Here is a 71,895-nt window from a genome sequence, read left to right on the forward strand (position 1 = left end):
TAAACTAACTCATCAGCAGTTAGTCTGTCATTTCATCAGAGGAAGATGAACTGGGAGAGGTTTTCTACCATCATCACCATCACAGCACATTAGAGAACTAAGGATGTCCATGCAGTCTCCCTTCTCCACAACCAGATGAATGGAAACAAATGGGCTGCTCTGTACATGAGGTCCTCCTTCTGTTGGCACAGATCACTCAGTTTTCACAGTGTGGAAACCTTTCAAATGACAATAAAACACAAACACTAGAGTTAAGATGCGGTGGATCACAGTTAATCACAAATATCGATCAGCTGTCACGATAGGTGCATGAATGTCTGCTTCAGTTGAGGACTGGTTTGAGTATTAAATCAACAATCTTCTAAATGACAAATATTTTTCTACACATTTTGTATATGTCACGTTATCTTAACTTGAACTATCACGACGTCTCGATGGACAATGTATTAACCAACATTAACGCTGCGCATTACACTAACGCAGATCACTTAAACTGGGTCACATGTGGAGAAACACAAACCAAACGTCGTTAGATTAACGTCGATTAAATTCACCTTTTTATTGGGCTTTGACTGAACACCTCCACGGGCTAACCCAGGTTGACACAGGTTATCAGCCCAGCGGGGCCAGGTACCGTTAGCATAGCAATCGCTAGTTATCAGCTAACGCTAGCACTAGCTGGCTAGCTTGGTTAGCAAGGTGCATCTTCACCTGAACTGTGATATTAACAAGGATGCTAATTTTGGCTAGCAAAGAAATAGGCTTAAAACAAAATGTACTTACCGGAAATAAGAACAACTGAACGTCGAAGAAGACATTTTTAGGGAAACAACATGTTGGAGCTAACTTTGATGACCTGAAAACACAACGACAAGTCAAATGTCCGACACATCGCTCTGACGTCAAATCCGGATTAACAGGCAGGTCCCTCTGTGTGTCAAAGACGCGGTAGCCACGCCCTAAAGCCACTCTGCTTTAACGTCTATTTTCTTTTAAATAGGACCATAATTTAAAAAATGAACATCATGTCGTATTGAAGAAAACCTGAGACTAGAGATTCAGACCATAAACACATAACGAAAACGTTTACTGAGGTAACAAATCAAGTGACAAGTAGGGTCATTTTCCCCTACCTAGCAGAACCGGTCAGTTTAAATGTACAGCAGGTAGTTAGTCACTGTAATGAAGAAAACAACAACATTAACTGTGTTCAGATAGAGCAGCAATAAACTCTACCGGAAACAGAAACTCCAGAGACTGGCGATGAGACACTACAGTGACGTCAGCACGTAAACGGTCACTCACTGCTGTTAATGAAAGGTGATGTACTCTGAGTAAACTGTTACTCTGCTTCATTTTTAAAAGGGGAAGAGGAGGGTAAAACATCTTATATGGGGATGATAATAATAATATATGATAAAAGTATTAAACAACATCTTTAGGCTGCCAGGGAGCCAGTATCAGTTCCCAGGTGAAAACAGCACCAAAAGCAATCAGTTCATTCCAGTCAGGCTCTTTGCAGCCTGTGCTCACAGCTGATAATTATTAATGTACACTCAGCTGACAATTTATTAGGAACATCTTGCTAAAACTGATAAAGTCTAATACAACAGCCCTGTAATAAATCATACTTCATGAAGATTATACTGTTTATCCAGAGGTGTTTCTGTTATTCAGCCTATCTTTGTTGATATAAATGGGTTGGACAAAATAATAGAAAATAATACAAAATTAAAGCCATGGCAAGTGTCTTTATGTAGCAGTGGTTTTGTATTGGCATCAGTTCTGAATATTTCTGTCTCTATGATTACTAATAATCGAATCAGCCCTGAAAAATCTGTTGATCCCTATTGCTGTTAGTTAATTTAGGCTGATTCTGTCCTTGATCAATTAATGTGTTATTCAGTTAATACCAAGCAATACACCATGAATGAATGAATCCAAGTTTATGTTAAGTTCTATTGTCATAGTGTATTAAGGCATAAAAAGTCAAAAAACATCATAGTATAGTAAGGCATAAAACATTCCAACATGACAGTGGAAGAGTTGGCTGTGATTGGTTTTCTGTGATGAACACAGTGTATTTGGTTTATCACAAGTTTAATATTTGTTTTTAAGTGTAGCGGAGCAAAAGTTTACAAAAAATACAATACCCAAGCACAGCTACTGAAAAATATACACAGAACTCAATTAAATGAACTTAGTCACTGATTTCCAGTTCCACCATCTTCTCCCCTTTCCTTCATCAGATGAACACGAACTTATTGTGACCAGTGACAGGCTGCAGCACGTCTCTCCTCCTCCTCCTGGGTAACATGAGAATACAGACATGAATCCACATCAGCTATATCTGTTAAATTACTGTATATATTTTATTAGATATACACAGTATAAATTCCTAAACTGTCATAAACAATCTTGTACAACTGACAAAAACACGACAACAGCAGATTGTGGAAAAACATGAGCTTTATTCTTGGACGACATTTTTTTGCCTTGAACACACCAGTTTACTGGAGATCACTGATACAACATGACAGGCTTCATCAGAGCACAGTCACACCTGTGCCGGTCAACACCCATAAATGCTTAGCTCCCTCCTTCACACACAAACAGTTACACTGAACACTGACGATGCATAGATGACACTGGCAGGAAGACTGATGGATCCTTGGAAGAGTGGAGTGTGTGTGTGTGTGTGTGTGTGTGTGTGTGTGTGTGTGTGTGTGTGTGTGTGTGTGTTTACACTTCACCTTCAAGGACTTGTTTGTATGAGAAGTGAGTTAGTGCATGAATATGAGAAGGTCTGGTAAGTAGTGTGTGTGTGTGTGTGTGTTTGCATAATGTGTGTTGGAAGGATTCCTCGTCTGCAGGCTGAACAGCAGCTTCCTCTCAAAACAGACGTTTCTCATAACTGTGGGAGAAAGAAGAGGTCACATGATTACCCATGATGCTCCCTGAGGTTTCACTTTAAGACAGACGCAGCAGTTTAACTGAAGGTTTGTGCGGTTGTGGTAAGACATGAAACTAAGAAACTTTAACACAAAGCAGCATGAAAGAACAAAAGAGCAACGTTGGATCTGCTCAGTTGAGCAGATCTGTACTGAAGTAACATGCTGGTTCCTAACTGAGTGACACCAGCTGAAGTATCTGAGCAGCAGCCGCGATGATAAGAGCTGATCCACTTCTCGAAATGACAACGAAAGGAGCTTCAGCGCTTCCTATCTTATCTCCTTTATCATAGGAAACACTGGAGCTTCCTTTAGGAAAGGAAAGGAGAAAATGCCGTCCCACAATTCCTTTTTTTAAACCACAGCAGAGCCACATAAATAAAGAAACAGAGCAGCTGTTTTATGTTTGTGACTTGATCCAGACCTGATGGAAATCCTCGTCTGATTGTCTGAATATAGATTTATTCACTTTAAATCCAGTGAGGAGTCATCATGAAGAACAAGCAGATTATCTTCATCATCATAACAATCTAAAGCCGTTCACTGCATTAAGAAAATAATTTTCTCTTCTTAACAACTGTATAATAAAGTCAAAAGTTCCAAAGTATACAACCTACTGATGTCTGAATATAATTCATTTCTTCATTATTATTTTCATGGCTCAACTCTTTCTACTTGTGTATTTCTTTCATGTTTTCTTATTTCAACATTTCGATCCTGTTTGTTTTTTTGTGGTTAATAACGGAGGATTTATCGTCCACGTGTTAAAAATAAACTTGGTTCAGTGTCAGTGCGGTCACATTCTTTTCCTCAGTCCTGATGAATTCTCCTTCACAGCTGTGACCTCAGGACATTTTCCATCGAGGTCGAAGAGAAGACTATTTTGACCTTCGACCTCAGCCTAGTGTGTGTGTGTGTGTGTGTGTGTGTGTGTGTGTGTGTGTGTGTGTGTGTGTGTGTGTGTGTAAGTACCTGTGCAGGCTGTGGACTCCGCCTTCCATCTGAGCCGATGTTGTTCTCTTCTCAAACTTCAGATCTCCAGAGTACATCATGGCTCTGCAGAGAGGAGGGAAACACGATTACACACAGAACGCCACAACACACAACTGTGTTAGAAACACACAACAAGAATATGACACAGAGCGACACAAGCCTGCACCATGTGAGCAGCTCTGAGGATATAGCAGCAGTGCTTTGGGTTCACCATCTTTGTTTAGTGTGTTAGCATGCTAACACCTGCTAATTACTGCTGAAGGGCATCTGAAGCTGAAAGCTCAGATTAATAACTGTCAGGGTTTCCCACACATACTTTACTGCCCAGGTATATCTGCCGACTCATTTTGACATTTTATTTGTTTGATTTTTAATCCGTCGATACGCCATCCGTGATCCGTTAACTATTCTCTCCTCGCTGCCCTGAACCTCTCGTGCTGCTAACGCTCAAAGACAAACAGGAAGAGGGAGACGTGTGGCGTTCGGTGGATATTAAAGGACAAATCAGTTCTCAGTTCCAGTCGGTGTCAGTGAAGCTGCTGCAGGTAATGAGACAGCAGCAGGTCCAGTGTGGAGAAACAACATGTCGCTGAGGAATATTTAATAAATGCACCACCACAAGTTTATTTCAGACGTGTAGGAAACACTGACTGATGAGTAATGTAAAACACATCCTGTCTGTTGATCGTCAGTCACATCGTGTGTAAACGAGGTTCTGAACAAATCTGTTCATGTTTCACAAACTTTAAATATCAAAGAGGAAAAGTTCATCTCCTCCGTGTCCTAAAGTTTATGTTCAGCAAACAACATGTTCAAAGTATTTTCACACTGACAGTTATTATCAGCTGTGACCGGAGTCCTGAGGACTGCTGGGTCAGAACATCAACATGTTGACTGCTGTGATCCATCGCTAGATGACCTGTAGTTAGTGTGTGCTTTCATTAACTTTAATACTGTTTTACATTAGAATTATAATTCCCAATTTTATTCTGTAGAAAGAAAAAAAACAAAATTCCCCCAACATGTCAGTGTGCTCTCATTTCCTCTTTAATCATTTCATTCAGATGATGTGACTCTAATATCAGGCTCAGTGAAATACACTGTTCCTGTGTGTGTGTGTGTGTGTGTGTGTGTGTGTGTGTGTGTGTGTGTGTGTGTGTGTGTTCACCTCAGCTGTGTGAGGCTCTTGGCTCCGATGTCCTGACAGGAGTGCTGGATCCCAGCGAGCAGGTAGGGAACAAACTTGTGGATGGAGCCTTTGTCCTGCACCGCTCCAGAAACACCCTGAGCAACTTTAATCTTATCACTCTCACTGTGGGGTGGGGGGGTCAGAGAAACATCACTGACAGTTAAAGCAGATGATCTACAGTCTGTGTGCTGCCACCTAGTGGCTGAAGATTTGATCCATAATAAGGTGAAAGAACTGAAGCAGTTTCTGATATTTACCTTCAAACCACAGTAAATATTTAAGACTTATTTAAAACTATTAGAGTCTAAAATGTCTTCTATGAGCAGACTGATCATTCTTCACACCCAGCAAAGTCAAACACTCTGAAAACCACTGAAAATCAAAAGAGGAAGTTTTGTCATCTGGGAAAAAACTGGCAGAGAACCATCTCCTGACGGCCTGGTGGAGAGACTGGGCTGTGCAGTGAGGGGGGGGGCCTTCACCGTCTTCTCTCTTTAGGGGTGGAGTGAGTCCTGGGGGAAGTTACCCAACTATAAACTGTCTGTTAGTCCGGTTCTCGTTTGTCTCTGTACCTGAAGTATCTGGTCTGGGAGCCCAGGTTTTTGTCCATGGCGTCCAGGGAGCCCATGCCGCGGTACTTCTTCAGCCTGATGCCGTCAGAGAAGAAATATTCACCAGGAGCTTCACTGGTGGCGGCCAGCAGAGAGCCCATCATCACTGCACACACAGAGGACATAAAGAGTACAGGGGCCACTCACACAAAACACGAAGTTTTCTACTGAAGTAAGGTTTAATTTCTCCTTAGCTGAGGGAGTTGCACAGAATCTCTTAAAGAGTCAAACAGATTTTACAGCAGTAAAATTCTACTGTTTCCATGGAGACTGTTGATTTGCTGCCATTAGCACTTGTGACACTTGTTATCATATGAGGAAGCTGCTGTCTCATTCTCCTGTTTTAACAGGAAGTTCAGCACAGTGACCCGACACACCTCTGATCTGTGCACATGAAACACCTCGACTACACCTGACCACAGAGATCATGCGACACAAACCGTAGAGCGACACAACTCTAGACCATCAGACTAAACAAAACCTGAACTCAGACTTTAAGGAAAATCTTAACTCAGTGTGTTTTGAGCAACTAGCTCCTGAATCTTAATGATGACAGCTGAAAGAAGTGTGTGTGTGTGTGTGTCACAGTTTCACACTGAGGGCAGAAAACACCATAATCCAAACGTGAACATGTACTGTTGACTTTATAATCCTCTGACATGGATTAAATAAAACTCATCGAGTTCCTCCTCATCCAGACTTTCAGATATTTAAATGATAAACGCCCTGAGACTCATCCGTCCTCACCTGTGGAGGCTCCCAGTGCCAGGGCTTTGGCGATGTGTCCGACAGTCTGGATGCCGCCGTCAGCGATGACCGGGACGCCGAAACGCCGGGCGTACTCCGACACCTTATAGACGGCTGTGGCCTGGGGTCTGCCGCACGCCAACACTGGTAGGAGGGGTGAGGAGAGGGAGGGAGAGAGAGAGAGAGAGAGAGAGAGAGAGACAGAGAGAGGGAGGGTTAAATGATGAGAGAAAATGTGCAGAGATGAACACACACCTGAGGCTCGTACACAGCTCAACACACACAGCTTTACAGACTCACGTTCTTCCTTTTTTTTTTTTTTTTTTTTACCAATTCTCATTTCATATGATAATTACATTTATGATTTCCGTGAAGAGGAACATGGCTCTGACACAGTTTCTACCTGTTTTACTACTAACATTACCACAGGTGAGCTCTGGAGCGGGAATCCTCAGGTGTCTGATAATCTGACGAGCTGAGTTCTGACAGACACGTGCGGTTCAGACTCTCAGGAGAAGGCGTTTAATAAAAATAAAAAGCACACAGTGAATGAGCAGACAGGCTGGAATACGTCCATGTGTGTTGACACAGATGAGGAAGTTAAACTTGTTACATCAGCAGACAAACGCCACTCAACACTGACAACTCTGTCACACACACTGTAATGAGTCCTGCCTCTGTTAGAGCCAACACCTCCGAGACTTCGTCCGACAGTCTCTATCACCCTCGAGTAAAAGACACTGAGGACTCATGAAGTGGCAGCGCAGAGAAACATCCCAGTTCCTTTTTTACCACTGGACTTTTGTTTCCTGTGAGCTGAACTGATAAACATCAGCCTGCCAAGAATTCAAGATCTCAGAGAGGAGACGTACGGTGGCTGACGAGGTCAAACACTCTGCAACGGCCCAAAACTCATACAGCACGGCGTCAGAGCTCCAGGCCTGTAGGGGGAGCTCTAACTGGAACACCTTGAGTATAAGCTTGAGCTTGGCCCAGAGGGGCCACACCTATGACCTGACCTTTGACCTTTGACCAATTGAGAAAGAATGCAGACATTTGGTCGTAGTTTTTACAGTATTATTATAGTATTATAAAAGAGCAACAGATAACGTAGCAAGCATTAGCGTTAGCTTAAATACAGTCCATGGGTGTTCCACTTAGAGCTCCCCCTACAGGCCTGGAGCTCTGATGTTGTCTTGTCTGGATATTTGGTTTTGTCATCCTGCAGCATGTTTCTGCTGTTTTGTTTTTGAATCTGCATCATTTCTCCTGAGTGAAGTGTTTTGGGCCGTTACAGCCACCGTACAGATGTGTTGCATCATGTCTGACATTGTATCTTGCTGATACAAACTAAAATGAAATGAAACCTTCCTGCCTGCTGCTGCCTTTTCATTATTTTTGGAGAAACCTGTTATTATTACACCACATATCACAGCTATGTTCAAACTATAGACGATATTTTCCTTGCTCAGTTCAGATCTATTTCAGAAACATGTGAGCGGAGTGAATAAAAACCTGATGCTGCTCAGACCAACACAGAGTCACATGCAGCATGCTGCACGTCTAACATGTGTCACAGGCGTGTGCTGGCGTGTCAGCGTCTCTATAGAGACCGAGTGTACTACGTGGACTAGGGATGTCCCTAACCTGATCTCAGAGATCGTATTGGGCCAATCAAGGCATTTTATAACTGATCCTATCAGCTTTTGATTTAAGAATAATTAAATAAAAACATTAAGGAATCGAGGATTCAGGATTTATATTCCTCCGACAGTCACGGCTGGAGACATATTGTTTTCGGTTTGTCCGTCCTTTTCATTCTCATGGACACGGTATCTGAGTAACACCTCGAGGAAACGTCTTCAGATTTGGCACAAACGTTCAGTTGGACTAAAGGATGAACTGATTAGATTTTGGTGGCTAAAGGTCAAAGGTCAAGGTCAGTATGACTCTGGATAAACGGGGATGTAACCTGGAAGTAGTCTGAGTCACGTTTTTATTAATGTATCTGAAGTATCGATCAGGACTCGTTACTAAATGACTTGGATCGGGACATCCCTAATGTTGACTATTAGAAAGTGAGGCACAGACAAATTCATCAAGGCCTCTTCTTTAATGATGACGACTAATCATGATAATTGAAATCTGACAGCTGGAAACAAAGTGTGCCTGGTTCCAACCAGCTGCTGAACACACCCAGCTCCACCGAGCCTCTCTGCTCATTCCAGTGCCACATGTTAGGAATGGGTGTTAGACATCACGAGAGCTGCAGCCTCCAGCTGATACAATGGTGGGGGTGGGGGGGCAGTAAGTCTCATTCCCTGTCACAGAAGCAGCACACAGAGGGTTTGGACCAGCCACCATCTGACCAATGGTATCCATCGGCAACCAAAAGACACAAGTGGATAGTGTCTCAGTCTGATGACATCATCCAGATCAGAGACCAGTCGGTCAGTAAAGTGGGTGCAGGACGAGCTGACAGATTAGTGAGGACAGGAACAGGCAAACCCCAAAACCCCAAAACACGACCTCTACTACTGCTACTGAAGCAAAGCTGTTAACCAATCAATGCAGCAGGCTGTGGAGTGACAGGTATGGGTGGGGGGGCACACTGTGATAGTGGAGCCAATGGGAGCCCGGCGCGGCCCAAAGGGCGGCGGGGGGCGGGGAACTTACTGCAGTATCCTGTAACAGTGGTTGGGGTTTTGGGGCTGTGGAGCTTTATTGCTGGTGGGACACTGAGGGGAGCTGGACACACACACACACACACACACACGCACACACACACACGCACACGCACACACACACACACACGCGCACGCACGCGCACACACGCGCACGCACGCGCACGCACACATGCACGCACGCATACACACGCACACACACATGCACGCACACACACGCACACACACACACACACACGAGAGGGAGAAGGGGGGGGGGGGGGGGGGGGGGGGGGGTCAGGTAGGACAACACCCAGATGAAGACGACAGACAGAAATGAAGAAAACAATAAGCACAAGAAAATGAAGAACAAGAACAGCTGATGATTTCAGAGGAATCCTGGGAAAGATGAAGAGACAACAGGAAGCACAGACCGTATCTATACGTCTACAGATCTATACTGTCACTGCTGACTTTATCCCACTGACGATTAAATCCAAAATCCAAAACATGCTCATATTCAAAACTTTTCTGGGGCGCTGAATCGTAACGAGCCTCCTAACCTACTAACCTACTAACCTAACCAGTTTAACCACCAACTTTATTTCTGGTCTCAGACACAACTCTGACTGGACTTCATTATCAGACTGAAACACTGAACCCAGATCAGACGTAGCTCATGTTCTTTCACACCCTGCAGGAGTCAGGCAGGTGGGGGCGGGGTCGGGGGCGGGGCCGGGGCAGAGACTTCTGAGACCAGAAATGTCGACAACAGCTTTATCCAAAGCTTCACACAGAACCACAACAGACTATCTGAGAGAAGAAAGAACTCATGTCTCCTTCTAAGGATCCTGCTCTAACACAAACTGCACAGGACTCAGCAACCCCCCCGTGTCATATATAAAGTCTGATCCACACATCAGGGCAGTAATCATCATCCTGTCTCCTCCTACCTTCCTCCTGGTACATTCAGTAACAGCAGAGGCTGACTGTGGTTGGAGCAGCTGCTGGTGTCGGTTGGTGTCAGTCACTCACCTTCCTGAGTGATGCAGATGGAGCCGCTGCCCATCCCCACTCTGAGTCCATCCACTCCGGCATCGATCAGGTTCTTGGCCTGAGCTGCAGTCACCACTGCAGCAGACAGGGGGAGACAGAGAGAGCGTCAGCGCTGGATCATCACCATGTTCTCTTTCTTTTCTTTAACATCATCAACAACATAACAGAAAAATGGTATGAGTCTGTAATATGTGTGTGTGTGTGTGTGTTTCAATATACATGTAAGAAGAATGTGATAATAATAATGTAGAATAATAATAAAAAGAAAAAGTTATGATAATAATGTAAAATAGTATAAAATAGATGTGATATTTGATTATATTACATATTGATAGTAATTATAGTGGTGCCACTTCACAATAAGACTACCCTTATAAAGGATTTATACATGTTTTATAATTAGGTTATTAATTCAGTTGTTAACGCTTTATAAACATTAAATAAACAATTATAAACAAGTTATAACAGTTTTCATACATTGATGCAGCTCACTATTTGGCAAGATCAAGTTAATGCTTACTCATTAATCTTACTAATGAGTTACTAGTATTTAGAACAGGTGAAGGAGCCTTATAGTAACTCAAGGCTCCTTTTACCTGTTATAAATGGTCGTAACTCATCAGTGGCTCGGTGGCTCACCTGGTGGAGCATGATATGAGCTCAGTCCTAACGACAGCAGCCGTGGGTTCGAGTCCGACCCGTGGCTCTTTGCTGCATATCACCCCCCCCCCCTGACTTGATGTCTCTCTCTCACTGTGACCATCAGAATAAACCCCAGCACATTCTTACTGTGCATGTTGGTGTGTAGTTATGTCCAGGTGTAGTTACCGTTGCCTCCGATGACCTGTAGGTGGGGGTACTTCTCTTTGATATATTTGATCATGTTGATCTGGAAGATTGAGTTTCCCTGAGACGAGTCCTGGAGGTGAAGAAGAAACAAGCGTCATCACGGCACGGCGTCATGACTGTGACAGAGAGGTCGTCTCACCAACACTCAGTGACAGCGTGCAGGCACATTCATTATTCTGATGTCATAGTCTGTCCTGTCCTGTCTTTTGTTGTTGGGGGGCTGCCGTTCAGAGCAGGTGTCATTGACTGTTACCATGGTAACATCGGTCTTAGACCTGTGGGTAAGGTGTCTGGTTTTTATCTAAAATGAGTCAGTGTTTGTTTTAGAGAAACAGTCTGACTGACATCAGGCTGTCTGACAGAGCGTCCTCACCAACACGACCACGTCCACGCCGCTCTGCACCAGCAGGTCCAGGCGGTACTTGTCGTCGTTGTGGGTGCCGATGGCGGCGCCACACAGCAGCTGTTTACGGGAATCTTTGGAGGCCAGAGGGAAGTCTCTGTTCTTCTTCAGGTCTGTGCGAGCGATGATGGACACCAGGGACCCCTCCTCGTTCACTATGGGCAGTTTACCTGCAGGGGGCGGAGTCAGACAGGTTAAACATGTGCACACATCTGCACCTGGATGTGGGTTAATCAGTGTTACTTCAGATTATTAATTCATGATTCAGATCGAACGCTCTGCTCACCTTTCTTACTCCTCTGGAGGATTTCATTGGCTTCTTTCAGCGTCACTCCAGCGGGGGCGACGACCAGATCCTCTCGCTTCGTCATCACCTGTGAGAACGTTGACACGGACAGACAGTCAACTCAGTGTCTAGATTTAATGAGGAGGTTTCAGAGAATGTGAAAAGTTCTGGCTCTTGGGGAAAATACTGTGTGTTGTGTTTAAGCTCCGCCCACCTCACTCAGTAGCAGGTCGTGCTCCTCCTCCTTCAGGAAGTCGATGTCTCTCGAGGAAATGATGCCAACCAGCTTCCCGCCCATTTTGCCGTTGTCTGTCACGGGGATGCCGCAAAAGCCGTGGCGAGCCTTGGCCTGGAAGACGTCCCGTACGCGCTCGTTGGGGCTCATCACCACGGGGTCTGTGATGAAGCCCTGCTCATAACGCTGGAGGAGGGAGGGGCGGAAACATAGGGATGAGGAAGAGGAAGAGTAAAGGGAGTCAGGAGAAGAAGGATTCTGGGTAAATACAGGTCTACTGGATCTATCTACATCCAAACTGACAAAACAAGCAGAAGAGAAGAAGACGACGTGAGGCGACTGAACAGGAAACAAAGAAGAAGAAAAAACAGCCTTAAACTAAGAAAAAGATCATCATCACCATCATCATCATCATCTTCAACACCATCATCACCATCATCATCATCATCATCATCATCATCATCATCATCTTCATCAACATCACCATCACCATCATCACCATCATCATCATCATCATCATCATCTTCAACACCATCATCACCATCATCATCACCATCATCATCATCACCATCATCACCATCATCATCATCATCATCTTCAACACCATCATCATCACCATCATCATCATCATCATCATCATCATCTTCAACACCATCATCATCATCATCTTCATCAACATCAACATCACCATCACCATCATCACCATCATCATCACCATCATCACCATCATCATCACCATCATCACCATCATCATCTTCATCAACATCATCATCATCATCATCATCATCATCATCATCATCACCATCATCATCATCATCATCATCACCATCATCATCATCATCATCACCATCATCATCTTCACCATCACCATCATCATCATCATCATCACCATCATCATCATCACCATCATCATCTTCACCATCATCATCACCACCACCATCATCATCACCATCATCACTACCTTGACTTTGCGGACTTCGTTGGCCTGGAACTCTGGAGTGCAGTTGTGGTGGATGAAGCCGATGCCGCCCGTTAGCTGGGGGGAGACGACACCTCAGAGTGAGTCATGGGACACAAACATGACGACATGCGTGTCATCGCGTGCGTCTGTGTGTCACACTTACTGCCATGGCGATGGCCATGTTGGCCTCTGAGACCGTGTCCATGGGGGAGGAGACGAAGGGCGTCTTCATGGTGATCTGTTTGGTGAGTGCTGACGTCAGGTCCTGGATCAGAGACACACGTTATAAGTTGTATGTTATTGTAAATAGTGTTTCTAATTTATCTTATTTATTCTAGATTCTGTTTCTATTCTTATTTTATTTCTACTTTTTTCCCCTTGTGCTGTTTTTCTTTTGTGCTGCTGTGTAATTTGAATTTCCTCTTCGGGGATCAATAAAGATTCATCTTATCTTATTAGTTCAGCAGTTTATTCTTCACCTGTCACACTTCAACTGTGACAGGTGACAGGTTTACACCTGTGCTAACTGTCACTGCAGTTAGCACAGGTGTATGTACGAGTTCAATATTACATACCAACTGTACACAGTATATATCATGGAAATGATCAACCAAACTTTAACTTCAGGACGACACTGACAATGAAACCTCACAAAGACACCACAGCAACTACACGATATTTCAGAATTATCCCATAAATATTACAGTTGCAGCTTTTAGCGAAAATGTAATTGTCTCACTTTAAAGTGAAAACACCAGGTTCAACTCTAAGTCAGAGAAGCCATAACTCACGGCTCAGACTCATGGAAATACAGACACTGTAATTCAGGAAATATTTGTGACGGGAGCCTGATCATCTCACCGCTGTGCTCTCGTCCTGGACATCATCCCAAACTCAGATTAGACGCATTAATCACTTTTTGTGTGTGTTGCTAAATAAATGTTTGTCCATCCCAACTCACCACTTGGTCTGATGTGAAGTCGATGTAACCGGGGAGAATCAGAAAGTCGCTAAAGGAGAAACAAGAAAGAGGAGAAGAGGTTACAGCAGCAAAAATGAAATCTGTACAAGACCTGTCCATTGCATCTCCAAATATCATTTATTTTATCCCTTTGTTCAGTTCCTCAGTTCTACTGATTATCAGATTAATAAATCAATCGACCTTCTACTTGAGTATTTTACTCTTCGTGTTTTCTAACTTTATTTTCTTTTATTTCTCTGTGTTTATTGTATTACTTGTATTTTCTTGTATCATCATTATTTGTAAACAGAATATAGTTTTAACATAGTTTTCGTATAGAATGTAAGTAATTAATGTTTAAGTCTACATGATGTATGAAGTTAAATAACCTTCTGTAAAATGTCAGTGTTACTTGATCTGAACAACAACCAGGTTGTCATTGTTACTGCACTATGTTTATCAAATAAACATGTGAATATGTGAAAAAAAAAAGACCTGTCCATCCTGGCAGCTGTGAACCTGCCTCAGCCAATCAGAGCCAGAGAGAACTAAAACTTCCTGTTTGATCCTGCTTCATATCACAGTTACAGTTTATGTAGAGAGGAAACATGCACTTACAACAGGTTTAGCAGTAAGCTCGTGTGTCTGGAAATAGTGATCATGCTGGAGTGAATATTTGCCAGCTGAAGATTTCCCAGTTCAGAAATAGAAAACCAAAATGGCATTCAAGGAAGAAAATGTGACTGATGCTCCAGAGCAGGACAGAGCATGAATTCCTTTCTTGGGAATCCTCACAGGGCGTCACGTTACAGAACAAGTGCATGTGTAAAATCTCTCTGCAGAGACATTTTTTAAGGCCTGACGATCCACGAGTCGCAGCCAGGCCCATGTGACAGAGACAGGAGGTAAGATGGCGTGCTCCAACATGTGACCTGAGTCACTGTCAGTCATGACTATAACTACTACACTTTAACATGCTGAAAAACGCATTCAGACTAATCAATTAAATCATGGGATCAGTGGGTGGTGGTTACAGTAACTATGCAAAGTTAAGACAGCTGATAAATGTTGCTTTATATCACATCACTGCCATAATACGACTCATGGTTCATTTCCTTGAGTTTTCCATCAATCACCAAAATAAAATACTTGAAAATAGTGACAAATATTCATTATAGTCTCCAGTGACATCAACAATTAACCCAAAAATATTCAATTTAAAACCACCTGGAACTAAAAGCAGCAAATATTCACATTTGAGATGTGGTAGCAAATATATAACAAACTGACTGATCTATTATTTAAATTTCATCAACTTAATTGACTAATCAATGGACAAACTGTTACAGCACCAATCACTGGTGGCTACATCTGAACACGCAGAGTTACCCACTTCCCTCTATTCCATGTCCCTGAATACTTTGAATGCTTTTTTTGAATAGCAATTTTATGATGATTCCAACATTGATTAAGAACACTGCTCTAAGATGGTGCTTTGTTTTACAGAGGACTACCACACACATGATCTAAATATAGGCGGGCTCCACGCAGTGCAGCACGACGACACGGGCCTGTGTAAACCAGGACCTATATTTGGGACCGGTGTGTGTACAGAAGGAATTTGTCCCGGTCTCGTTTCCAGGAAGCTGCAATAGAAAGTTACACCACTGTTTTCACTCTCTCTAATCCGTTTAATCATTTATGGCGGAAGATGTTTAATTTATAAGGTGAAAAAAACTGACTCTCAGTGGATAAAGTTCAAATCAGTCATAAAACTTCACTGACGGTTCAATGTGTTTGTTCTGCTGCCAACAACAGTTAGTGATGTAAACACAGAGACACTAGTTTTTCTTACTTTGCCCTCCTAATTCAAACAACAGTGGATTAACAATGAAACTCTGTTTTCTTATTTTAACAGCAGGTATATCAGCGCACACACAGCTTTGTTCAGTTTCTTGTAGGGATACAAGATATGCAAAAAAATGAAATAAATTGCAATTATTTTGGTTATTATTATTATCATTATTGTGATTTCAGTGTGAATAATCATTTTCACATTGTCACTGATAAAAATCTTAAAATGATGATGTGATTTTTGTTCCTTTACGTGTGGGGAATATGATCTGTAGGTCGGTGTCTGTTTTACCTTCATCAAAAAAACTGCAGCTCCTGTGATCTGGATATTTGCACTTGGTTTTATTGTGAATTCAATTATGTTTCGATGAATTGTGCAGCTCTAGTTTCTTGTTATAAATGTCATACTTTGGGCTGCTCATAACAAACATTTCTAAAATAATTTAAGACACCACTTTGAGCTCTTGTAACTTGTAATGTAAATGTGAGATGACTGGACATTTAAAGGGACAGACCACCACTAAAGATAAAGTTCAGTGTGATGTAAGGAGAGCTGCTCAGTCTGTGACAACAGGTGTATTGTCTTTCATCGCTCTGGAGACAGCTTTATAAAGTTTGAAGAAATAACAGATTATGCAGGGTGCATTATGGGAAATGTAGGACAATGTGTTTTTGGAGCCTGACAGCCATGCTAGGGACTGTCCCTTTAAAAAGGTAGTGGTTCAATGTTTCTTTGAACAAATATCGGATCGATTGATCAGTAATTAAACCGTCTGTTCTAATAGATGAAGTCTGTCATCATTCATTCATCTGGTTGTGTGACGTATTAGTGACGTGGTGCTCCTCAGCTCTCAACAACTCGGTTCGTTGCTTAAGTAAGACTGACGTCACTTAACGGTAAATTCATATACAAAACACTACTACCGTTAGCATGCTAAGCTAACACCGAGACATGTTCAGGTGTTCTCGCGGTATCGGGGCCGGTTAGCGCGGTTAGCCCGGGGCAGGGGAGCGGGGATGACAGTGACGGTTTACTTGTATGTGAGCCCGTCTCCTCCGTTGAACAGCTGCTGTCCCGTCAGCCCGTCGTCGGGGACGTAACCGGTCTGCCCGCTGATCAGGTAGTCCGCCATGACGTCCAGAACCCGCGGCAGTCCTCTGGTTAGTGTTAACTAACTATAAACCAACTTAACGAGCCGCGAACACACACACACAGAATCAGACACACACACACACACACACACAGAGGCCCCGGGACAGACACCGAGAACTTTCTTCCTCCGCCGTGAACGTTGCTTCTCTTCAAACGTCGTCCTGTTTCCCGCGCCTCTGAGCTGCAGAGATCCTCCTGACCGTGTGACCGAGTTACCGGCTACAAACTGAGCACGAAGAGTCTGTGCGCACGTTTAAGTGTTCTCGGTCAGCACGAGCTCGGTGCTCATGTTCTCTCTGCAGCTCCCTCCGACACGTGCGTTATTCCCGTGTCTGACAGCATTTCCGACACCGACGTCACATCCGGCCGACCCGCCCCCTCATTTTATGTTATTATTGTTATTATGTTACATTTTTATTAATAATAATTCAAATTTCATATATGTACTTATACTTATACAGACACTCAGTTGTCAGTTGATCAGGTTTCTACAGTATTAGAGAGGTGATGATTCGACTTTATGATCATTTTGGAGGACGCAGTTTGTGCTGCAGTTGAATATTATTGCATTGTACTGACAGGTTTTTCTTCTGTCCACCTCATCTGTATCAGTGAGGGGAGGCTACATGACAGAAACACCTCTCTGTATAATGCAGTACAGTTCACTCATGGTAGTTCAGTTGGCATATGGATGTTTATGACATGTGAATTTATACAGGTGTTGTTGCCCAGAGACCCCCGGTTTACTCCATGTCATGTGGGATTAGTTGTGTATTTATTGGAAATTTGCACCTCTGCAGTACAACATCATCTCTGACCAGCCGTCCACCCTCCATCTCATGGCCCTGGTCTTGTTAAGGGACCTTGTGTCAAAATAGAGTCTTTATATTTATATTTATATTTATATTGAGTTAATTCATTGTAAAGTTGAGTTTGATAATTGCTTCCTGTTTTTGCCTCAAGTAATTGACACTCAGGTATTATTAATATTATCATCAGAGAAGCTGCAACCAACTATTACTCTCATTATCAATTATTTTCTTTAGTAACCGATTGATTGACGGTGTATAAAACGTCAGAAAAAAGTAAATAATGTTCATCATTATTCCTTGAGCTCATGTTAATATATTTAAATATCTAGTTTTGACTGACCAATGGTGAAAAAACCCAAAGATGTTTATTGTCAAAGAAAACTAGAGAAGCTGGATTCAGTCAGGTTTTGGCATTTTTGCTTAAAAAAAATGACATAAATCATTTATCAGTTATCAGCATAATTGTCTATTAATCTTCTATCAATTGACTAATGGATTAATCAACTGATCGTTTCTTGGTGCTTGGGGAAATAATTAAACTGCCTTGTACAGTCGGAGTCAACAGGCGTCCAATAACAAATCTTATTCAACTCCAGATCTGTTCTCATTAACAGTCATTTTTATAGATTTGTTGTTTAGTGTTTTATACTTTGTTGATTGTATTGTAACTTGTTGTTACAAGCTTGTTTAAATAAGTCTCTGTAAATATATTTGGATTTAGGAACAAACTGCCATGTCATGGATCATGTGACGTCAGCATGACCTCCTTTGATTTGTTTGCAGCTAAAAATAAATTACATGTGCACCAAGATACATCTCACTGAGTGTCGGAGTGGGGGTTTGTTTTATTTCACAGAGGCCAGAAAAGTAAAATGTCTCATCGTATTTTACACTGGCTTCAAAAAATCCCCTGTTAAAGTGAGGATCACATGGCTTTCCTGCTCTGGAATAAACCCTTGAGGGAGCAGAGCCCCCCCCCCCCCAAGCTCCATGTTACTGTGTGAAGGTGAAAGTGGGTCACACACACATAAGGCCAAGCAGAGCCGCTATGAACTCTCCTGGCACTCCATTACACTTCACTATATTAGGCTGCAGCAGCAGAAGCAGCAGGCCGAGTGAGGGGGGGGAGCCAGCCTGATAATGTCAGAGGTGACTGAACTGACTGCTGACAAACATCAAGATGACTCAACATGTTTTTAAAAAATATATTAAAATTATATTCAGCAACTATTATTGAGATGGAGCGAAGGAAAAACCAACAGCGTTCACACACTTCTGTCTTCTATCGTTCACATTTACAGCAGATTCAACTATGGATCTGAACTCGTGTAATCCCATAAAGAAATGTAATACGTGACATACATGTCTCTATATCATGAGTGATGTAGCCTTATATTATTATCACATATATACATCCCCTGGATATATAGGTTTATAACATGAAATACCCACTGCAAAATTACAATGATTAAAAATGTTTATATGGTGTAACATGTTGAAACTATATTTGTTAATTATATATATTTCATTTATATTTGCAAGTGTATTTAAATAATATAAATAATATAAAGAAAATATATAAAATATTATTATATATTAAAATAATAATGTATATTAACAGGCTTTGGGATGGAAATATATTTATCTAACATATGTCTACGATGTAAGAATCCATACGTAAACATACATATATTTGTATGAGATATAAACTGTTTCTCAATATATGAAATTGTTCCAATTTCTGACAGGTTCCATTTGTAATTTTTACAGATATGTTTTCACTTCATATGTACATATATTACATTTGTGTATGGGATCAACGAGTGGCACATCGAGTATTTATGTCAGATTTTAAACATTAAACATTAAACATTAAATCAGTTAATAAAGTTCACTATGACCCATGAGTCTATGGCTGTCTATAAAACATGGTTGTATTTAAACATTTCAGCTGAATTTATCTCCAGCTGGTTCATTGTTTAGGAGCTGAAACCCTTAAGTGTCACATGAGCCTCCTGTTAAGGTAGTAATTAATATTTCCCTACAAGGATAATTAAATCATCACATTTCCTCCAGGAATATGAAGAACAAAACACTTAAGATAATCACCCTATTGCATATGAAACTATATCATTTCTCCTTTTCCTTCCTTTTCAGTCTAGCTATTAATTGATTTTATTTATTTATACGTCAAGTTGTTTTACTGGAATGTCCTTTTATTATTTTCTGGATTGTTTTCATTTTAATACCCTACTTTTATTTCTGGTTTTACTCTCTTTAACACATCTCCTCTGTTTTAGTATTTTATCGTTATCAAATCGTTTTCTTTGCTCTCCAGTCTTCAGTGTTTCCTCAGTTCCTGTTATTGTCTTATTATCACTTGGTCATTTATTATTTGTGTGTGTGTGTGTGTGTGTGTGTGTGTGTGTGTGTGTGTGTGTGTGTAATGAACACACAAGGCACAGGGTCCGGTTTTAAAAACTCTCTCAGTAACTCTATTTCTGTATTAATGTACAACCGTTGAAAATTACAGCAATTTTTTTTTTTGTATTTTTTCCCATTTTTTTTCATTTTTTTAAACGATCTATCTATCAACAGCAATGTTCCAGAAGAAAAGTGTGAAGAACAATGTGAGCGGCAAGAAAAGAGAAAACAAAGAGCAAAAACAAAGTGAGGGGATGGATGTAAAGAAAGAGGAGAGAGCACGAGATGGAGGGAGGGAAGGAAGATGGGAAATTAACAGGTGACATTTTTATCTCCTGCAGCGGAGTGTCTGAGTGTGAGCGTGTCGACGTGTGCGTGCTGATGTCAGTGTCAGTGGGTGGAGCTGTAGTGTGAGTGAATGGCGGAGGAGGAGGTGTTGAAGGTCAGACTCATCAGCTGAACACGATCCAGCACCAGTGAGAGAACGAAGCCAGAACCGAGGAATTCAGTAGTTTTACTTAGTTCATAACGACCAGCAGCTTTTTCTGTCAGTGGCGTTGGTTTGACACTAACACAACCCGGGGGGGGGGGGGGGGTTATTATGAAACACTGGTGACAAAATCTAAAAAAAAAAAAGTCACATTCATCTTATTCTATAATATCTTGCGAATACGAACATGCATCATACGTAGGAAAATACTGTATTTTATTATTTTTTCATTTTTGTTTATTTATTTATTTTTTTTATTTTAACTTTTTTTAAAAAGGTAATTTAAGGAGTATGTGGGACTATGAAGTCACCGTCTCTTTCACAGCAAACACACCATCTTCATGTCTGTTCACTGTCCTGTCACGTTGCACCTGTGCTGCTGGGTAATAAAGTTTGTTCAAAGCGGCGCCAGGGCAGCGGCAGTGACGCGTTTGATCCAGAATTATTCAAATCAACCCGTTCAGAGAGGAAACTCACATTAGCTTCATTTATTAGCTCTGATGTGTTCAGACAAAATGGAGTAAGTGCTACAGGTTTAGAGGGTTAGCTAGTCATCATGGTCTATTTAAAACCACCAAATCCAGATCCACAATCAGCACCGTGTCTTCAAAGAAAAAAACCATCTTCCTCATCCTCTTCATAACAGAACAGCTCTCACTCTTTCAACAGGAAACATGTCGCTTTAATGTCTTTTTTCTAATGTGAAACAAAAGAAAACTCAATGTTTTCACAAACTTAACAAAACCTCAAACTTTGACCTTTATGATCAGATCAGATCTGAAAAGCTGCAACAAGAATGACCGCGGTGAACGTGACGCTCTGAATCCAAAACATGTAAATGAGGATGAGGATGAGGAAGGGGAGATACAATCGTGCCATTCTCTGACCCTGCAGCATTGTGGGAGCGGGAGGAGGGAGAGACAGAAAGAAAGAAGCAAAATGAGCGAGTGTAGAGAAGCAAAGGGGGGGGGGGGGGGTCAGTACGACTGCACCGGGGGATGGTCATGAAGAGGAGCAAAGGGAGGAGGAGGCGAGGAAGCAAAGAAGGAAGTGAGGAGGGAGATGCTGGTGCTTTGCAGTCGCGATGGAGCTTCAGGTGTCGTGGAAATCCTTCAGCAGTGTGCGTCGCCTCTGCTCAGCGATGTGCATCTGATTCTCCAGATCCTGAAAAAACAAACATCATCAGTCATTATAATGTTTAGTAACTGACTTATTTATTTTGACTCAAACTCACGTTCACCTTCCTGCTTCTGGAAATATTCACTACAGCAGCAATTAATACACGAAGCGTCTCAATGCAGAAACTGTCCCAGACCAATAAACTTTTCACTGCTGCAGTAACTGAACTGTTCGGGAAAATATTAAACCTTCTCTCCAACGGAGACTAAATGTTTGTGACTTATTTCCATCCTCAGTAGGAACCAGTGAGTTTGACGATGAGCGTCACAGACAAGAAAAGAGAGAACATCAAGTTCTGTGACAGAAATAAACCTTAAAGACTCTTCTTTAAGGTTGAGCTGGATTCTTTTAGTCCAAATAAAATGACATTATTTGTGAGCCTCCGAAGTTTCTCTATTCTTTTCTTTTTAATAGAAATAAATTAAATAAAATGAATGTGACTTTTTCAGATTCTGGCCTGTTGGTCAGAAAGAAAAAATACATCATAAAACCGTTAATGAAAATAAGTCAACACTAATGAAGCTACGATTTATGTTTGTACTATTTTAGACAGAGATTAAACCAGCAGATGAACAGAGTCTTACATATAAAACACAATCGTGTCTGTTTGAGCAGGTTTCTTGTAAAATGAAAGATTACTTTAGATAGAGCTGTAATTTCAAGGCACAGTGAATGTACACAACACAAGCACATACACATGGTCTACCAGGGACAGGTGAGCTCTGACTGCTCTCATTACTCAATCTGTCATGTGACCAACACTTCCTGTGGTGTGACGTTCCTCTCCCTGATCAGTCGGTTCAACTCGCCCTCCGATCACGATTAACTCCTCCCATCCTGTCACCCTCTCTTACCCCTCTGTCACTGGCGCTGAGCTCCCCCTCGCCTCCCACCACTCCTCTCTCGTAGGTGTCGGCTCGCTCCACCTTCCACGACAGGTTCTCTATCTCCGCCTCCAGCTGGGCCTGCTGGTACTCAAACTGCAGAGGACACACGGACAAACACATCACTTCCTGTTCCACTGAGGAAAACAACAAAGATGATAAAAGACACAACGAACATTATCGGGTCAAAACTCAAAACTCAGTCACGTGTCTCACCAGTTTCTTGCGTGGGCCGGACTCCATGTAATAGGCGTAGGGGTATGTGTACTGCAGTGTGTAACGACACTGGAAACAAAAAGACAGAACCAGACTCATGATTCACCATCACGTTCATTCAAAGTGCTACAAGAGACTAAATCTATCAATCAATCAATCAATCAATCGTTATTTGTACAGGAAAGAGCTTCAGACCGAGGAGCCAAAAAGAAAAAGGACAAATCAAGTGAGAAAGTTGATAAAACAGATTTAAAAAGCTCTAATAACATAATACAAACTTAATTAATAATAAGTGAAAAATAAAGTGACTAATAACTAAAAATAGTTAATTAATGAAAGAGTTAATTAGTTAATTAAAAGCCAGGCTGAAGAGGAACATTTTTGTTCCATCGACTCGGAGCATAAAACCTAAACGCTGCTTCACCACAGGTTTGAGTCCTGCACTGCAGAACAGTTCACAGGCTGGCGCCAGAGGAGCTGAGGAGCCGCACTGCTTCATACAGTGTAAACGTGTGACACTTATCTGCCCGTACGGGAACGCCAAGAGCTTTAAAAACAAGTCAGAGAATTTTAAAATCAATACAGGAAAGAAATGTAGAGACTTCAGATCAGCTGTGACGTGTTGTGGTCTGGACTCTGGCAGCAGATTCTGAATCAGCTGGAGCTGGTTTACCTAATTAAATGGTCAATATTAAGACTGTCTTATTCTTTTTTTTTTTTTTCAGGCTTTTTGTGCCTTTATTGACAGTGCAGTAGAGAGACAGGAAGTGGGGAGGCAGAGAGGGTGAATGACATGCAGCTAAAGGGCCGTCTGATGCGGGACTCGAACCGGCGCCGACTGCAGCGAGGACTGCGGCCTCTACACATGGGGCGCCCGCTCATCCAACCTGAGACTGTCTTATTCTAAGTCATGACACACTGCACAGGTAAATCACAGGACATATGTTCACTGTGAAATCCTCCAATCAGGAAAGAGAAAGTGAAAAGAGAAGGATGATATTAGTTGAATGAGTGCTGATAAACGATGAGCCTGTTACTGCTCCTCCTTTCTACTCTGACTAAGATTTAAAATCTGATTTAAACAAACTTCTCATTTACCAACCACCAAGCACCTCTGCATCAGGCGCAGTCGGTGTTCAGTGTTTCGTACCTTAGCCAGCAGCTTTGCAGCGTTATGCAGGTACTGCCAGTCGATCCAGGTTCCCAGGTTGTTCATCACTCTCTCCTGGATCTTCTCCTGGATCCTCTGGTACGTCTGAGCCTCCAGCTGCAGAGACTTGTTGTGATTCTCCCACTGCAGAGAAACATTAATAAGAATATTTCTCTTGTAGAATTAAAACTTGTCCGTGTTCATCAAATGTTCAGGTTGAGAGACTCAGACAGTGTGCAGCGTCTTCTGTCCTGAGAACGTCTTCACTCACACAAATGTCCCTCAAAACCTTGAGACAGGAAATCTGTTAGGTGTTAATCTCCCTCCAGTTTAAATGATGAAGTTACAACAGTTTTGAGTTCAGACTTTTAAAACCAGATGAAGGTTTTAACACAGAAAAGAAAGAAAACCAAAAATCAACAAAAGTAAAGACAGGCAGGATTTTTACTCTTTATTTTGATCCAGGAAGGAGTTTCACTGAGCTTTTATGCTCCTAATACATTTTAAAATGTTATTTGAATAAAATCTAAATGGAGGACATACAGGAACAAAAAACAAACTCACCCTCTCAAAGTAGAAGAGGTATTTCTTGAGGGCCTCTCTGGCCTGAGCCTGCTGGCTCTGGTTGACTATATCAGGGTTTTCTTTGTAGCGGCTGCACTCGTAGTATTCGCTGCCGTGAGTCTTCCAGTCACCGAGACACATCCAGCAGAAGTCTGTCAGGACACACCAACACACATTACACAGCATGTACAGTAAAGCTGTGGCTCAATGCACAAACCTCCAGACTCACACTTGCTATTTGTGAGCAGCAAAACCTTCACATTGACAAGTATGACAACAAGAACCTGGCACATGACGCTGGGCACACACAGTACAGCAGTGGTTTCAAACCTGTGGACCATGAAGGTATCACAAGTGTGTGTGTGTGTGTGTGTGTGTGTGTGTGTGTGTGTGTGTGTGTGTGTGTGTGTGTGTGTGTGTGTGTGTGTGTGTGTGTGTGTGTGTGTGTGTGTGTATGTATGTATGTATGTATATATGTATATATGTATATATATAGATATGTGACACCTACATTTTCTGTCCAAGTGCCATTTTTTCAGTTAAAAAAGGTTTAAATTCACAAAAAGAAACCATATATATGTAGTTACTCTCCCATATATTTACTCACTTTAACGTCTCAAAAACCTTTAGTTATTTGTAATTTTTAACATTATTTAAAATGTCAAAATATCATGTGGTGCCTGTTTCTCACTGTGATGCGTGTCCCAGCAGAAACAGAGAAAAGACCTGCTGATCATATTGACATCATACCAGCAACTTCATATAAACTGACTCCTCCCGACAGAGTTTCTGTGCCGAGTCTGAATCTGAATCTTTTTTCAGACGTGAAAAATATGAATTTATTTTTAACCATTTCAGCAGCTGCATGTGGAGACAGAGACGTTTTAGTGACGTTTTCTGTCAAAAGAAAAGTCCTATAAACTCTGTAGGGAGACAGAGCTGCAGCCGACCTGAACACAGACACTGATTCTCAGCGACACACATGCAACACAGGCTGTGTGTTCCTGTCGTAAAGGCTCCGCCGAATTCTGCAGTTGATCTAATCTGGTTGATAATTGTGGTTTGGACGAACCAGTTTTAATGCATTCCTGATGTAACTGACTAAACTGAACCGTGCTGACTCTCCTTGTAACCAGCTCCTCTCTGCAGTTCAGTCACGTCTCGTCTTGTAATTGTGACTGGTGGATATTTGTTGTGTGATGTGTGATGCCACTAGATGGACGCCGAGCTCCTCACAGAGCAGCAGGTTCATGCTTCACAGGCTCAAACAGGAGATGAGAAACTACTCACCGTGTTTACACTTGGAGCATTGCTGCAACAAACACAGACATGGGAGGAAGTCGATTAGTGAACCAGAAACATGAAAAACAAATCTGAGCAAATCAGCAACTGAATGTTTTTATATGTAAAACTATTTAGTGCTTCATTTAACACGACTGAGACGTCACCCGTGAAGCTGAGAGGCTGATAGAAATACACCAGGTAACATGCATCAGGACTGACTGTGTCAATCTATTAAAGTGGAGGACTTCAGCTCACAGTCTGAATATATTTTTAGCGTTTCCTGTGTTCTGGGAAAGTGAGATTGTCAGCTCTGACTCACCATGTGATTGCACCCGCCGTTCTTCTCGATGCAGATATTGCACTTAGGACACTAGAGAAGAAACACACATCATTTCAATCTGTACTACACAGTCATGCTCAAGGTCACAGCAACACACTTTGTACTTTTACATGTTTTCAAACCGTGTGTGTGTGTGGAAGTGTGAGACTCCAGAAGTAAAGTAATGTTTGTGTGTGTGTGTGTGTGTGTGTGTGTGTGTGTGTGTTCAGGACAGATCCATCATACATCTTTAGTGTGTGCGCTGATGTAGTTGGCCGTCTCTGAGTCGTCGGCACATTTGGTCAGCCATTTCCGGATGGTTGCACAGTCTGTGGGCGCGTGGTACATCTGACGGCATTTAAAACTGACACAGAGAAAACACACACATTTATATTTTTACTGTTGACACAGATAAAACAAGCAGAAAATTAAAAAGTGTTCACACATTCACATACAAATGTTTAAGAACCATCATGTAAATATGCAACAGTAGTCTTTATGAGTCAGGCATGTCAATAATGGCATGGGATTTGAGAGAGCACTCAGCTCAGGACAGATCAGAAACAGTTTAACGAGTTAGTAAAAGTTAAAGAAAACGGGTCACTAACTAACTTGACTAACAGTAGTGAAACTTATTAATACTGTAGTTTAGTGAATGATTTTCAGATGAAATCTGTTCATATGACTCATGAATGAGGCCCAGTGTTTGTACACTCCATGCTCTGTGTGTGTGTGTGTGTGTGTGTGTGTGTGTGTGTGTGTGTGCGCGTCTCCTACCAGAACACTTCACTGCAGCGGCTACACTGCACCCTGCGCGCCCGGGGCTCCTGCACCTTGATGACGATGGGACAGTCTGCACCTGGACACAACTGCAACTGGAAATGACTCTGAGGTCAAAGAGACACGGGACGTTGGTCAAAATGGAGATGAATTTTTATGATGATGTGCACAGTTGTCTAACCTTAGACAGAACTGAGCTGGAAGTTTTCACTTCCTTTCAACTTTACCAGTGAAATATTTTTTTAAACGACAGTTCAACAGAATCATAAAACTGAACACTGTTGTGATGACACCGTGTTCTGAGGATTATCCAGTTACAGTCTTTCAAAGTAGTAAACATAAATGAAAATGTATTGTATGTAATGTATGTATATCTTTGTAATCAGGGTGAATGATCCTTCCAGAAAACACGAATGTCTAATTTGAGATTATAGATTATTATAAATACATATCTGGAAACCCAGAGACAGACCGTGAACATTCAACACTGCACAGACAGTTTCTCACTCACTCTCCACATAACTCTGACGTCTCATGTGCTGTACATGCAGACCATCACACACACACAGACACACACACACACACACCTCGACGTAGTCTCTGAAGAGGTAGCGTCTGTATTTGTCCTTCAGCTCCTCTCCTGGCAGCAGTGGCAGGACAAAGTCTTCAGGCATCTGCAGGGAACAGTCCTGAGCCATACACGAGATACCTGAGCGCGCACACACACACACACACACTTTTCTATTAAGAAGTGTCCTGAATCACTGACAGACACAAAGGCTGTAACAAATAAATGACACTCATCATTTAAAAAATTCATCTGTGACTGAGAAAGCTCTGCTGTAGTGGTGAAGTTGTGTATTTGGTTTCTAGTGTTACAGTGACCCAGAAAGAGGACAGGGTTCATCCGTGGTGAGAAACGTGTCCTTCATCTGATAATGAAACACTTATCAGACTCACAAGGACTCGGTCACAGGGACGGACTTTATCAGAGAGACATTACGAACCAGCAAGGGGGCACACAATGGATTACTTCTCTCACACACACACACACACACACACACACACACACACACACAGAGTCCGGTAAACTGTACGTACCACACACATACAGTAAACTGTACAGAAACTGCACACACCCACACACCCATCTGCTCTCCTGCTGACACAAGCACTCTCTTCCACACACACACACACACACACACACACACACACACTCATAATCATAAGGCTGCGGCGGGAGCAGAACTGCCTGCTAACATTTTACACCAGATGGGAGTCATCAAACCCTCATATCACACCTCCTTCAAAGTCACAAGCTACTGTTGGATTTCACACAAACACGTCAACAACTGAAGACAAACATCCAGCTAGAGTTTTCTGTCATCAAGCACAGGATCATTAAGTGTCTACACATTCTGCTGGTGTGACTGTCGCAGAAATGAACGTTTGAAACAATCAGAGGCTCCATGCACATGACTATGTTTCCTCCTGCCACCAACACGACTCCAGAGTTGGAGCCCTGAAGGAGGAGACTTTTGGAAACGCTGCTGAACCTGTGTTTTATTCTGAAAACTCTGGGGTTGTGTTTTATTTTGAAATCTCTGGGGTTGTGTTTTATTTTGAAAACTCTGGGGTTGTGTTTTATTTTGAAATCTCTGGGGTTGTGTTTTATTTTGAAAACTCTGGGGTTGTGTTTTATTTTGAAATCTCTGGGGTTGTGTTTTATTTTGAAAACTCTGGGGTTGTGTTGTAGTCTGGGCAGAAACTAAGACCTCTGTAAACAATGAGGTCACCCCCACAGCCTCTCCTGATTGGCTCTCCTCAGCCTGGACTACCAGTGGTGAATACAACATGATAATGAAGGACAGTGTTACTGTCCTTGTTGTCTTTGCAGCTGTTGTTCACTTACATTCTGTTTTAATGCTACAACTGTCTCTGCTGTTCCTCTTTCAGAGGATTTACTGCAGAGGAGACAATCTACTTCCTGTTTACACCGGCTCGCACATGCTCAGTGTAGGTGATGGTCATGTGATGTGTGTTTTCAGGTGTGTTAGTGGAAAATGAAAATGTAGTCATGTGGATGTAGCCAAAAACTGTGATGAAACTGAGTGGACACACACACACACCTGGGAGCTCAATCAGAGTGTGACTCACCCACTGTAATACCAGCTTTGATGACCACACAGATGCACACACACACTCTCTCTCTCTACTCACCTACTCCCATGCCATCTTTCACCAGTACAGTGCAGTGCTGCTCCCAGCATGCTTTGCAGAAGGAGTGCTGACAGGGCAGAGCCAGCAGGGAGTCTCTCCGTACGACTTGTAGACACACACCACACTGGAGGGACTGAGGGGCCTGAAACACACACACACACACACACACACACACACACACACACACACACACACTTAAACTATGTCACAGGTAAAATGGAACATTCCAGTCAAATCAAAGGTAAATGTCTTTCTGTCTGTAGCTCAGATACTTTTCAATAAAACAAACTTCTTTTTAAATAAAATAAATTTAAATAAAGCGGAATTTCACTGTAAGCAATTAACTATAATAACATTATTCATTAAAATGAATTATAATTAATTATGTTTATTTATGCAAATATTTGCATGTATATGTGGGTATGTAAACAATTTTATTGCTTTTTTCATCTTTCCTTTATTTCATTGTAAATTTATTCTATACATTTTATTAATAATCACAATGTATTTTATTATATTGATATTGATATTGACAATTTTTTTTCTTTGATAATCTAATTCCATTGAATGATTGTAATTGTGCTTTGACAACACATTAGAAATAAGGTCAGTGAAGCCTGTTGAATTAAATTGTGTGTGAGTAGAAATTACAATTACAATTGATTATTCTCTCTATTGATTAATCAAATTTTTTTTCTTCAATTAACCAACTGATTAATTAGTGTATAAAACCTAAACGATGATGCCAATTTATCATCTCACCTGACCATTGATGTCTTAAAAGTTACCATTTCCTATTCTGTCTGCAAGCACCTGAACACACCTGAAGGTGATGAGAAACTGAGCAGCAGCAAATCCTCACATCTGAGGAGCTTTAATAAGAAAGTGTTTGAGATATGATTCTAATAAATGACTTGGCTGATCAATTATTAATTTATGTCAATCAAGTAATCAACTAGTATTTTCCTTGACTGGTGAATTATCTGCTGCATTAAGGCTTGATACAGTGTATAAATCTTTGTCCAGAAGATATATGAGCGATATAAAAATATTGATTAAAGGTAAGAACAAAAGCATATAAAGAGTATCTTCGCCAAGTAAACCTTAATTAAAGTTAACCTTCCTTGAAAGCTTGTGGTCTGTTACTCACAGTGACTGTTCTGCAGGTGCTGCTGGGCTGGACCAGAGCGTCTGACAACAGCAGAGACGAGTTGGACTTATATCTGAGGGGAACATGGACAGAACCAGGGTGAGAGACAGAAAAGGTGAAAGCTGCAGAAGAATGAAAAAACCAAACAATAACAGACAGAATAAATAAGACACCACGGTAAAGAGAGTGAGGAGAGAGACTAGAGAACCACGAGGAAAGGGTAGAAAGGGAGGATGAATTAAAGAAACAGAGAAGGAGTGATGAAAGAGAAAAGACGACAAGAATGAAAATTAAAAAAAGACAAGAATAGAGAAGGAGGAGAGGAGGAGACATACCTGTCCAGTATTTGTGAAACCTGCCAGTGAAAATGCACCAGGATCAGTTTTGCTACTGCTGGTAAAACCTGAGAGAGAGAGAGAGAGACAGAGAGAGAGACAGAGAGAGAGAGACAGAGAGAGCGAGAGAGAGAGAGAGAGACAGAGAGAGAGAGAGACAGAGAGAGAGACAGAGAGAGAGAGACAGAGAGAGAGACAGAGAGACAGAGACAGAGAGAGAGACAGAGAGAGAGACAGAGACAGAGACAGAGAGAGAGAGAGAGAGAGAGAGAGAGAGAGAGAGAGAGAGAGAGAGAGAGAGAGAGAGAGAGAGAGAGAGAGAGAGAGAGAGAGAGAGAGAGAGAGAGAGAGAGAGAGAGAGAGAGAGAGAGAGAGAGAGAGAGAGAGAGAGAGAGAGAGAGAGAGAGAGAGAGAGAGAGAGAGAGAGAGAGAGAGAGAGAGAGAGAGAGAGAGAGAGAGAGAGAGAGAGAGAGAGAGAGAGAGAGAGAGAGAGAGAGAGAGAGAGAGAGAGAGAGAGAGAGAGAGAGAGAGAGAGAGAGAGAGAGACAGAGAGAGAGACAGAGAGAGAGAAGCTGCTTCAGTAACAGGAAAGTGACTTGACTGTTGAAGTGTCTCCACTTCGCCTGTTTTTACTGTGATGGATAAAAAGCTGATTTTACTCCTGATGAGCAGGAAAGAATCTGATTCTGCTGGAAACAGAAACAGAAACAGAAATGTTTTCTTGCTTCTGTTTTGGCTCCTGAACAAATAATAAAAGCAAAACTGTGGGAAAACTCAGAAGAACTGAAACAAGTATTTGATCAATTATTTCACAACAAGAAAATATATGAGTAAAATGAAACCTCTCACTTGCTCCTTCTGTTTCCTACAGCTGTAAACTGAGTCTCACTTTGGTTATTGATCACACAGAAGACAAACTAAGACATCACTCTGGACATTATCACACAAATGAAAAAATAAATAATAGGTAGATTCATCTATAATGAGAAAATATATTTATTAGAACAATGGTTATAAAATGATAAGAGATCTGTTGTTCAGAGTGAGGGAAGACGTTTTTGCCAGGCCTTTCCTTCATAGTGGATACTTGTTACCACGGCTATTTTGTTTTTGTTGTTTATTCGTCTGCTGTTTTGTTTTGATATGTTTACGTTCCGTACGGCTGTGAAACAACACTCTTATGTTTTGATGAATTATCAGTGATAACTGATGAATTCTCTCAGCCGATACTGTACAGAGAATATTAGGAGGCAGGACGATAACTCAGAGTGTCACGCCTCACACTACAGGCCACACATCGAGGTTCCTCCTTCTTTCACCTGCTGACGTCAACAAACACACACCTGTTCCTCTGAGGAAACTGAGCAGCTCCCAGGTGATTCTGTGTGAGTGTGAAGCTGTTGGTGTACGACAGCTTCACACTCAGCAGTTAGCCCAAATAAACAGAGTAATTTTGAAGCATTAAAGGTCACATTCATGACGATATAACCTCATGTTATAACCTGCTGCCTCCTTCAGCTGCAGCGCAAGAATGGAAAGATATTAATACGTGAGCTCAGAACAACAGAATGTCAAAATAAAGCTCCTTTTTCTCCTGGTTAAAAACCCACTAAGAGCCTCCAACATCCGGCTTCTGTCTGCAATGGAAAAGGGATTAATCACACCTGGGTCACATGACTCTGCAGTATACGCAGGTATTAATCAGCTCTGGCTCTGATCAGCAGTGATGTTAACACAACACCTGGTTAACTCGCAAATTGTCATCCCCTTTCCTGCTGTGACGTCTTTCAGAGACAGACACTGTAAACACACCTGTCACCTGTCCAGGTGCTGTTAGAACAGAAACACCTTCCTCTGAGAGTGAAGCTGCAGCCCTGAGATAAGTTTTAAAAACAATCACTGATCGAAGCGTCTCACACGGAGACTCCGACACTTCTGAGACGAGTGTGTGTGTGTGTGTGCTCTGTAAGTGCATGTGATGACATCACTCCCTGCAGGTGTGTGTGTTCTCAGTCTGAACAGAACGACAAACTGGACTGACTGTGGAAAAGAGGTAAATCAGCTTTTATTAGCAGGTTTACCTGCCTTTCAAGATTCAATAATTCATATCAACCTGAAGGCTGATGGGAATTTATTTTGGCGAGCTCAACAACAGCAAACATATGATCAATAGTCCATGTCGCCATCATGTCAGGCAGATCTGAGCCTGTACAGCACTGAGCAAAGGTTTTAAGCACTTTTTATCTATCATGCAATATCACCAGGGAGTCATCTGATCGGTCCCAAACTCAGTCTGCAGCACCACAACCAGCTCAAACACACAGCCACATCATAAAGACCCGTCCTCCGTCACAAGAACATGGAGTCCTGCAACAGATGGTGTGGCCCCCAGAGTCCTGATCTCAACATCACGGAGCCAGTCTGGGATCACATGAAGAGACGGGAGACAGGGAGACAGCCGAGATCCAAGTATATATCCAAGTGTGTCTGGAAGAACTGGTGAAGGCCGGTCACACTAAACACTGATCTGAGTTTACTGAGCTCTGTATGAAGTTCATTAACAATCCTCACTTTACTTTTAGTACCTAAAACTTTTCTTAGTTCTGTATGAACACAGGACAGAAGAAACATTCACTGAAATAACGACGTGATGAAGCTCAAAGAGAATTCTGAAACAGGAAGCGACTACGACAACGCCTTATGTTACTTTGCAAACTCACTTAATGACTGAGACTTATTAATGTGGGATACATGTTTAATTGTAGACTCTCACAGCAAAGACACTGAACCAGATATTTTGTCCTACAGCCTCAGAAATGACTCAGACGTCTCAGACAACATCCAGACTAATGCGACTTGTTTTGATCTTTCATACACAGTAAAGAACATCTCACAGCAGCTGCAGTTTCTCTGATGAAGCTAAAATGTGCCACGTTGTTGAGCATTGTTAGCACCATCAGTGTTAGCACCATCAGTGTTGTGGTGCCACAGAGACGCTTCGACCTACAGATCATATTCTCCAGACGTACAGGAACAGAAATCACATCATCATCTTTTTTATATTGTTTTCAGTGAAAATGCCAAAAGAGAATTCCTACTGAGATCATGACTCATCACAAAATCTGCCAAAATAATCACAATGTGATGCTTTTGCATATTGTGCAGCTCTAGGTACAAAAATAGCAGAAATCTTAGGAATCCACCTTCAGTGTTTTCTGTGATCTCTTACTCAAATAAAGCTGTGGCAGAAGATCTGCTGCCTCTCATGCTGCTTTTATTCCTCTACAGGTGAGTGAGTGTCTGATATTTCCTGCTGTTTCACTTCCTCTGTCCCTCCCTACATCCCCTCCTCTCCATCTCTACCTTGACCTCCAGGACTTCGAGGGAGTCCCTCCTGAAAGTTTCATCAGCGATAATGAAACCTGCTTAAATCAATCTGTTTCAATATGTCGCTGAAAACAACTAAAGAGTGTCTTCATCTGAGAGTAGAGGAGACGGATCACGGGTTAACCTGCTGAGACTGAGCAGAGAACCAGACTCTTCCTGTTCCACTGTTTTCTTCCTTAAACTTTACATCAGTCGTATCACTAGGTGTTTTGTGCAGCACGCAGCCAGCAGCCTGTGTGGACTGATTTTCTTTAGCTCTCACCTTCAGCGCAGCAGCCACAGTGTTCACCTCCTCCGTCAGCACCCTTTGACTCTCTTTGTAGGTCAGGCAGGTGAACTGGTACTCCTCCGGGTCAAAGGAGTCGGCGCCCTGTTGCTCCACGTCGCTGGCCACGCCCTCATAGTAGCTTGCGATGTCGCCCTGGTCCTCCTCCTCTCCGCCATCGTCCTCATCCTCCTCTTCTTCAGAGTTCACCCCGAAGTCTTCCTCGTTGCTGTCCGACGCCTGGCTGTTCATGTCCACAGACATCCAGTCGACTGAATCAATCACCCGCACAGGTAGACGGCCCGCCTACCTGTCGGATCCTAGTGGTCCGATTGGCTGAAATGGCTCTTTTAAAGCCGCGCCTCCCCGCTTTTCCCCGCGCCTCCTTTTCCACCTGCTAGTGTCACTCCTCAGAGACACCCCGCCCTCTGGTCTGTCTGAGGCGCGTACGGAGCGCGCTCAGCAGCAGCGGAAGAAGCAGAAGAAGTCACACTCCCCGTCAGTCATTTGGAAGCTGGTTAAAGGGCGATCTGAGGAGGGAGAGAAAAGACTGGAGAGACGGAGGAGAGAGAGAAGGGGGAGGGAGAACAAGCAGGTGAAAAAGAAATGGAGTGAGAGGGAAAGACACGTCAGTAAGAGCTGATGATTCAGTTTTATTGAAATTACATTCAATTGTTAAACTAGAGAGTGTGTGTGATGGGACTGTTGCACTCTCTCAAACCATTACCACAGATGTCATACAAGCTACGTTTTAAAGGCTCAATGTATTTTCATTGTTTGACTTTAATTTAACTCCAGTTGGTTCGTGTTGAAGTGAAGCCGTCGTTCACATTCAGCACATTAAGTCTTATGTTTGTGTTGGCTCTATCTGAATATTAGACTTCAGCTGGTCTGAAATTCCTTCAACACGTAAACACACTTGGCCGAGGAAGGTGATTCTGATTCATAACAGGGACTTGACCGAGACAGCAGCAGCACAACTGGCTACACACACAATAAATCAATAAAAACCTTATCAGGAAAGATAAAAGCTAAAAGGTATCAAGTTCAGAAAAGTTGAAAAATGAAACAGCTGCCAAACATCGACCTTGTTCTGACAGCTCTCGGTATCGTGGTATTCTCTGTAGGGCTGCAGTGATTCAGTGACATGAACAACACAATCAATCCTCACTGTTCTCAGCTGATGTTCCTGAATCCTACCGAGAGCAAATTTATATCAACTTCTCAAAGGTTGTGTATTAGTGGAGGGATCCTCCAAATAATCAACGGATACAAATGTTCCTCAGAGGAAAGACACGGTCACAGAGTCACTGACAGGAAGCTCAGACATCTGTACATCAGCACAGAGCAGCCGTGTCTGAGCGGTCAGACACAGAACATCGAAACAAGTAAGAGTGGCGTTTCTTACAGGACAAACTACAAACTAATACCAAAATAATATCATTTAAGTCTGTTTCCTTACTGATTATTTTGAACAATGGGGGTTTAAACAGACAGATGGACAGTCCAGAGCAGCACTGTGTTTTCTTAATATCTTACATTATTAGTGGAGCTGCATTAATGGAAATATAATCCAAATCTCAACACGTCTAAGTGCAATATCCAAATCACAGGAGCTGCAGTTTCTTGATGAAGGTAAACCGTCACATTGTTGGAGTTGTTTGCACAACAATAACATCATTAACATTTTTGTATTTTCACTGAAAAAATCTAAATGATCATTCCAACTGAAACTGATGTAATTTTTTTTGCATATTGTGTAGCCTTAATTATTAGTCTATCAGAAGGCCATTTCTAATAATGTTGACTGGCTTACAATACGACAGACAGTGTCTCACTGAACACATCTGGGAGATGTGTTATTAAAAACACTTTGACTGGAAGGTCGTAGTGAGTTTTAATATTGGTTTGTCCCTGTGGGTAAAAATGCTAACTCTCTGACTGAAGCCGCTCAGAGCGGCAGAATAAAGATTCTGTTATAATTTTGTAATAAACTAAAACATCACACACATTCTGTCCCAACCTCTAAAATGTGTTAATGGAACACTTAAAGTCCATTTTAACACTAAGTCAGTGAACATATGGTCCTAATCTACAGAGAGTGAAATTTACACTGAACAGTGTTGAATTTTCAGAGTGAATTCAACTCTTCTAATAGTTAATATTTTACACTAGACTGAGAAGTGTTCATCAAGTTTTACACTATGAGGGAAATAACACCCATCGTGTGTTTTACTTTTGACAGCGTTTTTAATTGTTCATCAGAAATGAGTCTTTACTTTCTCAGTGTTAAACCTACTAAGAAATGGCTCCCAACAGTGTTGATTTTTAACTGGCTGCTGCCAGTGTTACACATCATCTGTTTGTGTATCCTCTTCTTAAACATAATGTCTTTGATAATATAGTTCCCAAACACCGCAGCAGGGCTGTTGAGCCTCCAGGCAGTTGCTGAGAAACCTCTGGCTGACTGTTTCGTCCAGCCTCTCCACGCAGCAGTTGACCTTTCATTACAGAATCAGGCCTCTTCCATAAAACAAGCTGGAATAGACTGTTAGCAGAGAAAGCAGCTCCTGGATTTGGTTTATTTAAATACTTTGACCTGGTGACAAAATGTTCCTTTTCTCTGCAGACTAGAGGACGACTATCTACTCTACTAACCATGTGACCTGCTGCTGTCCTACGCTATGAACAATTAACATCCTCCTCCTTATTTCCTTCCTAAGAATCCACTTCTCTCTCTGCTTGTGTGTCTTTCTGCGTCTCAACTTCTGCTCTAGCTTTGGATTAAACTTCACAAAGACAGGATTTTAAACCAGCACTTGCTCATATACAGTAGACTGTATCTTTCTCTCCTACAGTATTGTTGATCTGTTAAACACGTGCAGGACACAAGACATGGGTTAAGGCTTAATGTCACCGTTTACAGGATTAGCTGAAGATGCTTTAGCTTTGGGGATGAGGGAGTCACACAAACCATAACTGTAGTTAACTTGTTGGCAAACCAGGCAGTAAGCAGCCCGTCTCAGCTGGGGGTCAACCCAAAAGTGCAAATACACAACAGCGACAGAGTCAGAATATAAACAGCAGCAAAGGATATTTTTTATCCACAATTGTTGTTGCTCATGTTGTAAGCACTTTGTGCTCCATTTCTACTATGAAAGGTGCTTTACAACTAAAGATTATTTAGAATATTTAGATTATTTAGATATTTGTTTATAAACTACTCAGAAAAATGTCCTGTAGGATGATTTCCAAAATTGAGACTGTCAGTTTAGAATGACAACAATACTGAACTCCAACCACACAACTGGACTGGGGATATTCCCATGACTAGAACATATTATGTGATATTTATTGTCATGTTTTCCCGTAATATCACTCATACACTTGGCAAAGCAATTACATTCCTTTCCAAGTAGTAGATTCATTCTGTAAATTAGGTTTCCTAGCATTGCTGTGCAGCACCGATGTCATGACAAATTAAAAGTCCTTGTCAGAGTGGGGTTCCCCTCGCTCTCTGAGTTTTATCCATGTTCACATTGTGGTGTTTGAGGATGAGTAGTTTGTCTTGTCTCCCGTACACGTTGCAAGGATTAAGAAATCTCCTAACTTTGAACGGGAAGTAGCACACAGCTTCATGACTTGAGTCAGGGTTTAGATCCTCCTGGTCAAATATTCCTCCAATACAAGTGAAATTTGTTCAGTCAGATTTTTTACTTGACTTAAAAAGTGCTTGACTACTTGATTTTAAAAATACTGAAGTATTCAAGAGCACATTTTTTATGTCAACACATTGTTGTTTTGTTCCACATTTACAGAATTGAATGACTGAAAAAACTGACTGACTGACGATGTTTTAGTTTTTCTTGTTCTTTTAGTCAGTGAGTCTGGTCGTGGTAAACTCAGCAAACATTTCAAACTAGATAAATCTTTCTTCATTTGTAAACCTTCAAACACAGACTTCAGATCGGAATCTCCACCGTCAGGACACTGACAGGGTCAAACATGGCTGACAGTGGAGGAGTGGGCTGTGATTGGATTTTCTCCTGTGATCAACAGCGTATGGTCTATCACCTTTTCAAAATAAAATAAAATAAAATCCTCTGATTAAAAGCTCTACTTCAAAGTAAGAGTACTTCATACAATATTTGACTTTTAAGTGTAGTGGAGTAAAAGTCAGATGTTTCCAAAAGAAATAAAAGTAAAGAACGGATATTTGAAAAATATACTTAAGTACAGTACTCAAGTAAATGTACTTAGTTACTGTCAACCTACACAAACTTTAAGGGCCTTGTTGACTTATTTCGACATGTCATCTGTAACCGCTGTGATCCACACACACCTCAGTCTCAGCCGTTTTCTGGCACCGAGGTTCAAATGTGACTTAGCAAATATCCACCTGGATGGAAAACAAGGTTAGCCGGGAGAGCGAGCCAGCCGGCCCCGGCCCCGGTGCAGGTGCCGGTGCCAGCCCAGCGACAGACGAATGCTCACATTCCGCCTGGTCCAGGCTAAAAATAGGCAGCAAACTGGGTGACACACATCTTGCTAGGCTAATATATCACAGCGACTCAGCACAGGTTTGATATCGAGTCTTGGGGGGAGGGGGGATAGTAAGGTGCTCGGGACGGGATTAAGCAAAGCACAGACCGGCTTGGTTGTAGCTGGACATCGGCATTTTGAACCGACTACGGGGCCGAAGCTGAAAACGGCAGTGAAGTCAAACCCAAAGACCGGCTAACAGGCTAATTTACCGTTAGCCAGATTAGCTTCCTGGCTAGCGTGCTGGCAGTTATATTCAGCAGCGAAGTAACGACATGTCAAAATCAATGAGTTTGGCGGGTTACACTGCAGAATAGACTCACAAAAGTTTTCAAGAAAAAGTTAATTTTATCCTCCAACAAGAATTCACGACATAATAGCTAGCTAGGATAGCCACCCCCTTTATCGCTCCCTCCCGCTGAGCCTCTCTGCCTCTCAGCCACTCTAGTCCGGGGATTGAGATGTAAACAAGGCCCTGCGGAGCTCGGGAGTAAACAGACACATTTAAACGACCGCTGTGTTCATTTCCCCCGGTTACAGTCGGCGGTGTTTACCTGTGGGAGCAGCCTCGGCTGGGCCCGCGGTGACAGCCAGGAGTGGTTTTTGTGTGGGGAAATCCAAAGAGCGATTTGCACTGTGTTCGGCTGGATGGTTGGCGGAAGACAGACCGTTACAGAGCTACTTATCAGTGACGCCACATCCGCGTTTCTCCTGCCAGCCTCCTCTCTCCCCTCCTCTCCTCCCTCCTCTCCTAGGTAGTATGCAGCAGCTTCACCTCATGCATTAGTGCTGCCCATCAATACTTCAGCAGTATAACAAGATGGAGCAACGTCATTTTGCTAGTTACAAACAGAAATCTGCACTGGGACATGGACATGAATATTACTTAGCGACAGCCGGGATTTATCTTGTACGGCGGGGTATTAGGGCCACACGGAGGAAAAAAAGAAATCTGAAATTAGGCGAATAAAGTCATAATTTTACGAGAAAAAGAAACATAACATCTTGAGGGAAAAGCTGTAATATTTCAAGAATAAAGTCGAGAATTAAAAATGTAAAATTTCAAGAGAAAAAAAATATAATTTTTAGGAATATTACATCAACCAATCAAACAGGTGACAGTGGCAGCTGCTGTTTGTTTGTCTAACAGTAGAATAGACTAGACAGAACAGACATCATTGTAACCCTGTTGGACATTAGTTGTTCTTAATTAAGCACTATGGTGTCGCTTTATGAGTCGAGACCTTTCCTTACCTGTAGGAGACATTTTTAACACATCACCATATCATGAATCTGCAGCTCTAAATCATCAGTTGTCCCTCTCCTTCCTCCAGGTGTAACTGACTGGACTGTGACTGCAGGGGCTGTGGCTCTACAGCTAAACGCAGGACTCAAAGTGCTTTAGGTCTGAAGGTAAAGGACCGATGTCTTTATAAACAATGCATGACTCCCTGCTGGAGAAGCAGTGGGTCGAGCCCCCGGCGCTAATGCACTGGTAATTGGTCTGGAGTTGCTGAGGAGGAGGATGCATCATCTAATGTAGCTGATGTTGCTCTTAATGCACAGAATATCATTGACTGTAGTTCGAGATGAAAAACTACACTCAGATTATTGATTATGAATTTACACTTAAAAAAATTCTCGCACAACTTTCTTAACAAGTATTTAAGCTGTCACCAGTGTTGTCTCTACTCCTGTTTGTGTCCCTGAATCCTGCATCACCTCCGTGTGGACGCCCCTCAGATCAGCAGCAGTCCAATCCCCTCAGGGTCGAATGATGAAGGAAACGTGAAACAAAGATAGAGGGATTGCTGCTGAAGGTTTTGTTTGTTCATTTACTGAAGCTGTGACTATTGATGATTTGAAAAAGGATGCATCATGATCATTTGAGTAACAACAGACAGAATAGAACAGTTTTTTATACTAACCTGATAATGTTGAGATATTTTTATGCTTTTATAAATGTCAGAAAAAAAGACTAAAACATTAATTTGGGTGTTTTGCATTTTAACTTGTATTTAAACATTTCTTACAAAAATACTTTTCATACGAAAACAGCAGCTTCCTCCTTTAAACATCCATCAGCTGCTGTGTACGAACACGTGTACACAGACGATGTGAGAAAACATCAGAAACAAGTGAAGCTCCGAGGATACGGCAGCCGAACAACGAAGGAGAGGAAAAAGGGAAGTGAAGTATCAGGGGGAAATCCCCAAAGTCTGCTACATCAACTCAAAAGTGCAAAGTGGTTGAGGCTAAAACATGAACAGGTCAGTAAGAAGGGCTGAGCTGGTGCTGGAGGAACCTGTGGCGAGAGCTCAGCTTTAAGTGTTGGTGTGGTTCCGATGCAGCCACTACAGTGAGAGGGAGATGTGTGTTCCTCAGTCTAATGTTGGAGGTGCTGTTGTCACACACACACACTTTAGTTTATTTTCCACACAAGCCGACATAAGATGTTCATATGTTCTGAACTGCACCGGAGCACAACCATGGAAAACTGAGTGTATCAAAGACTTGTGGGTAAAATGACCAGCAGTGTGTCTGTGTCCCTGTTCACATCTGTTCACATCTGCTCACACCTGGTATTAACATCGGTCTCAGGTGATCCGATCACCAGTGTTCAGCGTCTCAGTGAACACTGGTGATTGATCTCACTAAACAGGTATGTGTAGATGTTTCTGGCCAATCACAGACAGACAGACGGCTCTGTTGTCAGTGTGCTTGTCTGTGAGAGAGAGAGAGAGAGAGAGAGAGAGAGAGAGAGAGACAGAGAGAGACAGAGAGACAGACAGAGAGAGTGAGAGAGAGAGAGACAGAGACAGACAGAGAGACAGAGACAGAGAGAGAGAGACAGAGAGAGAGAGAGAGAGTAGGGTGCTGAGGGGTTGAGCGAATCATCACGCCAGGCACAGCTTCAATGAAATAAAGTTTTATCCATTTAAAACAGTAAAATATTTTGGGTTGATTATAAGAACGTGTGTTGGACTAATCAGACTGAGGCAGAGGACGTCAGTGGAGGAGGCGGTCCTTCAGTGTGACCTTAGGCACATTCACGTTCACACTGCTAAAAGAATATGGTCTCACGGTCGAGACGAACTCTGAATGTGGTCTGACTCATCGGATCTCAGCTGTGTCCTCAAGGCGCCTCGGGTGGAAGCTTCACCTGAACTTAGAGCTGACCGCCGGTGATCAGATCACCTGAGACAGATGTTAGTACCAGGTGTGAACAGGTGTGAACTGAGCCTTTATGTATTAAACACACACAGGACTGAGGGCCACTTCCTGTTCTGACATCCATGTTGAGTTTGTTTTCACCTGCTGGATTTGACACTGACCCTCCATGTTTCCGTCACAGGTGCATGAACACGTACTGTAGATGTCTATTACATACAGCAGGTGACCTGATGGGAGTGTGTTCACTGGTAGTGCAGGTTTCATGAATATATTTGCAGCACTGGAAGAAAGTGATGAGTCTAAAAATCTGTTCATTACAAAACCTTCTGGCCTTCGTCATCCTCCTCCTCGTCTTAGTGTTACATCCAGAGGTTTCATGGTCGACCAGATGTTTTCAAATCTGTTGCACCTGCTTTTCTACGGAGGAGCAGGCACGTCACAGGAAAAGTGATAAAACATTTCCTTAGTTTCATATTTTAAAAGGCATTAAAAATAGTCATTGTAAAAAAGTTTAAAAATGAGCAAATAATCCATCAATAAATACTGCAGCTTTCAAAATGATTTACAAAAACAGCATAAAGCTCATTAAATAAACTGGTTTCAAATAGTTTTTCAAATTCTATTACTCATTCATGAATTAATAAATGTATTTGGAAATGGTTTCTTCAATGAGTTTAATGCCGTTCATGTAAACCCATTTTGAAATCTGAAGTATTAATTAATGGACAATCGATTTATTTATAACTTCTTTTTTACAATTCCTATTTTTAAGGCCTATTAAAAGATGAAATGAAGGAAACGCTCCGCGGTGCTTCTCAGGTCTGGAAGGAGTTGATCTCAGCAGCAGTAAATCAAGTGTTTTCTGACAGCAGAGTGTGATGAACGTCTCACAGCTCTATGAGAGTTTAGTGTCTGATCTCTGACTTCACACTTTTTCGAAGGGGAACAGATGTTCCTCTTGTCCTCTCTTCTCTCGTTTCGTGGTCGTCTTCTTCTTCAGGCCGCTGCCGCTCCCTCCGTCCTCCTCAGCTTGTCTGTTCTGGGGCCAGGACATGGCCAGAGTCTCAGATGCGGTCATAGCTCCGGGGCCTCCACCCTCACCCGCCGCCTCCTCGTCGGATGAAAGACCCCCGACATCGTCTCCGTGAGCGAGGCCCCCCAGCCCCTGGTTCTTCTTACCGTAGCGCTGTTTCAGTCTCTCTCCGATCAGGAGACTTTTCACCAGCAGAGTCCAGTTGGAGATCGCCCTCTTTTCCTTTTTCTGGAGAGTGGAAGAAAAGAAGAGATGACGTGGTTTTCAAGGTTTTAAAGAACTGGATTTGCTTTTAAAACGTTTTAACGAGTGTGAACAATGAGACACATTTTTCAAGTGACTTCCTCCTTTAGATTAATCACACATCTGCTCAGAGAAAGAAAACACACTCAGAAATATAGACTGACCCCACATCTACATTAACATACATAACATACAGACATCTGCACAGTTTATTCAGTGCTGTTATTCTGCAAGAACATACTGTGTCTATTTACAGTATATATTTTTAAATTCATGTGTGTGAAATCTTTAAATCTCCAGGAATAATTAACATTAATCTAATATATTCATAAGGTTTAATGTATGAAACTTTATAAATCGGGATGAAATAAAACGTCATGTAATAAAGAGAATTTAGTGCAGCAACAATGAAGATACTTAAACAGTGAGTGTAAATAAAAGCAATGACAGATTCTTGTTGTTTGTTTGAAAAATGAAAAAAAAGAAAAAGGTATAACCCAAAGTTACCAAGTGCTTCACATCCGAAAATCCAGATAAAACTATTCAGAACAATAAAGTGAAATTACAGAGAACAGATAAAACACCAAACAATGGAATAAATAAATAGAGATAAAAACACAGAACGTCTGTAGCTCTCTGAGATTTAAGAGAATTTTTAGAAGAAGTTTATTAATAGTTTTTATTCTTATGTTTGTGAGTCGGAGTCAAAGTGAAGGATTTTTACTTTCATCTTTCAAAGAGTCCAAATTTTTAATTTCAGCAGTTTGATAAATATGTTCAGAGAAAGAGTTTCTAATCTGTAATCCTCAAACGAGCTCAAATAAATCCCACAGAGGAACACACACACACACACACACACACACACACACACACACACACACACACACACACCTCCTTCTCCTTCTGTTTCTGCAGCTCTTGTTCTTCCACCCAGGCCGCTCTGAGAACCTCCTCGTGCTCCTCACACACGATGTAACCATCCGTCCTGAAACACAGGAAATACAAACGTCACGTTTCCTACATTTTCCAATGACTCCATTCCGCCTTCTGTCTTCAGTAGTACAGGAACTCTTCATGTCCCGAGAGCGGCTTTAACAAAGTTCAGACTCTGGTTTATCTGACAGATGATTTTACCGTCAGCAGCTTCTGTAACATGATGAGATTAAGTTCTTCGCTGAGAACAACTCAGACACATTAGATAATTAGATATTATCTGTTTTATAATCTGTGTTTTCTATTGTTTTCGTATGGTGCTTTTTACTTCTATGGTTGTGTTTCTTTTATTTCTGTTCAGCACATTGAATGACCTCTGTGTATGATAATGTACTATGATGAGGAGATAATGATGTACGTGTGTCCTCACAGTGGTTGGAAAACTCAGATGGAAGAAAATATTAAAAACACTGACATTAAAAAACACAAACAAATCAGATGCAGTTGATACAGGTGTCTGTCTGTCTGTCAGTGTGTCTGTGTGTCTTTGTCTGTCTGTCTGTCTGTCTGTTTGTCAGTGTGTCCGTGTGTCTGTTTGTCTGTCTGTCTGTCTGACTGTAAGTGTTTCTGTTTGTCAGTGTGTCAGTGTGTCAGTCTGTCTGTCTGTCTGTCTGTCTGTCTGTCTGTCTGTCAGTGTGTCAGTGTGTCTGTCTGTCCGTTTGTCTGTCTGTCTGTCTGACTGTCAGTGTGTTTGTTTGTCAGTGTGTCTGTTTGCCTGTCTGTCTGTCTGTCTGTCTGTCTGTCTGTCTGTCTGTGTTTCTGTTTGTCAGTGTGTCTGTCTGTCTGTCTGTGTTTCTGTCTGTCAGTGTGTCAGTCTGTCAGTCTGTCTGACTGTCAGTGTGTCCGTGTGTCAGTGTGTCTGTTTGCCTGTCTGTCTGTCTGTCTGTCAGTGTGTCTGTCTGTCTGTCAGTGTGTCTGTCTGTCAGTGTGTCAGTGTGTCTGTTTGTCCGTTTGTCTGTGAGTCTCAGGACTAAGACGACCTGCTCTCATACTGATCACATTCTGACACTTCAGTGTGTTTAACTGGTCGGAGGTTCCTCGGTGACATCTTACACAGCGTGCGAGTATCCTCCGTGGAAGTCGAAGCCGGTGACGGCGGGGGCGGCGTCCAGGTCCAGCTTCCGGGCCACACGGTGCAGGTTGGGCAGCCTGAGGTGAACACAGCCCACCGGTAACATACAGGGCTTAAACAGGTACACGTTACCGTAGTCGTTACGGGGAACCTGAAGGGACGGATAGAGAGACAGGTCAACAACGCTGGACTACACTAACGAGGTCAGTCAATTAATTAACGGACAGATTTAAAGTGTCTCTAACATGTTACATTAAAAATTATTTGTTGTAAAATGTTTGTAACATATTTGTGTGATTTTTATATTTTATAATGTTATTTTACACTGTGTGTGAGTGTTAAATGGAGATCTGTAAATATTCATATACTAATGTCAATCCAACCTGAGAGAGAAAGTAGCTATACAGATTTACAGGATGATTTTCTGTGTGTACTAATTCATCTTTATCAGTTGAGTCTTTATATAATTAATAATAGAAATGTTTGATCCTGATTAGAATCAGACCGTTGGCCATATGATTGATTTATTTACAGTTGTACAGTTATTTCCTTTGATGATGGTTTTTCTTTGAGACTGAGTCGTGGCTTTAATCCCTCAGATCCTGAAGAGCTTGTAAACAATAAACAGAAGTCAGTGATTGGACATCGGAGCTGTCTGTCTCCTCAACCAGTCACCTGTCAGCTGTTACTTCAACTGAAAAACTGTTGTTACACAGACAACCAATCAATGACAGTTCTGATAACTGATTATTAGTTTAGATCATTTATCAAAGACAAATACCAAACAACTCCTTGGTTATAATCTGATAAATCTGATATTCTGTATTTGATTTCTGATTTAGTTTATTTGCTATCTTCACAATATTTGCTGCTACAGTGACTCCTATTATCATTATTATATTATTATTATTAATGACTCTTTTTCCTCAGTTCTGATTGGCAGTTACCTTCCCGTCCACAGCGACAGGAGGTTGGTATTCTTCAGTCTGCCACTCTCCGAACAGCGGCAGGTCGTTCTCGTCCTTCTGCTCAGACATCATCCTGGCTTTACGGGAGCGATTAGAGAAACCCCTCACCATCTGACAGAGAGACACAATGACGTGATTCTTCTTCTGTTGGCGTTATCTCCTCCACTCAGTTCAAACAACCACCAAACACTTTCTAATCTGGACTGACTCCGTCACGTCAGTCTGGATAATCAACTGAAACCACAACATCATGTCTCTGTCCGAGTGTGAAGATGGAAACACACAGATGATCCTCTGTGTTTGTGTTCCTGCAGCTCTCACTGGCTGAAATATTAAAACACTGACTCACCCGGTCACAGTTCCTGCTGTCAGCCATCTTGTCACTAATGTCAGTTCATTGATCCAATACAGACAAACTGAGATTTAATAGAATAATTACTCCCCAACAGATTCAATACATCTGCTCTCAGCAAAACGTCACTGCCTTAATAAAAAACCCATTCTGAGTTCAGCTGGAAATTATGTTAATAACTGACATCAACACACAGTCTCATTAATCATTCATCAGGCCAATGACAAGAGCTTAAAGCCACACATGTAAAGAAATGAAACTTTATTTAATGTGAGGCTGAACTGAGTCTAAAACATCTGGTCTGTTTCTCCTCTGCAGGAGAAGAAGCAGGTTTCCTCTTAAACTGAATGAAAACCACAAAGTTCAACCTGCTCTTTTCAACCCATTAGCACGACCGCTAACACTGTGTCAGCCACTGCCAGCTACAAGCTAACAAACAACAAAACAAATAAAAGATGCTAACTAGCTAACTGCTCTGAAAAGTGCTAACTATGCTAACCGTTCTGAGAAGATGCTAACTAGCTAACGGTTCTGACCCGTCTGCTAGTCTCTGGTTCTGGTCTCAGACTCCTCCTCTGAGTCTGGGTCTGACTGAGGCTCAAACATGTGGCTGAGTCTCTCTGATGTTTCCTCCTCTCACCATCTTGATGCTCTCTGCTCTCTCACCTGTCCACCTGGAGCCAGCAGGTGGTGGGCGGGGCTCAAGGCTCAAGGATGAGCTTCAGACCCAGTTTTTATGTGAGAAAACATGTGTAACTAAATATGAATCAGAGCAGTTGAAGTTCAGTTTAAAACGTGTCTGGTGGAAGTTGAAAGATGGATTTCTGATGGTGGTTAACTCTGTCACAGGGAAACCAGTGGACTGTTGAATTACAGTTCATTAAGAGGGCTGTGACCAAGATTTCATTCTGAGGTTAACTGTTCCTGAAGTGGTTCCTCTTTTTTGTTTACAGCAGTCACGAGTCAGTAAAGATCTGCAGTTAAAGAGGAAGAGAAATAAGACAGAAACTAACTGAAAGAAGAGAATTGTTGGAAGAGGAACAAACAAGAAGAAAACTCCTCTCTCACTTTGTACGGCTCTTCTCCGAGTCTGACAGTCCGAGCTTCTTTCAGCCACGTGTCTCTGGAGTGGAGGGTGTGAACACAGTCTCTGCAGAGAAACATTCAAACACCACACTGAGAAAACATTCAACTAATCCCTTTTCATTTCAGTGATTTTCTAATATCAGATTCACATCCAGTGTCTTCTGATGTATTTACTGTAGTTCATTATGAACAGAGTCCAACAGACAGGAAACAGCAGCTGTGCTTCACAACCAGCAGTTCACTGTTTGAATAATCACACAGCACCACCTGCTGGACACTGACGCTCACAACCACTATCAACTCCAACATGCAGGTCTAGATTATCAGTGTCCTGCTGAGGAGTCTCCTTCAGAGGACCCGGTCCAGACTGAGCCAGGTCCAGACTGAGCCAGGTCCAGACTGAACCAGGTCCAGACTGAACCAGGTCCAACTCAACTTATGAGGTAAAATAAGTGAATAAGTTTATGATACAAGCTGTAAAACAAGTGTCGATGTTTTAGTTCAATACATGACGGACAAAACTCGGAGTTTTAATATCAATACAACATTCACATCCCTCTGTGTGGGACATATGAGACCCGTCTGCATCTTCTACAGCAGATGACTGAGTCTCTACGACGTTTAATCAGACATCTGTCATAAGTGTTGTATGTCACGTGCAATATTTTGTTTTACATTAGGAAAATTCGCCTCGACCTCCTGATGATCATGACCTCATGCGTTTGTTTTTTTTTCCTGTTAATTATTAGTTTGTTCGTTGCCTCTTGTTCTCATAAGATGAAAAATGTTAAAAAACAAATAAATAAATAAAAAGTAAAAAAACAAAAACACGATGGACAACAAGCAAAAATTTAAATATATTCATATTTCAAAGATCGAGAGATTCACCAGAGATGAAGCACGTGTGTGAAAATACAACACATGAAATCTAGACTGTGGGATTCTCACAAACAGGGACAGACCGATCAGCTCATCAGTGTTTGTTGGACTAAGAAGGATCCGGATCCTGGACTGGGACACAGCAACTGGCTTCACTGGAAATATCAGCTTTTCCATTTTTTAATTCATCGTCCAAACGATGATTTAACGACCAGGCATCGACAGCTGCCTCCTGCTCTGCGGTACTGACCTGGAGTAGACCGGCTCTCCTCTGCAGTAGCCCAACACAGACGCTGTTGGAGGGAAGATGGCCTCATACTTCAGCAGGTGTCTCTTTAAGGCGTAGAGCGGGTGGTTCTTGTACTCGGTGATGGAGATGGGCAGAGGTTTGTTCAGGAGCTTCTTCTGCAGCTGGAGAGGAGACATAAAAAACTCAGCGTTAATAAGAACACGTTTAATGAGGCTTCGCGCGTGTGTGTGTGTGTGTGTGTGTGTGTGTGTGTGTGTGTGTGTGTGTCTCACCTCCTTGTCTTCCTGTACGTCCCGCTCATCCTCGGGTCCCAGGAACGGCTCGAGTGTTTCCTCCCACCAGTCGTCGTCCACCCGCCTCTTCCTGGACGACGTCATCCAGGTGGGGTCGTACTTCCTCCCCATGTCCTTCACAAACCCGTCCCCGTCCACTGACACCACGTACGTCACCGGTGCTGTTGCATTCTGGGAGCAGAGGTGAGGCATCCCGACACCGTGCTCGACATCCACGCAAACCCAGGAGGACGTTTTCTCCAGATACACCTCCAGCCACTCGTCCGCTCCAGGCCCCTCCCTCCTCTTCTTCTTCTTCCCGCTCTTTTGCTTTGCTTCTCCTTCATCACCATCCTCCTCTTCCTCCCCCTCAGCTTTTACCTGTTTTGTCCCTCCCCCACTCCTTCTCTTTGGAGCTGCAGTCTTCTTGTTGTTCTTCTTCGTGGATTTCTCCTCCCTCTCTGAATCTTCACTCTCTTCCTCACTCGCCTGAAACTCGTCCTCGTCGCTGAGCCACTCCTCCTGCTCGCTGTTGCTCTCCTCCCTGTAGCTGACCTTGGAGGCGACACTGCGGCGTTTAGAGTTCTTCGGTCTCTGTCCTCCTGACGTTTTAACCTTCTCTTCCGCCTCCTCTTCCTTTATGTCTTTCCTCTTTGCTCTCTTTCCGCCCCGCTCTCCCTTCGCTCCGGCCGGTCTCTTGGAGCCAGGAGAGACCTTCGGCTCGGGGGAGGGGGTCTTGGGGGTCTCTTGGCTCTTTCCTGGGACAGCGGTCGATGTTGTGGCCCCTTTGCCCTGGTGAGTAAAAGTAAAAGCAGCAGTATGAGTTCGTTTATAGAATATCAGAGGGATTATATGTTTCCTATGTTCCCAGCTGCTAAAGGGATACCAGACATACGTACAAAACATTTTGTAATTTCATTTATGCTCTTTTAAATGATCTTTTATGAGCTTTAGATCCTCTGATGAACAACGTTCCCGTCGGCTTCAGTCCACAAAGTTTACTACAAAAACTAGATCTGGTCGAAAGTTAAAAAGGACTATGCTGCACGTTATCTCAGTTACAAGGGGGAATTGATAAACCTGATATTAACAGGGTTGAAACAATTCATTGATTTATTGATTTGCTAATCGACAGAAAAACTACTTTAATAGTCGATTAACTGTTTCATAATTTTTCAAGCAAAGATTTAAGAAGAAGAAGAAGAAGAAGAAGAAGAAGAAGAAGTGCTTCACTCTCTTGGCTCCAGCTCCTCAAATGTCAGACTTGCTGCTTCCTCTCTGTCATATAAGACACAACAGTAAACTGAACACTCGGGCTGCGTTCTGCTAAACTATGTTCTACTTGTGATTAGTTTGTGACACATTTGACCTTCATCAGAAACACTGCAGCTCCTGCATCACCTGCATCACCTGCCGCTCCTGCATCACCTGCATCACCTGCTGCTCCTGCATCACCTGCATCACCTGCAGCTCCTGCATCACCTGCAGCTCCTGCATCACCTGCAGCTCTTGCTTCTCCTGCATCACCTGCAGCTCCTGCATCCCCTGCATCTCCTGCATCACTTGCTGCTCCTGCATCTCCTGCATCTCCTGCAGCTCCTGCATCACCTGCAGACCCTGCATCACTTGCTGCTCCTGCATCACCTGCATCTCCTGCAGCTCNTCCTGCATCTCCTCCAGCTCCTGCATCACTTGCGTCTCCTGCATCACCTGCAGCTCCTGCATCACCTGCAGCTCCTGCATCACTTGCTGCTCCTGCATCTCCTGCATCTCCTGCAGCTCCTGCATCACCTGCAGACCCTGCATCACTTGCTGCTCCTGCATCACCTGCATCACCTGCAGCTCCTGCATCACCTGCAGCTCCTGCATCACTTGCTGCTCCTGCATCACCTGCAGCTCCTGCATCACCTGCAGCTCCTGCATCACTTGCTGCTCCTGCATCTCCTGCATCTCCTGCAGCTCCTGCATCACCTGCAGACCCTGCATCACTTGCTGCTCCTGCATCACCTGCATCTCCTGCAGCTCCTGCATCACCTGCCGCTCCTGCATCACCTGCAGCTCCTGCATCACCTGCAGCTCTACTGAACACCTTCACTGTGTTCTGGACTTGGTCGTTTACATCCTGTAAAGTTGTGATTGTTTTTTTTTTTTTTCACTCTTTTGTGACATTTCACAGATCAAATAATTAATTGATTGGCAGATTAATCAATAATCAATCAGATGAGTCCAGAGTCTAACACTGTCGGCGACAGAGCAGCACGTTCAGTCTGAGCGTCTGATGACGTTCAGAGCTGACGGCGGTGGAAGGGTTAAAGACAGAGCTCTGTGTTGATTGGACACAGCTGTCGCAGACTGTCGGTACCTTGGCTGACGGGGGTTTGAAGGGGATCGGCTGCAGAGAAAGAACCAATCGGCAGAAGAGTTGCAGAGACCTGAGGACGAGCAGGAAGAGCTGCAGAGACACAACACAGGAACATCGTCAGCCCCTCCCTCTGCGTTCACTCACGGCCTGTAGTTCATTCAGTGTATTAGTCTGGTCCCAAACTACCAACATGAGTCATCTCCTGGTGGGTCCTGGCTGACAGGCTGGCCAGCCGCCTCTCCAGCAGAGCCCGGGGGTCCGGACGCTCCTCACAGGGAAGACTGGGGTTGAGGGTGAACGTTGCTCTGAACCTGGACAGAAGAAGTTGGTGGTGAAACTTAAGACTCATCTGCAGGTTATTGAACTGTAGGGACGGATCTGTTCATGCGATCAGCTGATCTCTGCTGCAGGAAAAGACTGGAAGCCGAAGAAGAACGGTGGGAGGACGACGCCGTCAGTTCGACAGGAAACAAGATAAATCGAAATTAACAATCACTTTTTTTTCAACCTTTTGGAGGGAAGTTGAAAAGATGTGTAACACTGATATCAGGTGAAGGCGTCACAGAAATTATACTTTTATTATTCATCTGATTATTTTGTTCGGGAAAAGATTTATTTTCAAAGCTGCTGATGTGGAAGAAGAAGGTTGGTTGTGATCGTATCGAGCGGTTTCTAATTTATTAATTCTATCCTTTAAAATCTTCTTTCGATGGTGAAGCTTGATCGATATTGTGATGTCGTTGTTTGTTTGTGGTTATTTATGTTTTTGTTCAAAAAAAAAAAAAAAGACAGCTGTGATTTAAAGCTAATTAACTGATGAGATGAGGAGGATGATTTAAATAAAACATAATTAACATTCACACGTGTCAGGCTCTCACCATCTGAGCAGTCCAGAGAGGTAGTTGTGGTCGATGCGTTCCTTAGCAACCAGGCCGAAGTGGGGGGGCAGCAGCGACAGAGTGATGGCCAGCAGGTCGGGTTCGCTGCACACACGGTTACGAAACATCCCGCTGGCGATGAGGCACATGAGGTGAACCTGAGAGACACACCTGAGGTTTACTGCAGTCAACACACACACACACACACACACACACACACACACACACACACACACACACACACACACACACAGGTACAGGTGTGTGTTTTCACCTTGTGTGTGTCTATCAGCAGGTCTTTCTTGTGTCTGTTCATCATCCTCCTCAGGTATGTCTCAAACTCCGCCTTTCTCTTCTGCCTGGCCAATCAGAAGTGACGGTTAAACAGAGACATAAATATCTGCAAATATATCCATGAAAATCTAAAATGAACTCAGTTTATTAAAATACACTCACAGAAAGTGTCACACAAACTCATTTGACGTTCATGTTCAGTTCCTTAAAACACAATGTGAAGACGCAGCTTTCAAACACCGTAATCCAAGACTGAAAATATTTATTAATTCTGTCTGGATTTAAGATCAGAGTTTTATTGATCATAAACAAATGATTTCCTGTTGAATGAAGCCAGTGAAAACTCTTTTAAAACTCATTTTAGGAGTCAACAGAGGAAGTCAAAGCTGTTGATCTTTGGTATGTGTCAATATTTATTTGTATTATTCAGATACATATATTGATTAATTTGTACAATAACAGATTAATCTAATTTCATATTGCCATCAATTATGAAATAAATCTCTTTATATGTTACGAGGATTTTATGATTACATTTATATGGTCTTTATAAATATGTTTTCAGTTGTGTGATATATTTTAATCACAATACTCATTTTGTAAATATGAATAATTAGGTTTTTAGAAATAAATACTGTTGTAAAATAATCTAATGTGTGAAAACGTCACTCACTTCCGTCTGACCTCCGGAGTCTCGATCTCGATCTCCACGGGCTCCGAGGGGAGGACGGGTTCTGGAGGTTCAACTGGACCCAGCGGCTCAGCCAGCTCTGATCCACACACACACACACACACACACACACACACACACACACACACACACACACACAAAACAGTGGAGATGTAATACACACTCAACAGACTAACAGATTTTTTTTTACTGATCTTTACCTTCCACTTCCTCCCAATCATCCTCGTCTTCCTCACTGTCCTCCTCCATCTCCTCCTCCTCCTCCTCCTCCTCCTCCTTCTCTTCTCTCTCTGGTTTCTTGGCGTTCACTTTAACCACAGGTGGTGGTGATGTCACCATGTCAAACTCATCTTCACTGTCGATCTCCAGCTGCTTCACTGGTGACTGGAAGTATTTACTGGTTTTGGCAGCAGTGCTGGTCTTGGCGCTGGTCTTGATGCTGGTCTTGATGCTGGTCTTGGCGCTGGTCTTGGCGCTGGTCTTGATGCTGGTCTTGGAGGGAGAGTTGTTTCTCTCTGGTGGTTTTGGGGACCGACGTTTCTTGGCTTTGACCTTCCTCTCAAGCGTGTCCTCTTTCTCTGTGATGCCGTTACCTGGATGAACACACAGACTGGGACTGAGCGATGATGCAGACTCACTGGTTTGGTTTTCAGTTTTCTTCTTCACACTTTTTCTTAGCTTATGCTATAAATAAATAAATAAATACATTATATAAAGTAACCCTCCTGGATCTAATTTTAAGGATTAATGACTTCAGATTGTTTTATCTCTTTTTCCTCTATCTCATCCTCAAAGTTGGAAAACCTTTCAACTGTTTTTAAATCTGTTTTTTTATCATTAATTTTTATTGTTTGTCCTGAATTTTCTCTTGTCTTGTAAAGCACGTTGTAACTGTGTTTTAAAAGGTGCTGTATAAGTAAAGCTTATTATTGTTATTATGTTTACAGCTGATATATTTACCATCAATGAATCTTGGCCATATTAATGCAAGCGTGTCTAATCACTAACCCTGAACAAAGGAGATGAAGAAGAAGAAGAACTGTCACAGACCATTTTGACTTCGTCGACCTCTGCACTGATTTTTACAGAGTCATATTTAAAATGAAAACAAACAAAATAAACAAAAAACCTGTGACCTCACAGTCTTTGGGGGAGGGGCCACAGGAAAAGATTTAAAATGAAACTGTGCAGCGGGGGTGGTCGTCCTCCAACAGAAAGATTTCTGTTAATTATTGTCACTGTTTATGAATCATTTGTCTTTGAAAGATGAGAAGAATAAACAGGTAACCATCTCAACCACCGTACCATCTGTTTAAAGCAAATTAGGGCTGAAAAATGAATCGAAATATTATCAAAGTTGCTATATGGACAAGTGCAATATCCAAATCAACGCTGCAGTTTTTTTGATGGAGATAAAATGTGTCTCAACAGATCATAAATGACGTGTTGTGTGTTGTTGTTATTCTCCAGACGGACGTTTGGTACAAATCATTGTTTGTTTTCTGTTAAAATGAAAAGCAGAGATTATAATTCCAACTGAAATCACGACTCCTATCACAATATCTGCCAAAATAAACAGATATCTTCCCGTCTTCTTTTGCCTATGATTCAGCCCTACAACAGACTCAGCCTGGTGTCAGTAACACTGCTGCTCAGCAGGACAAAGACACACAGATGTGACGTGAATGACGTGTGACACAGTGTTAAAAACAGAATCACACAAACATCTGTTTTTCACAAGAAACATGTTTCAGGTTTTGAAGAAGTGGAGCGCAGATGTGAATGTGGGGCAGCAGCTCCACTCCAGTAACCAGGACGTTCATCCTGCAGCTGCAGCCGCTCACATACTGTCTCTCTCAACCAGACACAGAAACACGAAGCAAACACCTTTTACATTTAGGGCTTCTTCAACCACTGACGACCCCGCTATTCTCACAGCAGCTGAGAGGATGAACATCACACACTCAGGTCACGATAAGTTAAACTGAATCATTGCTCACCAGCACTGGGCTGGGATTCATCATCATCATGACACATTTATGGGATGTTATCCTCTCTCAAAGTTTTGTTGTTGTTCTGACTTGAAGCAAATAACAGAAACATGTGCCAAAAGATTTATCTGTTGTCATGACAACAGAGTTAAACATCAGCTGAATCACTTAATGTTTTGGGACAATAATTTATTACAGTTGATATTACATATTTTATTTATAACAGTACGACCAGATACAAAGAATAAAAATATAATGAAATTCTTGCTTCTTTCGTCATTGAACTGCCTGACTCTGTGTTTACTGTTGGAACAAACTGACCATCTTTACAGAAACAGTCAGTTTCTCCCTCACAGATAAACAGCTGTTAGCTAGCTAAGCTTCAGTTTTATTCTCTTGGCTGCAGACAGAGTTCAGGTGTGTTCATAAATAACGGGGCAGCTCAGACTCACTCTTCCTACCTGCATCTTTCTTCTTCTCTCTCTCTTTAGCGGCGCTGCCCTTCGTCTTCGGCACCTGCCTCGGTTTCTTTGTACCGGCCTCGGTCTCCGTTCCCGCTCTCCTCTTCGCCATGTTTGTCTCTCTGTCTTTTCTCATTCAGCAATTTTCTTCAGACGTCTTCTGACTAAACCAGACGACCGGAAGTTCTCCAGCTCCTCCGGGTCCACGCTGCTGTTGTGTAAGATCAACCACACGGCGGTTATCCAACATATCACTCTTTCATAACAAGACAATTATGCTCCGGTTGTTTTGGAGGCCGGACTCTGACGTCACATCCGCTCCGTCTTCTTCGCCGCCACTAATGTTGCACTTGCATATCGGCTGTAGTGTTTTGGAGCGTTGTAATACCACTGTTCCTACACCAGGGGGCGCTGTTGTGCTGCATTTGAAGCGTAACTACTTTTAAAAAAAAATTTATTTATATGATAATACATATATAGTATATATATATATATAATATGAATTAATTAACTAATTTATTCATTCATTTATTTATGTAATTATTTTTTCATTGATCCAAGGGAAGGTGCAGTAATTGAGGTGATACAACAGCACATAAAAGAACTTAAATGACAGAAGTGAAACAACAAAAAAGGGACTGGAAATGAAAAGGAAATGTAAAAAGATAAATTCCTTAAAAAATAACTAAATAAAAAAAGCACAGGGAACATAGATACACATTTACTTATTCAGTCAAACAGGGAAAAAGTTTCCATCATTTATTTTTCTTTTTGTTTGTTGTCCAGTCTGTCTCCAGCTCTTCCCCTGATACTAAAATGTCATCACGTCAGCTTTGAGTTTCTTCTGAGACACATTAATAATGAGATTCATGAGGTTTGGCTACACAATCATCCGGCAGCAACGGCCTTCTGTACTATCACAGTGAAATGAACAGTAGAAAAACTCCATGCAAAAAACTGCACCAGAGTTTGTACATGTTTCATTTTATCTCATATGTTTTTCATTCCTGAATCCATGTCAAGAGAATATCTGAACTAAAGCTTTTATTTTGACATTTCAAACCAGTTCACATTTCAAGCTGCTGATTAAGCTGATATTAATATATCCAACAAAATTAAATCAATGTGATCGATCACTAAAGCAAGTCTCAGGTTAATCTTCCACCATGGACAGTATGGCAGCCTGTGCTCTGAATGCTAATGGTGGTGAGTGAGGTGTAATATAAACTTTCTAAAACAAGTGACTTCATTATTGATGTCGTCTTCTAATGTGTAAATCATCAGGGATGTTGTCACTTTGTCTTGTATTGTGAATGTAGTTTTTCTCTTTACCTCAGAGCTGCTGTTACAAAACAAAAATCAGACAAAAAGAAATGAAAAAACAAAAGAAAAAAGAGTAATTTATGAATTCAGGTAAAGATTTCACTTCAGGATGAAGAATAGACTAGTGTGCACAGAGCAGGAGACCAGCAGACAACTATCTGACAAAATCACCTATTTTGTATTTATTGTAAAATCTGACAAGTTGATATGACTTAAAAAAAAATCTAGGAAACCGATTGGCTTGAAAAAATAAGTAAATATAACTATTAGTTTAAAGTCATGTTGACTTTATATCCACTTCTTAAGTTTTCTTAAAATGTAGTTGTGTTTTCTTCATTTTATGAATGTGTGACTAAATACAAAATAAATGAATCACATGACCTTTGTCTGACTGGAAATCTATGTCAGTTCAACATGACTTTTTTAATCACACCACAAAATAATTTGTGTTTATTGAGCATTTGATTATATGTTATATAAACAGGAAGTTTATTAGTTGTTTAAAACTAATGTGTCGTAACTTTTGACTGGAGATTTTTGTCAGTTTGACACAAAATCTCCAGTCAAATGATAAAATAATTTGTATTTTAATTACATAAAATTAGAACAAATTAAGCTGCCTCAACTTTATAAGTTTAAATAAAATTAAGTCAAAAGTGAAAAGTTAAAAATCGTTGACTTAACTTAAACAAATCAAGCGAATATAAAGTTTTATGTCATTTTGACAGTCGTGACCATTTGTGCAGACTTAATAAACTGTCATGTCATGGATGGGTTGGGGGTTTACAGTGTGTGACCATTCACTGATGTGACTCTACTCTGTTCTGAGGGTCTTATGAACATCGTGTTTTTGTAACTGGAGTCACCAACAACAAGATCTTTCTCACGTGTCAGGAGGAATTCAGACTCTGAACTGGCTTCAGATGTGAATGTGTTTACAGTCGTCTGTGTGTGTGTGCGTGTGCGTGTGTGTGTGTGTCGGCCATGTCTCCAGAGATTTACTGTCTTTCACCCAGTGCATGCTGGGATGCTCTCTTCATCCCACTGGGAGCCTGAATAAAGAACGAAGTGAGTACAGGACGTGACTGGATGAAATCTCCATCTTGTTATTGTGCGATCTGTCTGTGACTCTCCTGCTTCTTCACTCTGAATCCATTTGCTTCATTTGGGATCAGTTTCATGTTCATTCTGTTGCGTTTGGATCTGTATTGATCACGTTGAGATTCTGTGGCAGATGTATGTGTTTCACTTCAGAGAGCTGTCTGTCAGCTGACACAGTCCAACAGCTTCAGACTGACTCGCTGCAGTCGAGGCCTGATGGGACCAGGGCACCACCCCTGCCCTGAGTGTGTGTGTGTGTGTGTGTGTGTGTGTGTGTGTGTGTGTGTGTGTGTGTGTAAAGCAACATGCATATGCATATACCTGCTGCATGCATACGCATAAATGACTGCATGTTTATGTGTGCAGAGCATGTGTTTCCATATTTCTGTCTGACAGGTTTTCACTTCACGCTCTCCTGGATGTGTGCATGCATTTATTGCCCTCTGAGTGTGCAGTGTGTGTGCGTGTGTGCATGTGTGTAAGGTGACAGGGCTTGAGTCCATGGTCCAGTGCGCTGCGTTCCCAGCGCGGTGCATGGCTTCCATCCCTATATGAACCATCAGTACAGTCAGATAGGAATAAAAAGCCATACAGCGCACTGAGCATTGGGAAGACTGGCTTTAACAGCAAGGACACACACACACACACACACACACACACACACACACACACACACACACACACACACACACACACACACACACACACAGAGTCAGATGATACGACATTGAGGCCTGGAAAAGTGGAAAACAGGATAAGAGCAGGTGGAGGACGACACTGGGTCCTGCAGACTGGGAACACTGGGTTTACTGGGAACACAGCATCATACTGGGCTGAGGACTGATCAGCTGACTGACCAGGAGACAGTGTGAGTGTGAGTTAGAGGGAGAGCACCTGAAGCCTCATCCAGGACGAGTGATGTCACCCGATGTTGAGGTGTTTCACATCCACCCAGATAAGACGTCTGAGCTTTTCCTCCCCACAGCGTCGTCTGCCAGGAGCTGGACTCTCACTGATGCAGAACCAACCCTGGTGTGTGATGTGCAAGATTTCCTCCTGAGAACTTGAAGAATTTTACATATTTTAGATGATGCAGTCACAGATCTGTCCTTTACCTCCCCACTGTCTCCATCCTCCATCATCACGCTCTACCTTCGTCTCCTTCACCACTTTCCCTCCTTCAGCTTCTCCAAGGGCACAAACAGCTGACACTGTGTCAGCACAGAGTCTAATCCACATACCTGCTCCCCTCAAGGATGTCTAAACCTTGAAGAAAGAAAGAAAGAAAGAAAGAAAGAAAGAAAGAAAGAAAGAAAGAAAGAAAGAAAGAAAGAAAGAGACTGTCTGAGCTCAGATCAGAGAGGACTGAAAATACAGTTTAAATCTTTATCATCTACAAACTGAGTTTATTTTCATGAACATTAATTTTACTCTCCTAATAAAACCAGTTGATGTGTATTTTTTATCTAAATTTAAACACATTTTTCTTCCTGTGTAAATGAATGAAATGTCAGACTGTCGAGACGAACAGCTGAGAGTTTTCTTTTGGTTTCACAGACGAACACAAATCAGTGTAAATCTGTGTCGGTGTGAATCCTGCTGTTAGGATGTTAGGAAGAGGACGAGGGCCACATGTTCATTTTTATTAGATCTTTTTAAATTCTGACTTTAAACTCAGAATTCTGAGATTACTAATGAACACGTTTCCTGTCCTTCATCATGCAGTTTTTATTCAGTAAAACATTCTTGATAAAACAAAAAAGAATTCTGACTTTTTTTCCTCGGAATTCTTAAAAAAATAAAAAAAATTCCCATGTGGCCCTAATCCTCTTTGTTAAAAAAAAACAACAACCTCCCTTTGAATAATTGAATCTTAAAGGGGACGCATCAACGTTTCCACCAATGAGCCGGTGGCACCTGTTGGAGGAACCTCACAGATCCAGATCAACAAGTTTCATGAACCTGATTTAAAGCAGATAATAAAAACCTGCCGGTGACGAGATGATTTTACTGATTTCACTGATTTAAATCAAGAGTCATGTCTCTGAGTCCAGAGTCACATTTGATCACAGATGGATTCTCTCTGGAATATTCCTCTAACACTTTAGAGATAAGAGGAGGTTGTGTTTGTGCTCCCAGTGAAATGTAAAATAATGACTTAAATATAAATAAATAATAATATAAATAATAATAATGATGATGATGATGATGATGATGATGATCCCTCTCTATCCTGCTCTGTCCTGCAGTCTCGGGCCTCTGAGCCTCTCTGACTTGTAAAAGGAAACCAGCATTAACATGAGAGTGAAGCACCAGCTCTGCAGCAGCTCTTATCATTGTTTTCTACGGGAGTGAAGCCTGAGACCGTAAGAGGCTTCACAACTTCAAGGAGCGGATATGAAATAAATCCAATTACCTAGCTGTCAATCAAGCCGCTAATTAGTCAGACCCCGGCCGCAGACTGAGTGGCATCAAAGCTGGAAACTCACAATAGAAGCGACGAGAAAGACTCAAGAAAAAGCGACAAAAAGGGAAAATTCGTCGCTGAAAAACATAAAAAAAAAAAAAAAACTACCGCGAATAATCATCATCCTCACACAACCTCTAACAGCTGCTGCTATTTCTGGACCAGCCGCCGACGAGCAAGAAAAAGAAGAAGAAGAAGAAGAAGAAAAAGAAGAAGAAGAAGAAGAAGAAGAAGAGGAGGAGGAGGAGGAGGAGAGGAGCATCATCCATGCATCCGAGCCGGGACTCCGCGGGTCCTCTCTCGCCTCTGTACCCGGGCTCCTGCGTCCTCCAGCCGGGCTGCTGAGCCCGAGCCCCGCCGGGTGATCCGAGCAAACAGGGTCCGGTTTCAAACAGGTGGTCTCCGGGCTCCGGGCTCCGGGCTCGAGCTCCGGGCTTCCGCCTGAGGCCCGAACGACTGTCCACAGATAGTAGTCTGTCCCCGGCTCGGTCCTCTTGTCCAGAGAGAGACAGACGGGTCCCTGCTGCTGCCGCTGCCGCCGGTGGATATGTGCAGTTTGACGCCCCTTTACGCGTCTGTGCGTATTTCCATTCAGCTGCAGAGGCAGAGAGAGAGAGAGAGAGGGAGAGAGAGAGAGGAGGGTGAGGTAACAAAAGCCCCTGAGTGAGGAGGAGCCAGCGAGAAAGAGGGATGAGAGAAAAGAGAGAGAGGGGAAAAGGCGAGAAGGAGGCAACAACATCATCATCATCATCATCATCATCATCATCATCATACCTGAACAGGAGACCTCCCTCTGTGTGCGTGTGTGTGGAGGCAGATGGAGGGTGTGGGGGTGTGTGTGTGTGTGGGGGGGCTTCTGTCGCCTCAGTGACGCGCAGTGTTAATAAAAGCCGGGCAGAGGCTGAATAGAGCTCTTTACTGTCTCATTCAAATACCGCCAGAAAGCACTTTCATTCTGCTGATAAAGTAGAGAGAGAGGGAGAGAGAGAGAGGGAGAGAGAGAGAGGGAGAGAGAGAAGGGGGAGAGAGAGGGAGAGAGGGAAGAGAGAGAGAGAAGGGACGGGAAGAGAGAGAGAGAGAGACAACGAGCGGGAGAGGGAGAGAGAGAGAGAGAGAGGGAGAGAGAGAGAGGGAGAGAGAGAGAAGGGGGAGAGGGAGAGGGAGAGAGAGAGAGAAGGGGGAGAGGGAGAGGGAGAGAGAGAGGGAGAGAGAGAGAGAAGGGGGAGAGGGAGAGGGAGAGAGAGAGGGAGAGAGAGAGACGGAGAGAGAGACAGAGAGAGAGAGACAGAGAGAGAGAGGGAGAGAGAGGGAGGGAGAGAGAGACAGAGAGACAGAGAGAGAGAGACAGAGAGAGAGAGGGAGAGAGAGACAGAGAGAGACAGAGAGAGAGAGAGAGGGAGAGAGAGAGAGGTGTGTGTGGTGGCACGTTGGACAGAGGGAATGTGTGAATGTGTTTGAGTCTGTATCCATCTGTTTCTCCATGTGTTTGCTCTCTCTCCCCCCCCCCCTCTCTCCCTCCCTCTCTCTCTCTCTCTCTCTCTCTCTCTCTCTCTCTCTCTCTCTCTCTCTCTCTCTCTCTCTCTCTCTCTCTCTCTCTCTCTCTCTCTCTCTCTCTCTCTCTCTCTCTCTCTCTCTCTCTCTCTCTCTCTCTCTCTCTGTCTCTCTCTGTCTGTCTCTCTCTCTCTCTCTCTGGCATTTACATTGTGAGCAGCCAGACAAACAGACAAACAGACAAACAGACAAACACAAAGTCAGACAAGAAAATAAAAAGAGAAGAAAAGATGAATCCAGACATGAGCATGTAGTCGGAGGTAAAACATGAGGTAGAGACAGGTGGACAAGCCGAGCAGCAATAAGAGAGGAGAAGAAGAAGAAGAAGAAGAACAGCAGCTTCTTCTCAGAGACAGAGAAGAGAAATAAAAAAGGAAGGAGCCTGAAATGTCACAGAGAAGAAGAGACAGGAAGAGAGAGAATGTGGGAGAAACACTTTGCAGGGATAAAGTGGAAATACTTGCTCTCGACCTTCCCTCCCTCCTCCTCCTCCTCCTCCTCCTCCTCCTCCTCCTCCTCCTCCTCCTGTTCTCAGGGGCTCGGCTGGAGTTGCATTCCAACGCGTCGCTCTCAATCCCCGCTACTCCCGGCAACACGGTGCCTTGATCTGGTCCCACGTCATGCCGGGCAGAGGAGGAGGGGGAGGGGGAGGTGAAGGTGGGAGGCCTCGAGAGGGTGTAAAGGGGGGGGGGGGGGGGCGGGGGGGGCGGCAGGTCATGAAATGAAAAAAATGTATGTAAAAAAAAAAAAAAAAGGAAGAAAGGAGGGAGGGTGAGGGGAGATGAGAGGAAGGAAAGGACAGAGAAGGTGGAGGAAGGAGAGGGGAGAGGTGAGAGTAAAAGGAAAAGAGGAGAGAGGATGGGGGAGGAAGAGAGGGAGGGGGAGGGAAGGAAGGATGGAGTGGTGAGAAAAAGGAGGAGCGAGTATGTGTGGGAGGGAAAAAAATAGGAGGAGATAATAGAAAAGGACAGAAAATGAAGTGTCCTGAGAACACCCCCCCCCCCCCCCCAGCCTCATTCCTGATGATGATAAAATGAAAAGTAAAATGTCAGTTGAGGATCATTAAAGTCAGAGGAGTTTGTTCTGAGAGAGAAGAGAATAAAAACTGAGAGAGGCTCTTATTTGGAAAGTTGTGGCGTTTGTTTTACAGTGCTGGCCGTACCAGGCGGGTGGGACGTCGGCCAATAAAACACCTGTGACTGTTCAGATGATCAGGAACATCACCGACTCGGTCATCGACTAAATGAATCACTTTTTGAACAAATGACTGTTGATGAATTTCAGGTTCATTCATGGTCGCTCCAGGGCAGTGAACATGTTGAACTCCAGTGGATACAGAGCGACATCATCATTCAGCTATATTCAGTCTGATTGATCCGTTTGATCTTCACTGATTCCTGATGCCTTATACGTTCAGATTATTAGGAACACTTCACTAAAACTAAAGCAGTATAACCACAGACTGTAAATAAAGATGGACGTCGCCTCTGTGACATCACCCACTGGTTTCTGAAGCTCAGAGTGAGCTGCTTTGCCGTTGCCATTGTGGCAGTGCCTGACTCCGCCCCTAACTCCCAGCTAATCCAAATATGGTCAAAGAGGAGGGGCCATTGGTGCATAAACTCAAAGAGGCCACGCCCTCAATCCTCCACAACTTTAGTGCTTGATAAAATGTAAACAGGTGAGTTACATAAACAGGTGTCATGAAGGTGGAAATTGTCACTGACTGTATTTACTGTTATGAACCAAAACACCAAAGCTGATTCCTCATATGTGAAAACCTACTTGGAAATAAATCTGATACTGACTCTAATCAGTGTTAATAGCTCATTAAGGCTCAGCAGCTGACATATGATGTTTACCGTCAGGCCCAGATGACACATCGCTAGTTAGAAAAGACGAAGAACAGATGAAGGGTGGGGGGAGGTGAGCACTCAGAGGAGGGATGAGAGAGGAGAAGCTCCAGACAGACAGAGGAAGAGGAAACAGAGAGAATCCTTGGATGAAGACAGGAGAGTTTAAACGGGGGAAGCAGGTGTGAGGACGAGATGAGTTTCCTCATGTTGACAACAGACACTCGCCTCCAAATGTCAAGTGATGTCAGAACCGAGATCTTATTTTAAAACAAACTCTCACAGGTTTGTGTGTCTTCAGGACATAATGCAGTCCTTACTGTCACCTCCCCCCTCAGGACAGATGTTGTCTCCTAAATACCAGAGCTGTTCCCAAACTGCATGTACAATGACTTCTGACATATTCAGCCTTGAGTTGATGAGAAAACTTCAACAGATTTGAGTCTAAATGTTGGAGATGCCCTGCAGTTTCTCCGCTGCTTTACAGGTAGAAATGTTCATGCACAGTGGAGTGTAATTGTGCCTCAGTGAAAGGCTGCAGGCAGATTCTCATCTTAAAGGACTCTTTAGAGACTAATGAACATGTTGGAGTGGCCTTTGCCTGGATTCATCTCCACAAACAGCTCGGCTGCTCTTCACAGATCAAGTGCAAACAGGAGAAACGCGGCTGACGTGAGAGATCGCTCATTTTAACGAGCCACCATGTTTATTATTTGTAATATTAAACAGGCAGTTTGCATTGACACCAGTGGCTTATCACACAAACGCTAATTCAAGCTATCAGACGCTGATGTCCTGGTGTCAGGCAGGAGTATCTGGGAAATGATTCACAGCGAGTGAAAAGGGGTTTATGTCATGTATATATATACATATGTCGTGTATGTTAAATCATCAACAGAAGCTTCTCTGGAATAAACAGAAGAACCAGGAATTCAGTAGCGACAGCAACCATGAACAGAGAGAGGAAAGAAACAGAAACCTAAAGGCAGGAAGAAGCTGACAGATGATCAGGAGAGAAACGTCACAACAATTAAGGCCTTAAAACAAAGATTGAGACACAATGAAATGAGATGCTACAGATCTGTGACGCTAAACAAGGCTTTCAGCTAATGCTAACACGGGAATGTTATACTCATAATGACAAGGCTTATATGCTGCTGTTTGACTCAAAGTGTTTGATTATAAAATGACAATCGGGGTGAAAGGGAACCCAGTACAGTGCAGGTGCTTCACTGGGGTGTTACAGTCCTTACCGTATCCATCTCTCTTTAACTAAAGCTGTCTAATAAAAAGGAAGTACAACTTCTCCTCTAAAAGGAAGACGATTAAAGAATCATAAAATGGAAAGACTCAAGTTAAGAACAAATTCCTCAAAATTGTACCTAAGAACAGAACTTTCCACCACTGCTAATACAATCACTGAGCCTTCATCACACATGGAGTTTAATGTTGTTCAATGACCCGACAGGTAAAACTCCTCAACTCCTGAATGAAAACAAAGATGGAGTCTGTTATAGAAGCTAATATCAAAAAGGTAACAGACTAACTAAACCACCGCAGACACACAAAGACTGTTAACATGAAATTATAAACTCTATATTGATGTGAAATCGTTTCTCTACAACAACTGATCCTCCATCGTCTCACTGCTCATGACTGAGCTCCAGAGTTTGTAACATCAGGTCACACATGACATTTTATACTGGTGATGAAATGACAAGCTAACAGCTATCTAACATTAGTTAGCTAAACTGTAACTTTTTTCTCCCACATGATCTTTACATTATGTTAACCATGGGTGTATCGTTGTAACCATGGTGACAAAGGTCCACAGACTCATTCTAAACATAACTTTCCCTAGAACAAACAAACAAGTGTTTTTCTTCTGTTTTGGGTTTTTCTTTGCTAAACGTAACCAAACTGTAACGTCTGCATTGTCAACAGTACTTTGTACCATTTTTAGGAACCACAGACACATGATGTCGTCCTGCTGATAGAGGCGTCACATCAGAAAACACTTGGACAAATTATGGACAAAAAATCATTTTTGTTTGGGAACCAAGATTGCCTCTACAAAATGTTGTGGCAATCCATCAAGTTGATGCTGAGATATTTCAGAGTAAAAGTGAAAACTTTGACTTGTTGTTGCTGCTGGAGAAAAAGTCAGAGAATCACTAGAAAATATCAAAGCAATCCATCAAATAGTAGTTAAGATATTTCAGTGTGGACCAGAGTGATGAACCGACTGACAGACGATGCCCTCCCTGAAGACACGTTGCTAGTTTGGCAGAAAACGAACATCTTGCAGACTGATAGTTCATGCCAAGAAATCAGAGGGATCAAATATGTAGAGTGGAGAGCACGGCTAATTATTTTTCAGTTGGAGTGTATAAACGTATATGACTCTGGCTGAGACTTATTAGTGAGCACACAGGCGTCGGCAGCTGTGGTAAAACGGCCGTAATGTGCAGAAGGCTGCTCTGTACTTTGAATATGGATGTGAACATGATGCATCAGGCAGCAGTGAAGCATAACCACGATTATACAGCTGTAATCAAACACGTAGCAGTCAGCCTGGAAATGATGGGAATTTTAATTCCTCAGCATCTGAAAAGAAAAAAACCCTCGTCTTCCCAGACGTATGTGGGTCTGGAGTATATAAGATTATTCTCTTCAAGTAGTTTCACAAAGTGATCCTCAGAGAAGGAGAGAGTCATCTCACCTTATTAGAAATATATATTTTAATAAAACTATCTGCTATTCTTCAAAACCCATAAAATATAATTAAAGACAACCAAGAACATTTGTTTTACAGCTTATTTTTTATTTTTATGTCTCTGCACCCGTCAGAGCCAGAGGCATATTCTGTTGTTGTGGACGTGATGTCTCAGCAACGTCTCAATGGAACTTCTTCATATTTGGCACAAACATTCACTTGGACTTAAGGATGAACTGATTAGATTTTGGCGGTCAGAGGCAAAGTCAAGGGTCACTGTGACCTCACAAAACACCCTTTTGGCCATTACTCACACATTCACTAATTATGATACAATTTTTTTTTATATCCTAAAGGTCAAAGGTCAACTTCACTGTGACATCGTAATGTTCTGTAAAAACACTTCTGGTCATAATCAGGAAGGAGAGACTGTGACCCTGTTTCCTGACACCTGGCTGGTTGGCGGAGGGATACAACTGTGAGGAGGTGATTCTAGTTCTCGTGTGGCATCTTCTTACAGGTTGTGAGTTATGATATAAATTCTGTAGGTGGACAGGCTGTCTAAAACTTCCATTTATTACATTTACATCTACTGTTACAAACGGCCATCAGTGGAGGAGCAGAATGATACTGCAATAGGAGAAAACAAAAGGTTGGATGTGTCTTTTGATCATTGCCTCATGCATTTGATCCTATTAAAAAAAGAACAGGGAGAATGATGTTTTGATGTTTCCTAGCGACTTCAGCTGCCTCTGCCTGGCTGTGGTACACTGCATGACTCGAGTGGAGTACAGTAGATCTTTATCTTTCTCCAGAGAGGCGACTGGTTCTGGTTCTGGTTGTGCAGCAGCAGTCACTGCCGCACCGTGATCGTACACAGGACATTAGTGTTGTTAGAGAAGGTGAGAAAATACTGAACGAGGGGAGAGAGAGAAAATGAATAGTGCGAATCAGAATTGAACACAACAGAAGAGAATAGGCTGCAATAGAAAACATGAAATATGAATAAGCCCTTGATGATATTCCCACTCTATCTGCCTGTCAGTGGGCCTTCATTGATATTCAGGGGAGGGCTCCCCTTCCAGCAGCACATATCAAAAGGCAGTATTATGATCAATAAATATGTCGAGGGAATCAAAGCTTTTTTCTTTGATAGCATTGGTCATTTGCCCAGAAACTGTTTGGAAGTGGGAGCCAGCTTTGAAGGCAGTCTGCTATGAGTCACTGGTTACATTTACAAGAGAGCAGAAAATCAGATTTTTAACCTTTTGTGTGTCAGCTGATCCTCTCACCGCCGTCTCCAGCGCCGGGCGTCTCGTCCCTGCTCAGACGGCCTTGAAAGGAACAGCTGTAAAAAAAAGAAAGTTGGGATTGATTGTAAAAAAAAAAGAGTCCATAAACAGCTTGTACCCTTCGACTTTTTGATTGATAATACTGCAGTAATAACAAATTGTGTGACATTTCTGCCTGCGTTAACCTGCGGGTTGAGGACTGATTGACTGAGCTGCATGAAACCGGTGTTCATAAAATCTCTGAGGAAAGACTGAGCAGTGAAAATATTTCCTGGAGCTGTGCTGTATCATTCTCAGGTAGAAACCACACATCAGCAAGAATAACCTACAAAGTCATTTTAAAATGAAATAATGGAGTTTTATCAGGTTCTGCTCCAAAGACTCTGTTAAAAACAATGTGTCATGTTAGTGCGACTGGGAAACTCTGATAAATCAATCCTGACACTTAATAATATGAAAGTGCCTGAAAACCAAACAAACATGGAGGCCTCACATTAACAAAAGTCTGCTGTTCAATGTAAATAAATCACGTTTCATGGCGTCTGTGTCGTCAGTGCACAGTGTTCCTCTAATCCTCACACAACCGTCCTGATGACGTGAACTCTCACAAGTTGTTCATACGGGAATCTTTCCCTCTTAGTGTTTCACCTCGTTAACGTCCACATGATGTTTTCATATAACACAGACACATGATGATGAAATAATCATCCACCTTGAACTGCAGTGAACCAATCACAGTCTCATAAACACAGATTCAGGGTTTCATACGTCACAAACCTCAGGAACCAATCCTGTCAACTTGTGGGGACGGGGGGTGGGGCTTAATAATCCTGAAACATTGTCAGTACAGAGAGAGAGAGAGTTAGCATTAGCACAACTGCTAACACTGTGTCAAGACAGTCAGTTACAAGCTAACAAACAACATAGACAAAAGATAAACAAAAAAAAGATGCTAACTGTGCTGAAAAGATGCTAACTGTGCTAACTGGGTAACTGAGTAATACGTGTGCGATGTACGATTCTAAATTCAATAGATTTGGTTCGATTACAAATTACAAATAGATATTTTAGAGACCATGCAATTTATCAGTTTCAAAACAGGGTATGAAACTAATGTGTTGTACAAAGAGTTTATATCTGTTGCTAATTCTCGACTTGACTGATAATATCCTACAATGAGCTAAAAATATACAGACGTTCAGTCTGAAAACAACAAGCTACAAACAGTCAAACAAAGACATTTAACAGATATAATTAGCTGGAAATGAGAACAGTTCTCATTTGATTTGAGCAGAACTGAACCTTTGTTGTAAAGGAGTTAATATCTAGAGATAATTTGATTTCAGATGTTCATGTGCTCCAGAGTTGACGGCTCTTTATCATCAGCTCTGTGATTCTAACTTGAATAACTGCTTGTTTGCATTAAGACATTTCTCCTCTTCCTCGTCTTCTTGGAAACGCTGTGGCCTCCTCCACCTTTTCCTCACATGTGAACTTTCAGTGTAAACAAGAGAAATGAAACATCTAAACTGTGATGGCATGTTTGTTTGGCTCTTTAAAGTCGTCACTGACTCGTATCAAAGACGCTCTGATGTCCATCAGACCCGGCGGCCGCTCGGCTGCTCGTCACACTTCTATCAGCACTGGAGCCAAATGCTGCTGCAATCACTATCACTGTCATGGCAGACACGAGTGGCACAATCCTGGTGATTAGACTCCGGCTCTGACACACACACACACACACACACACACACACACACACACACACAGACACAGACACACACACACACAGACACACACACACACACACACAGAGACACACACACACACACAGACACACACACAGACAGACAGACACACACACACACACACACACACACACACACACACACACACACAGTTGGTGGTTGTAACTTGGCTAAGTGGATGCTCCATCGCTGTGCTCCACTCAGCCACCTGCTGCCGTCTCTGCACCTCCGCTTCAGGCGGGAACATAACAGTGCTGGAGACATTAGACATTAGTCATTAATTGAGCTTTAATCGTCTCATTGTTTAATTGTCTGAGACCAACCTAATGATTATGCCAAACTCAAGTGCAACTAAACACCTGGCTGCAATAAACTTGAAGCCAGAGTTTCTTAAGCTAAGGGTGGGGACAGGGGATGGGTCACGGGCTCTCCTCCGCTGGGTCCATGTGTGACGAGAACAGGTAACTCTTAACGAGCTCAACTCAAACCAGTATTGAAAACTTTACAAACACACATTCAGAGCTAATGGAGAGTCAGTGTGAGAGTGTGTGAATCACATTATTTAACAGGAAGTTCATACGTCAAAGTAAAGTCATATAAAACTGTGAGGATGAATTTATGGTTAAAATTAGATTCAGTGTTCAGGAATAACGACAGACACTGTAACAGCCCAACACAGCTACTCTATTGTCCTCACACCCATAGCAATAGAAGTGTGTGTGTGTGTGTGTGTGTGTGTGTGTGTGTGTGTGTGTGTGTGTGTGTGTGCCTGGAGCAAAACTCCAATTACCACAACTATGACATTCTTGTTTGGCAGGACAATGACAGTTGGCAAAAATGTGCAGGATTTGTTGGGTAAGTGTTTGTGCACACACACACATGCACACACACATGCACACACATGCACACACACATGCACACACACATGTACTCATTATTTCAGTTGGCTGGCGACTGATTCAGGAGGCTGCGGCGGCGGCCATTGGCGGTCTGATCGGATGGAAGGCCGTGGATGGAGAGATGGGAGTGTGGGGCGATGATGAGAGGAGGGATGCATGTGGCAGGCTGGTGGTGGTGGTGGTGGTGTGGAGGGGGGGGGTTGAGGGTTATTGGGTGGACAACTGCCCACCCTTTGTGCTCCAAATCCGGGGGAATCTGCTGGCCATTGTGGCTCGCTGCTTGTTCACCGTCCAGAGAGCTGAGAGAGGGGATTTCAGCTCCACAGAGCCGATGACTAGCAGGGCTTTTTTTAATCATCCTCTCTGGTTTTCTCTCTTCCTCTTTTATCCTCCCTGTTTTTTTCTCGCTGTCTCTCTGCTTTGTTCTGGATACAGTGCACAGTCAGCCCCGGCCAGCTATAGTATAGTAATCTGAGTGGCCGAGGTTCGTGATCCAGTGCTGCGGTCTGATTCAGGTTTGAGGGAAACACCTGTGCGTGCTGCGGAGCACGTACTGCAGCTTCTGATAGTTTAATGTGCCGCATTTTTACATTTTGCATTGGTTAACAAGCGCAGCAGAAACAGCTCACATTCATTTAGCCCTGGCTATTTGTGTTGAGTCAAAATCCTCAACGCTTATCCTGTTATTACCTGCACACCGCTGCTTCCCTCCCAAACCGTCAGCGTGGAGCAGCCGCTGAAACAGCATGGAGACCGCCAGACATCAGACACGTCTCAGCTGAAACTAATAGTAATGAGGTTCTCTCAGGTGGGTCGGCAGCGTCTCGAGGCGAAGTGACACGCCGGCTCTGGTGGTGGAGAAAACTGCTGTGTAAATATATTTAATGTGACACAGTCAGATTTAAATCTGAAATGAAGTGATATTAAAACGGCTTCATGCAGGAACCCTGAGGAAACTGCTTGTTGCCGCTTTGAGCCTCCTGCAGTTTCCATAAAGTTACTGAACTGACTTTTACTGTATGTTTCTGCTGTA

General features: G+C 42.6%; 3 protein-coding genes across 4 annotated transcripts; all 3 read right to left on the reverse strand.

Annotated features, from left to right (window-relative positions):
* Positions 1–2,451: 2,451 nt before the first annotated feature.
* Positions 2,452–17,229, reverse strand: impdh2 (inosine monophosphate dehydrogenase 2). Of its 2 annotated transcripts, XM_022757570.1 has the most exons (15): positions 16,795–17,229; positions 13,906–13,954; positions 13,108–13,209; positions 12,945–13,019; positions 11,963–12,169; positions 11,749–11,836; positions 11,433–11,632; positions 11,039–11,129; positions 10,190–10,285; positions 9,168–9,239; positions 6,492–6,635; positions 5,706–5,850; positions 5,113–5,256; positions 3,924–4,007; positions 2,452–2,914 (listed from the first exon to the last, which is right to left on the reverse strand). In XM_022757570.1, exons 1-15 carry the CDS (start codon positions 16,890–16,892, stop codon positions 2,893–2,895), a joined length of 1,617 nt encoding a protein of 538 aa, XP_022613291.1. In that variant the 5' UTR covers positions 16,893–17,229; the 3' UTR covers positions 2,452–2,892. The 2 variants fall into 2 exon arrangements, with proteins under 2 accessions (XP_022613291.1, XP_022613292.1); XM_022757571.1 differs by lacking the exon at positions 9,168–9,239.
* Positions 17,230–20,191: 2,962 nt separating this feature from the next.
* Positions 20,192–39,580, reverse strand: arih2 (ariadne RBR E3 ubiquitin protein ligase 2). The gene is made up of 15 exons (XM_022757568.1): positions 39,468–39,580; positions 34,369–34,921; positions 30,720–30,787; positions 30,385–30,457; positions 29,235–29,376; positions 27,602–27,723; positions 27,012–27,121; positions 26,481–26,598; positions 26,235–26,285; positions 25,922–25,943; positions 24,632–24,783; positions 24,068–24,211; positions 22,918–22,986; positions 22,672–22,797; positions 20,192–21,802 (listed from the first exon to the last, which is right to left on the reverse strand). The coding sequence occupies exons 2-15, from the start codon at positions 34,633–34,635 to the stop codon at positions 21,731–21,733; spliced, it is 1,536 nt and encodes a 511-aa protein (XP_022613289.1). The 5' UTR covers positions 34,636–34,921; positions 39,468–39,580; the 3' UTR covers positions 20,192–21,730.
* A 3,105-nt stretch (positions 39,581–42,685) lies between these two features.
* On the reverse strand, positions 42,686–56,024 carry xpc (XPC complex subunit, DNA damage recognition and repair factor). The gene is made up of 14 exons (XM_022757561.1): positions 55,913–56,024; positions 53,661–54,053; positions 53,443–53,539; positions 52,750–52,834; positions 52,476–52,633; positions 51,788–51,908; positions 51,598–51,687; positions 49,236–50,027; positions 48,964–49,124; positions 47,817–47,898; positions 46,376–46,507; positions 45,410–45,579; positions 44,255–44,348; positions 42,686–43,348 (listed from the first exon to the last, which is right to left on the reverse strand). Exons 1-14 carry the CDS (start codon positions 56,022–56,024, stop codon positions 43,013–43,015), a joined length of 2,823 nt encoding a protein of 940 aa, XP_022613282.1. The 3' UTR covers positions 42,686–43,012.
* Between the last annotated feature and the right edge of the window lie 15,871 nt (positions 56,025–71,895).

Source organism: Seriola dumerili, unplaced genomic scaffold, assembly GCF_002260705.1.
Source record: "Seriola dumerili isolate Sdu_G_001 unplaced genomic scaffold, Sdu_1.0 BDQW01000283.1, whole genome shotgun sequence".
Taxonomy (NCBI): domain Eukaryota; kingdom Metazoa; phylum Chordata; class Actinopteri; order Carangiformes; family Carangidae; genus Seriola; species Seriola dumerili.

What these genes read in the sequence shown, in the direction of transcription:
- arih2 (XM_022757568.1), bottom strand. Translation starts at nt 34,635, where the DNA reads ATGTCTGTGGACATGAACAGCCAGGCGTCGGACAGCAACGAGGAAGAC. An exon ending in ACGGCGGGTGCAATCACATG is followed by an intron (nt 25,944 to 26,234) that starts GTGAGTCAGAGC and finishes TGTTTGTTGCAG; the next exon opens with CAATGCTCCAAGTGTAAACA. An exon ending in ATGCTCCAAGTGTAAACACG is followed by an intron (nt 24,784 to 25,921) that starts GTGAGTAGTTTC and finishes GTGTCCTGACAG; the next exon opens with ACTTCTGCTGGATGTGTCTC.
- xpc (XM_022757561.1), bottom strand. Translation starts at nt 56,024, where the DNA reads ATGGCGAAGAGGAGAGCGGGAACGGAGACCGAGGCCGGTACAAAGAAA. An exon ending in TGCTGATAGACACACACAAG is followed by an intron (nt 52,634 to 52,749) that starts GTGAAAACACAC and finishes TGTGTCTCTCAG; the next exon opens with GTTCACCTCATGTGCCTCAT. An exon ending in CCCACCAGGAGATGACTCAT is followed by an intron (nt 51,688 to 51,787) that starts GTTGGTAGTTTG and finishes GTGTCTCTGCAG; the next exon opens with CTCTTCCTGCTCGTCCTCAG.
- impdh2 (XM_022757570.1), bottom strand. Translation starts at nt 16,892, where the DNA reads ATGGCGGACTACCTGATCAGCGGGCAGACCGGTTACGTCCCCGACGAC. An exon ending in GGAGACGGGCTCACATACAA is followed by an intron (nt 13,955 to 16,794) that starts GTAAACCGTCAC and finishes TTTCTCCTTTAG; the next exon opens with CGACTTTCTGATTCTCCCCG. An exon ending in ACGAAGTCCGCAAAGTCAAG is followed by an intron (nt 12,170 to 12,944) that starts GTAGTGATGATG and finishes TCCCTCCTCCAG; the next exon opens with CGTTATGAGCAGGGCTTCAT.